Source organism: Dreissena polymorpha, chromosome 10 (genome assembly GCF_020536995.1).
Source record: "Dreissena polymorpha isolate Duluth1 chromosome 10, UMN_Dpol_1.0, whole genome shotgun sequence".
Lineage (NCBI taxonomy): Eukaryota > Metazoa > Mollusca > Bivalvia > Myida > Dreissenidae > Dreissena > Dreissena polymorpha.
Genome location: NC_068364.1, coordinates 45,066,016 through 45,138,104, shown reverse-complemented (window position 1 = coordinate 45,138,104; position 72,089 = coordinate 45,066,016). Strand labels below are relative to the sequence as shown.

Sequence of the window (72,089 nt, the reverse complement as noted above, 5' to 3'; positions counted from 1 at the left end):
GCAATGTCTGTCATCACTGACACTTAAACACTTGAGAGTAACAAAAGAGTCCATTCGGATACCCTCCTGTGTATACCGCTGGGTACGCGCCAGTGTTCGATAAAACCTGCCCACGAGGTCCAATAAAGCTAACATCGACTTAGTAAGAGTCCGTCCCAGTGACTAAGTCGCAATAAAAACACGCCAGTGAGCCTATAAAAGAGATGAGTAAATACCCCCACTACAAATTTGATGTATTGTCACTCTTACGGTTTATCAAACACATTTGACAAATTCACCTTTGTTTCAGGCAATTTAACACTCGTTTAAAATTTAATTTTCCATATTATATCTTCGCAAAAATCCCATGTAAACACAGTTTAGTGTTTTATCTATCCGCGATTTTATATTTATTGTTTTATTGTGTATTCGCACGATTTAAAAGCGAACGTCACAGTTTCCCGACAAATGTTTAAATGCGGATTCAATTTCTCAAGTATCCATCACTAGCAAAAGCGATCAAGTGGTTACCAATCTCAGGCTGTCCATTTATCTTTCAAACTTCAACACAAACTGTTACTGATGTTTTTATACATTACGCCTACACTCCATATTTCCCTGTGACCGTTTCACAACTGTGCAATATTACATGAGACCGCTTACCTAACTTGAAAAAAACAACGGGAAAGCGTTTCGTGAATGATATTCTAGCGCAGAATGAAAGACCTATGGAAAGATAGCATCGATAGTGATCTTTTATACCCGTTTTCTTTTCTAACCCTCAAGTTAATTTGATTAAACGGTTATTTTAATAAAGAGCACGCGTTAAAATGTTCGCTTTGTCGCAGCCTATCAAATAGATAAGTCCAAAATTCAAATTAGGCGAACAGCAAGCGGTATACCTTACCTCCGGGTCAATTTGATTGGTTTAGACAGGCTGATTAACACGGGATTTGTTTATGCCTTCCTAATCGCGTTAATCAACGCCTCACGGAGTATCAAAGTGGTTTTTAAAATCGACAAGATCGAGCGTGAAAAAGTAGATTATTTACATTTCTAGACAAAAAGGTTGAATAAAATGTAATTCCTTGTGATACTGTTTTAATAGTTGGGGTAACGGGGGGTATTTATATTATTTAAATTTAATGAGAGCATCATGCTGGTTTGTACTGCATCCTAATTTAATACGTAGTGCAGTTTACTTTACATATAGCAGCTAACATTCGTATTGTAGAGAGGAAAAAACAACAAATTAAATTTTATGAAAATCAATTTAATTGAAAAAGCAAATACTATAAATAAGATATCAGCTATAAATAAACATAAATTTCTTATTCACACAAGATCTATACATAATAAGTTGCTAGCTAAACATGTATAATAATACACGTAATTGAAAATCGTACAGCATCGAATTAAGTACATTTTATGTCAATTTATTTAGAAATTATAATATGTTTGAACATCACGCGATAAGATGACTGGATAAATTACCACTGTTGTTTTATATTGTTTATTATTGGTGTTGTATTTGTTAATGTTGCTGTACCTTTTTTCTTGTTAAAGGTGTATATAAATTATAGTTTATTACATACAAACTATACTCTTGTCTGTTGCACCCAATACCACCCATTGTTTTAACAACATTTGCATGTACATACCGGTAGGTTGTAATTAAGCATTTATTTGTGATATTAGTTGATGCCGATGATTTCGGAGGTGCTTGTAATTAGTTGAATAGTAGTTGTTTTTGTTTTAGTCAAATATTTGAACTTTGATGATGCGTATTGATTGACCAAAATACTTTAAGTATAATTCGAGAAACGTGTATTTTCGGGAATACTCGAAGTAAAATCGCCGTGTGAACATCATTGAATAAATATACAGTAGCTCTACGTTTTGTGTGATACACTTTGAATTTATGGCATATTTAAGATCCGGACTAATTGGAAACCGAAAATAGTGGCACATTAAATGTATTAAATTCAATTTAGACATCGCTCGTACACGCCCCATTGAAAGCATAGCAAATGGAGAAAATAAATCATTTTAGATTCAAAACGAAGATAGATTTTATCACTGAATCTGATATAGGATAATAAATAGCACAGATTTGTACATACGAAGTGAATGAAATGTTCGGCAATGTGAAATAAATTGACTGCAAAATTAATGTTGGCAGATATTTCGACATAATTTGATGTGCATGACTTCTTCTTTGTTGTGTTTGTTGAACTAATAAACGTATTGAAATACGTCTCGCATTATACCTCGTCTGTCTTAGATCTCGAAGCAATAGCAGTCTTGTTGCTGAAGCAATACAAACCATTTTGGTCGTTTACAATATTTTAAGAAAGTTTTATGTTTGCAAATAATAATGCATATTTAATGAACAAAACAAAAAATGTAAATACATTTGTAAATAGTTACTAGCAAAAAACCTATACGAGCAAAGTATCCAACATGTACTAAAATATTTTTTTATTATCCACTTCATTAAGTAGTACTCATCATGTAAAATAATTTAGTTATAAATGGTTTTTAACTTTAAACAAACAATTTTGGGTGTTTTGGTTGCCTTCATCAAAACTGATGGCACCGATACGCGACTACCATGAAGACAAAACGGACAAATATAGACATCTGAACGACTGCGAGGTTCACGCGTAAGACTTTTTACCTGGAGGTCAAAGATTTTAACCCTGGGAGAAGTAAACATTTGTCTTTTCTGTATTTATCCATTTCATATGTTTTTCTCGAGTTTCGTTGCGTAAACCGGGACTTGTAAAGACACACAACAAGAATTGTGAGGCGTTTCATGACAACACATTTAACACGTTTCAGGGTATATTAGATTACGTAAGCGAACCCATAATGAAATCGCATTTCTGTGAATCGAATCTGAACGAAATATGGAGCAAATCATAAAACATTATGCCCGTTTAATGGACACGTAGGTATGCAATAGAAACCTCATTGCACTTTTCGTGTAACCACTGGCTTTCTTCGTCATCGTCGCTTACTAGTAAGCAAACGTCGCTTAGAATGACTCTACAGCTGCCGTCAATTAATACGATCTCTGATGAGTTTTTGAAACCTCGATATTAATGTATGACCCCAAAGAAATGGGCTGGTGAAATGGTGCTTGTAATTAATCAAATATGCCATGCACGATAAACACGAGGGGTAATTTGTTGTATAGAAAATTTGTTTTTATTTCGATTACCTGTTTCTCGACTTCTTTTGCTGGGTAATTATGCCTTGTTGCCAGTATATGTATTAACTGCGAGTCATGATGAAACTAGCGCGTTTGAAAAGTCACTGCACATAGTTCAGTTACGCTTCGCATTAAATTAATATTTTTATGGAAATATTTTGTTATACTTCAAGTCACCTATCGGAACTGAGTTGATCTGGTTAAGTGCGGACCCGGAGTGTGCCTCACCACTCATACCTTATTAACTAACTAGACTCGCGAAAGTTCGAACACATTTTTTAATTTAAGCTGCAATTTCCAGCTACTTGGTTGTGACTGAAAGTTTTATCAATTTTTGGTGTGGTCTTGTGTTGTGAGGGAAGCCGGAGTTCTCAGATGGCACCCACCTGTCCGGTATGGTGACCACCAACCAAACCCACAAGCCGGGAACAGGAAGTGCACCCGGGTCGCCTAGATGAGAAGCAAGTGTACCAACCACAGCGCAAGCCGGACAGCCGAATGGTGTTGATATCGCGAACATCTGGCTTGTATTCGCATCGTATGTCCGTTGCCAAGGAGTCCGTTTTTGTACATTTTCAAACCTGGGCGTCCTGGTTCCATGACAACATTGGGACGTAATTAGGCAGGTGTATGCTCGGTTCATTGTGATAGACTGTACAGTTAAGATAAATGAAGTATGTCCAAGGCTAAAGCTAGTTGGCATTGCAAGCTATAAAATCCATTAATGCGATTAAAAGCTACCAAGGCTATTTTGGAAAATTTGACATTCAATAGAATTTTAAACATGTTGATTCAATCGTAAGGCCAATTCTTACATACGGGGCGGAAATTTGGGGCAATACCTTTTCTCACAATATAGAACAAATCCAGGCTCAAATTTGCAAATATTTTCTTTGTCTCAATAGGTCAGTCAATAATTGTATGTCTCTAGGGGAGGTTGGTAGATTAAAATTATGTGTAGACTTATCATTGCAAGTGTGGTAAATACTGGTGTAAACTTATTCACATGCCATTGCATAGATACTCAAAAAACTGTCACAATATAGTGAAACTCCAGGACGAAATCGGAAAGACCAAATTGCGCTACTTCTGTTGAAAATCTGTTATTCAATTATGGTTTTGGTTACACGTGGGTTTATCAGGATGTTGGTAATGCTAATGTATTTTTACAACTTTTTAAAGATCGCCTTATTTGTTGTAACACGCAAAAATGGTCAGGGAGTTTATTCGACTCATCTAGATGTGAAATATATAGAATGTATAAATCATTGCTTGAATCAGAAAAATATCTTTCGCTTAAAATACCATACTACTATAGAAAAGCACGTGCAAAGTTTAGATGTTCCAAGCACAAGTTTCTTATCGAAACTGGACGACATCTTGGTGTAGAACATGATCTTAGATATTGTACAGATTGCCTAAATGTCAAAAAACACGTGTGATTGAAAACGAATTTCATTTAGTTTTCCAGTAATCCAAATTTCACGAAGAACGTAACATGCACATTTTTTCTTGGTATAGTGGAAACAGAGAAGCAATCGATTCTAATAATCTGATAAATACGAAAAATAATCTAAAATTGGTGAAAATTGCATTATTCATATATTTCTTAATGCGTTAAGCATAAACATAATACTATTCTCAACTCATGCATGTATAATGTGACATGTTTTTATAGTGTTGTTTTTTTGGTCCGGTGGCCTTTAATTAGGAAATCAATTGTTTTGTCTTGCCTTGCTGTACAGTGATGTGATGATTAACGTAATTCTGACCTGGTTAGTCCCATAGTATAGCGTTAGCTCCTTGACGCATATGGCGGAGCGCTTGTAGAGTGTACGTCGATTGGTGATGTCATTGATACTGAAAAGGGTCAAAGTGGTGCGGATTATGCGGTGAACGTGATTGTTGTATAAATGAAATAATAAGTGTTATGTGTCGCCTATACATTGCGAAGTTTCTTTTTAAATAGTTGATATGCCATTGGTAGCGAGATTCGTGGTAACCGTAATTTGCTGATGGTAAATTTGTTTCCGTTTGTGTGATCGCGTTTTTTTTTCGTTTAGTTCTAGCAATTGAAGTAAAGTCCATTTAGATATCCTGTATTTATTCTATGACGGGTATGTTATATTGCGGCGTTGCATGTTGTTTCTATGCGTACAATTAACAACATTTTTCCTCTAACCACAACGACCTCAATTATTGGTACTTACCATAAATAATTCTTGATATTCCAATTTGAGTTTTTAATCATTTTTGCTTAAAGGGATCTTTTCACGCTTTGGTAAATTGACAAAATTGAAAAAAGTTGTTTCAGATTCGCAAATTTTCGTTTTAGTTATGATATTTGTGAGGAAACAGTAATACTGAACATTAACCATGGTCTAATATAGCCATTATATGCATCTTTTGACGATTTTAAAACCTAAAAATTATAAAGCGTTGCAACGCGAAACGATTGAATAATTTGGAGAGTTCTGTTTTTGTCGTTAAATTTTGTGAAACTACGAAGATTGCTTATATAAAGTATAAAATACGTTTAGTATGTGTACACGGCGGAATAGCTCAGTAGGTTAAAGCGTTTTTACTTCAGGACTCTGGCAGGACTCCAGGGGTCACTGGTTCGAAACCTGGTCCGGGCAATGTTCTTTTCCTTTTTTTAATTTTATTCTTGATTTTTTACTGGAGCTTTTACGATCCAATGTTTACATTTATCGATATAAAGCATTTAATGAATAAGTTAAAAAATGCCAAAATCTGTGAAAAGGCCCCTTTAATGCATTCATAATCAATTATAATCGCGAAATCATGTTAATCATATCAAGATATAGTGGTGCCAAGAGATGTTTATGAATTCTGTATTTGAACATATTTATGGAGGTGGAAAATACATTGGGCATAGTAAAACATCGAAAGACAGATCCGCCAACTTACCTACACTCATTTCGATTGAGATGCAAGTGGAAACAAACAACTTTTGCCTTATTACTAGCGTTGTGTGCGGACTGTGATAGAGAACTATGAATTAAATTGTATTTAACGGTTAACTTAGAACAATCAAAAGCATTAATTATATATTAAACGAATGACGAACTTTAGCAAACCAAATGCGCCTTTTTAAACTTTTGGTTTCTCAAACGCGAAGTGATTACTACATCGAAACATATTTATTACATTTGTTGCGAATATATTGATGACTGCTATTTTACTTTGCTGTGGTCATGGTTTGACAAAGTGTATTTTGTTTTAATGAACAAAAAAAGCCCAATAAACACATACGATCTGTAAATAAGAACTGATTAATTCTGCGGTAAAAACTTTTAAACGCTCCAAATTTGTGAGAAAACACAAGAGAATGAATCACGTTGTTTTGCTCGCTCACGGCTCGTCGAATCTCTTCAATAATCAATCGGACGGCTCAATCAGTAGTAGTAGTAGTAGTAGTAGTAGTAGTAGTAGTAGTAGTAGTAGTAGTAGGAGTAGTAGTAGTAGTAGTAGCAGTTTTGTTGTTGTTGTTGTTGTTGTTAATTTAGTATTTGTTGTTGTGGTATTGGTATTTGTTGTTGAAGGTTTTATAGCAGCAGTAGTAGTTGTAAAATTGTTCTTTCTGGCATTTACGCAAATTCGCAAGAAAAGTATATGCGTGAAAAGTGGCAATAAGCATTGATTTAAAATTCTTAATGCATTTCTATATTTCGGAGTAGTACCGTGCACAATTTATGTTTTTAATACACGGTAAATTTTGTTTTATTTTGTTTTAAAATTGTTTTATTAATGAAAAAGAATATATCAATTTATAATATAAGATAATTTCGTCGAGAAGAAAACAAGTTTTATTTCAGTGAACAATGTTTTGTTTGTAATTATGTTAATATTCATAAGAGATTATTATCTCCGACTTTTTATATCTCCAATCATGTGTTAAATTGTAATGCAAATTGTTTGATATTTTACAGTAGCATTATATAATAGCAAACCAAAACTAATGGGGCTACAGTGTGCAACGCTTCTGAATATGTTTCTATCGCAGAGTCAATAAAAAATCGATCTTGACAGGTTATACGACTCTTCCTTTAAGAAACATTATAAATATATTTAGTTATTATTTAATCAAGTTCCTTAAAACAGTTGAGAGGTTCGCACTTGTTAAGTAGAGTTTATACATACTTGACATGATTAACGGTACCATGTACTCTTTGAAACCGAAAGTTAAATAAATTAAACTAAAATTGAAATAACAGCTGTATCATATATTAAGTGACGTGTCTCCTTTTCAAGCTGGAATGTAACCGAAATTCAGTCTATATTCTCGCCCCTGTCTCGTGTTAATGCTAAGCAAACACTGCGACAATTAAAACTTATTCAAGAAATAGTGTTAACATAACAAAGACATAAAAGCGCGCTGTTTTCAATAGGGTTAGAAATTGCGCCCTTAAAAAAGTATTACGAATCTGTAATGCCCTAGTATGAATAAACATGGAGTAATTTAAGACTGAATCCATTTCATTAGCTGTGTATTTGCTCATTTCGGGTCATATTTAGATAAAGATCTTAATGTAAATATGGTAGTTTAAATATTTCAAATTGGGTGGTAAAATATTTATAAATTACTTCTGAAAGACCAATTTAGTATTTGTCTGTTACCGTTAACTGATATTGTCCGAGTACACATAATTTGACTCTCACCAATAAGAACGTTTCTCATCAGGGAAAACTCGTCATAGGAAATAACTAAAATAACAATATAAACCTCAATGAGACGTGGTTTTAATGGTTTGGTTCATAAATATGTACAAAACTTTAATAACAAAATTTTTAGTACGGACAGAACACCATGCACCAACCAGGTTACTGACATCATAATAAGAACACGATCTCCAAAAAATGTATCAACTTACATTATGCATTTGTTAGTTATAGCAGGTGTTCAAATTGTATTTTTCAATTATTTATAAGGTCGTTTTTTCTGCACTAGAGAAACGATTGTACATGTATATATATAATTAGGGAAGTTCCGTTATTATCGTAGAGAAACGATTGTACATGTATATATATAATTAGGGAAGTTCCGTTATTATCGTTATATTTGTGACATATGAGGATATCTTATATAAACTTAACAGTTTAAAATACCTTATTGCAGTGTGAGTCTGGATGGCCGAATGTTTTAAGCGATAAACTTTTACTCCAAGGGTCAGTGGTTCGAGCATAGGCGTGGATTACTTTTTTCTTTCTTTAATTTTACTTTTGTTTGATACTGGAACTCTTTATTTCCGATGTGCATGTGTATGCATTTCTCAATTAAAAACCTTTCAATGACAAACTTCAAAACATGCCAAAATCTGTGAAAATGTCCCTTTTAAGCTATCATTACGTCACAAGAAGAATATGTTTGGATAGTTTGAGGGTTGTAAACTTCCTTACAAACCCTTAGGTCGCAACTGCTAATTACATTTTGTCGACGACTTAAAATGAGTTTTTGTGAACGAACTACGACAACATTGCTCTTTAAATCGTTGCAGTTTTGTACAAAATCAAATCGCACGCACACTTCATTTCTTCCGTCGCACTGTATCATATTTCGTAAGAATCGCGCTAATCATACGGTTATGAAACAGGATCTGAAAGATTCCACCGAAACACCGGTCCCATAAGTACAATGATACACCCAAAGTCACCGCAAGCCCATCCATGGTATTTAGCGATGATTTATCTCATGTTCCGCGTATGGTAGCCACATTGAAAACTCAATTACAACCGCCTTTCATCAACTCGCTAACAAGATGGTCCACTTAGCACTTTGTATATGTTTCACTGACCCGTTCCGTGTTTGAAACGCAAATGAAAAGTCTTTAATTAAGTCGTCGGGAACAACAATCGTCGCATTCAACTGCCGCGGTGCGAGCCTTATTTGATGTGGTTTTTAACTAAACGCCGCTAAAACGCCGCTAATATATTTCGCATTTAGCTTTAACTGTTTGTTAAAAACTTAGTGGAGATTTAATTGATTTAAAACGATGCTTTTAAGGGAAACGCGGATTCATCTACTTTAAATACAGTATGTTTGTCTTATAAAAAGAAACAAATACTATTCAATTAAATGGATTCAGTATAACGTACCATGAGGATCTAAAAACATGAATTCTTCCTAAGGAAGATTTATATCTTCCTTAGGAAGAATTCATGTTTTTAGATCCTCATGGTACGTTATACTGAATCCATTTAATTGGATAGTATTTAAATATTCCTATGGAAGATTTAAATCTTCCTTAGGAAGAATGAATAAGTAATTCTTCTTAAGGAAGATATATATCTTCCTTAGGAGGATTTATCCTAAGGAAGAATTCGTGACTTGTGACCCTTTTAGCCGTGTCATCTAAATTATTCCTGTGAATTTCGAATTCTTCCTCGCGAAGATTTTATTGTTCCTTCACAGGTTATTACCAATCAGGCATTGTAAATTCTTGTTATTTTCTTTGTTTGTATCGGTGTTTCTATGTGAAAACCGATTGTGGGCTTTTATCCGAGTAAATTACAGACTGTCATTTATGATGACATAGCTCTTCATAAGAATTGTAACACGAAAAAAATCTTGAAACATGCTTTCCTGTTTATTATTTTGTTTAAATATAACCTGATTATGAAGACAAAAGCAGTAACATTTATTTTTAATTTGAGCAAAAAGCGACATGGCTTCTATTTTTTTCCAGTTTTTCAGTACATCGGAAATGTACCATATGATCCTTTTACACCATCGTAGTCCGGTTTTACTCTGTTGTACTTGTTCCCGACGCTTGAAACAGAATTAATCAAAGCGCTGAAGGCACTGAATTTGTTCGCTGTTGTATAATCTTAGAGGCAACTAAGTTTTCAAAATTATGTTATAGCTATTTATATCGCAAGTTTGAAATGAACACAACCCATTCAAATTTATAAAGAGTGTGTCTTAAAGCACAGGTCGAGATGTGGTTTTGTTTTCAAATCATTAATAAAAGAGATAAAGCTTCATTTTGGGAAAACAGGGCTTAATGCATATGCATTAATTGTCGTTCCAGTACCAGAGACTCTCTTTAAACGAAAAACACAATAAAATCAGAAATTGTCGTCCTTGATTAGCTTGTGCGCGTTGCACAGGCTAATCTTATTTGACATGCATTAAGCCCCGTGTTCCCTGAAAGCAGCCAATATGTACAGATTTCAATGATAAACACTAGACTGGCCAATTTCGTCTTTCAAGCTGGTGAATACACTCACTGAGTAGTAGAGCAGACGCTCCTAGGCATTCTTATCTGCAGTGCAGACAGGCAGCGGTAATCGTTCCTAGCATAGAAGGTTACGGTTCTTAGCGTAGCTAAGGCTTCTAAGCACATATTGATTTGCAAAACATGGTCTGTAAATTTAGTCGGCCGCTTACGCGACCAACTAAAAACCGTTATATATTTGTCTATGAACGAAGAACATACGATAACACTTCCGCATCTTACTTGACCTTTTGCAATTATTTGTGGTTTGATATGGAAACGGCGAGCACATTCGAGTCGTGCTCTGAGAACTGGGCATGATGCATGTGCGTAAAGTGTCGTCCCAGATTAGCCTGTGCAGTCCGCACAGGCTAATCAGGGACGACACTTTCCGCTTGTATGACATTTTTCGTTTAAATGTAGTCTCTTCTTAGCAAAAATCCAATTTAGGCGGAAAGTGTCCTCACTGATTAGCCTGTGCGGACTGCACAGGCTAATATGGGACGACACTTTACGCACATGCATTATGTCCAGTTTTCTCAGAACACGACTCATATATTTCCGAAAGTGGGTTTTATTGGGAGCGGCCATTTTTTGCTTAGTCACACAAAGTAGTATCATACGTTGGGCGGCGATCCTTTCTTTTGATAAGTTCATACATCGTTGAGCCTCTTATTTTTAGTATTGTGTAAATTTGGGGATTAAAATAACAAAACTCCTGTGAAGACGTAGCCACGTGTAATGCCGGTAAGATAAAAGAAATCATGTTTATTCTTCTGCGGTATGTCTGGTATCTTGATTGAGAATATTTATTGTCCGGGATGGGATTTAGGTGACCCTCTTCTCAACGAACTGTTCATCGAAACAAAAACGATTGAGTACAGATTATTTTGCATAAAAGTTTCGATAAGTCTTTGAAAAGTCATCTAAAACACAGAAAAAATATACTTATTAATGAGTAAAATAAAAGTTAAATAAATTGAGCGAGTGAGTGATTGAGTGAGTGATTGAGTGAGTGATTGAGTGAGTGATTGAGTGAGAGAGTGGTTGAGTGAGTGATTGAGTGAGAGAGTGGTTGAGTGAGTGGGATGGTTTGGTGGTAGGGTGAGTGAGTGAGTGAGTGAGTGAGTGAGTGAGTGAGTGAGTGAGTGAGTGAGTGAGTGAGTGAGTGAGTGAGTGAGTGAGTGAGTGAGTTAGTGAGTGAGTGAGTGAGTGAGTGAGTGAGTGAGTGAGTGAGTGAGTGAGTGAGTGAGTGAGTGAGTTGGGTGGTAGGGTGGGTGAGTGAGTGAGTGAATGACTGACTGAGTGAGTGAGTAAGTAGGTGGGTTGGGTAGTAGAGTGGATGAGTGAGTGAGCGAGTGAGTGAGTGAGTGAGTGAGTGAGTGAGTGAGTGAGTGAGTGAGTGAGTGAGTGAGTGAGTGAGTGAGTGAGTGAGTGAGTGAGTGAGTGAGTGAGTGAGTGAGTGAGTGAGTGAGTGAGTGAGTGACTGACTGAGTGAGAGAGTGAGTGAGTGAGTTAGGTGGTAGGATGGGTGAGTGAGTGAGTGAGTGAATGACTGACTGAGTGAGTAAGTTGGTGGGTTGGGTGGCAGGGTGGATGAGTGTGAGTGAGTGAGTGAGTGAGTGAGTGAGTGAGTGAGTGAGTGAGTGAGTGAGTGAGTGAGTGAGTGAGTGAGTGAGTGAGTGAGTGAGTGAGTGAGTGAGTGAGTGAGTGAGTGAGTGAGTGAGTGAGTGAGTGAGTGAGTGAGTGAGTGAGTGAGTGAGTGAGTGAGTGAGTGAGTGAGTGAGTGAGTGAGTGAGTGAGTGAGTGAGTGAATTACCCTATATACCATGCTTAGAAATCTTGCCCTTCGTTCGTTCGCTCGCGCGGTTCATAAATTAATATTAATACCTAATTAATTAATGAACCGCGCGTACTTTCAAAAAAGCGAACGAACTGCCAGAATTTTAATCATTCATAAACTTCTGGTACATTTAAAACGGTTGCTAAGTACCAAAAACTATATGTTGTTAATAGAAGCTTAACAAAATATATCTGAAACAATATCTCTGTGGAAATAAATATCGACGACATTCGATAATTATTATATCTGATTTACGCCACACCCACTGTTGCGATTTCAATATTATCGCTTTGCCACGCGAATTTGATGAAAATTTAAACACAGTTAATGATAAGTTATCGCATTGTAAATAGGTTTGCAATGTGGTTGTAAACAGTCAGATATTTATGAATAAATCCGGTAAATTCCCAAAATGCATGTAAACGATATATCTGTGGTATGTAGCATAGATGTTGCGAGTTGCGTTGGTGATTTTGTCTGTCTGTTGGTGCTGGATAGTGGTGGTGGTTGCGGTGGTAGTGGTTGCGGTGGTGGTGGTGGTGGTGGTGGTGGTTGGGATCATGTACTGGTAATGATTGATGCATTTATGGTTCCTTAGTAAATGACATTTATACTTCACCATCGCAAAACGTCGCTTGCCACCGAAACTATGATACAATATAAATCACAAAAGTGTGAACAACAGTTGACTGATTCACGTGTTGAGTTTATGGAAAGGCCCTTAATTATCAACTGTCGAAGTTGGTTTTCATGTGGCGCAGTTTACGAGCGCATACCCACCGTTAATAGGATGCGCTCAATTTACGCCTTTTAATTGAGAATTAGATAAAACGCAACTTATTTTCCGCCAATTTCCCCCCCCCCCCCCCCCCCCCCCCCCAATATCGTGTTAATCGAATACGTTCGTCTGGGAAACAACCGCAACCACTGCCTGGCGGAATGATATCGAGGCTGAACTGGTTCCCGATTGTGTTCTCTATAATTAAAATCAAAGCGCTGACAACTGTAAAAGACTGCTGGGAGTGAAGAAACTTCAAAGCAGTAATTAATGAATGTATGCATTATCATTCCAACGACAAATAATATTTCAATAATATTAAGTTCGGTTCTTTCTGTTGTTGTGTGTGTTTTTATGTGTCTGTTTTACATCACCAATCTATTCAGTGGTCAATTTCAACATTATTTAACAATTACGCGATCTATTATACCAAAATTGAGGGAGCTTATTGTGACGATTTGGGCCGGTATTTTATCCTTTAGGTTCATTATTCTTTGAGTAGAATCATATTGTTTACATCAAAACGAAAGTACGTTTCCCGTTGGCAAATCGTTAACTTTTCGGTAAGTTCCACGCACATAGTATGTGCATTTAAGATTGATCGTTGTATTTTCATGTACATAATTTAATTATTTAATAAAACAAGTCGGTTACAAACATGCACAATATGTTTTTGCAGGATATAGTAGTAGTATAATACAGTTACTGCTTGAAACTCGCATTCTACGAGCGATCGAAATCCCAACATAAATTACCTCCCTTAGGCTTATCCGAAATAGCAAAAATATGCGTATCAGCATATCGCGTACCTTACATAAGTGCGAATAAAGCGCGTTCCGGTGACAGAATAAAAATACAATTAGGTAACTATATAACATTTACCCTGTCTTCCCGACCCTGTCCGTGGACTATAGTCATGAAGGGGTCCCCTGGGCGGGCACGGATGACGGGTCACCTCGGTGAGCAGCATGGGGCCGCTCGCCCGGACCCGCTCAGAAGGAGCCTACGGCAGTATCACGGCCCGAACGTGGCACGGATATGACAGCCGACCTATAGTTACCCCGTCGCAGGGCATAGCCGACGGGTCTCACCGGTGATCACCGTGGGGCCCCCTGGTCGGTGCCCTGTGACGACGCCACGGACGGGCAAGGGCTGACAGGCTACACATTATAACCCAGTATAACAACAACAACACTCTCTTAATACAACGACGGAAGGGATTACGGTACCAAATATAACTTACACACAACCCAGGAAATATATCGGCCTCCTGCCTCGTTAACAACCGCGACTTAACAACATAGAAACAATTTAACCCTAAGGGCACGCTATCTGAATCAATGATACGGAAAGGTACGCTTTCTCAAAAAAAATAAAAACGAACATCTGTAACCACTATGTAACGATATGGACAAATCTAAATCCCCCTTTTTGAAAAGCAAAAAATCGGGCTAACAGTACCCGGGCTCCGCGAGACCCCCCCCCTTTTTGTGCTGGTCCTTTTAATTTTATTTTTTCCGCTGCATCCAGCACGCAGCAACCGACGACAAAGTATGTGGGGGAGAGCACACAGACACCTCACCTCCGTACGAGCACGGAGGCCGCAGTAAGTGCGCACGCAGGTAACTCTCTTGAGATACCTACAGTGCAACCCCTATAGATGTGAATATTGTAACTTTTATCCTTTAGGTTCATTATTCTTTGAGTACAATCATATTGTTTACATCAAAACGAAAGTACGTTTCCCGTTGGCAAATCGTTAACTTTTCGGTAAGTTCCACGCACATAGTATGTGCATTTAAGATTGATCGTTGTATTTTCATGTACATAATTTAATTATTTAATAATACAAGTCGGTTACAAACATGCACAATATGTTTTTGCAGGATATAGTAGTAGTATAATACAGTTACTGCTTGAAACTCGCATTCTACGAGCGATCGAAATCCCAACATAAATTACCTCCCTTAGGCTTATCCGAAATAGCAAAAATATGCGTATCAGCATATCGCGTACCTTACATAAGTGCGAATAAAGCGCGTTCCGGTGACAGAATAAAAATACAATTAGGTAACTATATAACATTTACCCTATCTTCCCGACGCAGGGCATAGCCGACGGGTCTCACCGGTGATCACCGTGGGGCCCCCTGGTCGGTGCCCTGTGACGACGCCACGGACGGGCAAGGGCTGACAGGCTACACATTATAACCCAGTATAACAACAACAACACTCTCTTAATACAACGACGGAAGGGATTACGGTACCAAATATAACTTACACACAACCCAGGAAATATATCGGCCTCCTGCATCGTTAACAACCGCGACTTAACAACATAGAAACAATTTAACCCTAAGGGCACGCTATCTGAATCAATGATACGGAAAGGTACGCTTTCTAAAAAAAACAAAAAACGAACATCTGTAACCACTATGTAACGATATGGACAAATCTAAATCCCCCTTTTTGAAAAGCAAAAACCCGGGCTCCGCGAGACCCCCCCCCCCCCTTTGTGCTGGTCCTTTTAATCTTATTTTTTTCCGCTGCATCCAGCACGCAGCAACCGACGACAAAGTATGTGGGGGAGAGCACACAGACACCTCACCTCCGTACGAGCACGGAGGCCGCAGTAAGTGCGCACGCAGGTAACTCTCTTGAGATACCTACAGTGCAACCCCTATAGATGTGAATATTGTAACTTTCATGTATTTTCCTATATGCATAATACTAAAATATGTTGGTTGGAGCGTGTCGGCTGGGTGGTAAAACGTGCCTAGCCCCCACGCAATATGTGTCTGCCGACGCGATCCACCCAAGATAACAAAAAAAAGAATAAAAAAGAGAAGTTAATTATTGTAATTGTGTTTCTCGTTGTATTGCAGCGAGAAGAATAATTGATTGCATGTCATATGTCTACTAACCATTATATCCACCATGTAGCCGGATTGAGCCCATAGAAAGCCGAGCACCAGCTCCGGCCACGATACCAAACGGCTATAATACAATAACACATAGGATTGCTGCCTTTGTAACCACATACATTATAACCAGAAGCAGTAACGTATGCGCCCTCCCTAAATACCACATACAGTAATACCTCAAACTCAGCCCCTCTCTTCTCTCATCAAGTAAATGATCTTTAAAAACTAGTCTGGCCCTTACAACACCACAGTGTCACAAACACCCAACCATGCAAGGAGAAAGAATGGATGTTGAAATTGTCTTTGTCCCCAATGAAATAGTCATCTCGGCCCAAATTACACAAACACAGTCCCTTTCTACTATCGTCAAGTAAACGACCTTTCATAAAAACTAGTCTGACCCTCACAACACAATACAACCAATACCCATAAAAGCAACAGGGAGAGCCCACATCACTATACAAAGGCAGCGCATTTATATTTGAACCAATACTAACACCATGTACTAACATGTCCTCCGCGAGGGACGTTAACCGGGGGTGCAGTGTATCGGTGCTATACACCGGGCACTTAAAAGAACCAGGGGCGCCTCTGGAATCGGGGCGTTTCCTGTATCCTGCTCGAACCCCCACTAACAACTCTCTCGGGCGGAGAGCACGACAACCACACATAAATATAGGAAAAATAATAACAAAGCCTCAAACAACCACACCAGGATCTTCACAACATAATAACAAGTATAAATAAAAACATAAATCATATGCTATATAAATGATATCATTTCACCATCTTCCACTATTTAATCTAGTTATGATCATAAAATAAGTATAAACTTAATACAGCCCAGCCTGATACAAGGACTGGATGTTTGGCGGCGGGTGGGAAAGAACGATGGTATCTCCGGGTGTGGCTTTGGGAAACTCCATAGTCGGTTCTTGACTGATCTATTGTCGCGCGCAGCAAGAGGGTGGATGAGGGTGCTTGTCTCCAGCGGTTAGGGGCTCGGGGCGGGGCCGTATGCGGGCGCGGGGGGGGGGGGGGGGGCTCGGGCCCGCTCGGCGTGGGTGCGCTTGTGCGGGGGCGGGGTGGTCTGCGCCCTGGAAACTGAAATGAGATACAGCCTGCCACGATTGACCGACTGACGTAAAACACCCGACAAACTCATCCTCTTCCGCTCCAGACAAAGGCTCAGCCACTACATAACACAAACTATACATATCCATCCACATGTCAACAACACAGGACCCAGAATACACCCATGCAACAATCACAAACACATCACTCACATATTAAACACGCTACATGATCCACACAACACCATCAGCACACGATACAGGGCACATTAAGGTCTCACTGGCCAACGTGCACTGACCTATTCAAACAAAAATAATTTAAAAAAAAAATAAAAAAATAAAAAAATATATAATAATTATTATTATTTGGCGAACACCCGGGCAATCGGGGTAAATTTGACCTACTTTGGCTCATAAATAATCTTTTCCCCCTGAAAGGTCACAGGGGCAGGTCCAGCTAAAATGACTCCGTGAAGGGGCGTGGGACCTGTAAATAAACTCAGAACAACAACAACGGGAGCGAGCAGTCTGCGTTCGATTGCCGATCAGAGCACATCGTTAAATACGTTGCATTAATTACCATTGGAATTATCTGGGGCTTTGGGACTTTGGATGCCTTTTGAGTAGAAGTGACCCAAGCAACTTTGCGCATTACACCATATCTTGCTGGGAAACTTCAATAGAGACTCATACCTTGGTCCGGGTCACAGGTTTTTATTGGTGATATAAGACGGTGCACGAGTCTGGTCTCGTAAGTCAGCCTGAGTCTGTCAAGCTACTGATTGTCGCTTGTACAACACTGACCGATTGTCTTCCTTGCGTAACGCAGAGGGGGACATTGATTGTCTTCCTTGCGTAACGCAGAGGGAAGACACTGCAGAATCTTTTGGTATAAGTCCAAGTCGACTCAAGTCAACCCAAGACGACCCAAGTCGACCCAAGTCGACTCAAGTCAACCCAAGACGACACAAGTCGACCCAAGTCGACTCAAGTCAACCCAAGTCGACTCAAGTCAACCAAAGACACCCCAAGTCAATCCAAGTCGACCCAAGTCGACCCAAGTCAACCCGAGTCGACCCAAGTCGACCCACGTCAACCCAAGTCGACTTAAGTCGACCCAAGTCAACCCAAGTCGACCGAAGTCAACCGAAGTCGACCCAAGTCGACCCAAGTCAACCCAAGTCGACCCAAGTCAACCCAAGTCGACCCAAGTCAACCCAAGTCAACCAAAGTCGACCCAAGTCGACCCAAGTCGACCCAAGTCGACCCAAGTCAACCCAAGTCGACCCAAGTCGACCCAAGTCGACCCAAGTCAACCCAAGTCGACCCAAGTCAACCCAAGTCGACCCAAGTCAACCCGAGTCGACCCAAGTCGACCCAAGTCAAAGCAATCCAAGTCGCACAGGGCATACGGAACCGGCTTGTATAGAGGCAAATTATATTATTTGTTTATCAAATCGCACGGCTAAGTAAAGCCCGAGGAAAAGCCATTATATATATATCCCGAAGGAACGGTAGACACGTTACATTATATTTACAATTTTCTTCTTTCATTGTTCTTACGGACTTTGATCCAATTAACAAATAAATGTATTAATTTTTCTTAAGTATAGCGCGATAACCTTGTTCTTATCGGCGAACAAACCAAAATTTAATAACCCAATAGTCTTAATAGAAAGAAAATTCAATTTTATAACCGCACTGTTGATATTGGTTTACATTTACATTGTTTTTGCTTTTCAAGAGTGCATGCTTTATAGCTGCAGCTTCTTTCAGCTGCACGGGTTGATAACATGGTTTATAATCACGAATTTCTCATTTGCCTTGCGTGAATATGCAAACTATTTTTCAATATAGCTGATAAGTGCATGTACTGTTTTAAGTACTTTATATAGGTTATGGATATTGTATTAATTGTTGAATAATCAGACAATGCTTTTTAATATTGAAGAAATAATTCCAATGCTCAATTGATTGAGTTTTCAAATAAGACATTTTAGTTTGATTCAGCATAACAACTGCAGAATATTAGGGCTCGTCCCTTGAACCCGGGACCTCTCGCACTCAAAGCGAGAATCATGCCCCTGGACCAACGAGCCACTCTTGATGCAGCGTATTTTCATCGCAATATGATATGAAAGTTCTAACAGTTAGATTGCCATTAAGTGTTGTTCAATGGGTATTAATAAATAATTTAATAGCATTGTAGTTGTTTTATCACCTGTGATTTAATAAAAACTTCACTATTAACGACACGCACGGATACGTATGGCTCGTTGGTCTTGGGGTATGATTCTCGCTTAGGATGCGATACTCCCGGTTTCAATCCCGGACGAGCACTACTATTTTGCAGTTGTTATGGGTTGTATTCTAAAGTATATGAAATTATGACTAGAAATCGCTCTTTGAAAAATACTGGAGGCAGTAAAAAGTATTCGTGACTTCCATAAGTCACTCGAAATCGAGCCGCAATAAAGACATGAGTCCACGAGTTCCCGATCAATCTGCATCCAAATATCCCAGATACCGTTCTCGTCTGAATATAATGCTAACTGCTTGATGACGTAGAAGATCGCAGTGTTAAGATTTCTTCAGCACATTGTCATTTCCACATATGATGAAGTTATGAAATATAAGCCAAAAATATATTTGGAAATATAATTGTATTTTTGAATACAATTATGGTCTGTACGCACGAATTGGTCAATTATACGCAAGCAATAGTCATTTCTTAGCGAATATTTACTTAAAGGGACCTTTTCGCAGATTTTTGCATGTTTTGATGTTTGTCATTAAATGCTCAATATTGATAAATGTAAACATTGGATTTAAAAAACTCCAGTACAAAAAAAGAATTAAATTAAAGAAAAAAGGTAACTCTCAACTGGGCTCGAACCACTGTCCCCAGAAGTAAATGTATATCCCATATATCACTAATAAGCTATTTATTTCATACTTTATATAAAAAATCCTCGTAGTATTACAACATTTAACGTCAACAAAAGAACTCTCCAAATTATTCAATCGTTTCGCGTTGCAGCGCTTTAAACTTAGCATTACAGAAACATTAATTTATGTTTAAACCAAATAATGTAGTTGGCAAATTGTTGCTTCAGTAATTAAGCTTGTTTTCAATTTATAATTTATTCGACAATTTATGATTCATCTGTTATTTTGGATTTTTCGTCGTATCAGACAATGTTCCATTCATATCTTTTTGGTTAGTTAACTAACTCCGATTGCTCCTGCGTCAGCCAGTGCGTTGTACATACGTTCTTAAACCAGTTTTGCTTATACCAGAAACCCCGACAACTTTTTTTTGAAAAGCTCCAGTAAAAAGAAAAGAATTAAATTAAAGAAAAAAGTAACCCTCAACTGGGCTCGAACCACTGTCCCCAGGAGTAAATGTATATCGCATATACCACTAAATTAGCTATTTATTTCATACTTTATATAAGATATGAATGGAACATTGTCTGATACGACGAAAAATCCAAAATAACAGATCAATCATAAATTGTCGAATATATTATAAATTGAAAACAAGCTTAATTATTGTAGCAACAATTTGCCAACTACATTATTTGGTTAAAACATAAATTAATGTTTCTGTAATGCTAAGTTTGTATGGCTTGATTCTGTAAACCACCGTGTGCTCAAGACAGAGAAGGTTTTTAAACAGCTGTTTTGTCATTTACCTCTATTTAGGAAATGTAAGTTTTGAAGTTTAAGTTTTTTGTTATTGCTGTAGATGGTCATGCTTTTATGGCTGCCTTAGGGCTGCCTTCAGGTTTTTAAATCGTCAAAAGACGCGTGTAATGGATTTTTTAGAGCATGGAAATGTTCAGTTTTAATGTTTCCTCACAAATATCATAACTACGAAGAAAATTTGCGTATCTGAAACATTTTTTTTTCAATTTTGTCAATTTACTAAAACGTGAAAAGGCCTCTTTGATGTTTATTACGCACACGGGCTCTAAGGGACCCAACTCCACAAGAAAAAGTTATTCGGCTACTCAGAGTTGTATGCCATTTGTGATATCGCTAATTGGAAAACAAAAAAAATATGACAGAAACGATATTCTTCTAGCAGAATAACGGCAGCAGCAGCAACAGCAGTTGTAATACTAGTAGAAGTTGTTACAGCAGTTACCGTAATTACTATGGTAATAGTTGTCGGGGTTTCCGGTATAATCAAAACTGGTTTAAGAACGTATGTACAACGCACTGGCTGACACAGGAGCAATTGGAGTTAGTTAACTAACCAAAAAGATATGGATGGAGCATTGTCTGATATGACAAAACAATCCAAAATAACAGATCAATCATAAATTGTCGAATATATTATAAATTGAACACAAGCTTAATTACTGTAGCAGCAATTTTCCAACTACATTATTTGGTTTAAACATAAATTAATGTTTCTGTAATGCTGTAATGCTAAGTTTGTACGGCTTGATTCTGTAAACCACCGTGTGCTCAAGACAGAGAAGGTTTTTAAACAGCTGTATAGTCATTTACCTTTATTGAGGAAATGTAAGTTTTGAAGTTTAAGTTTTTTGTTATTACTGTAGATGGTCATGCTTATATGGCTGTCTTACGGCTGTCACAATCCTATTTGTAACATGAAAAATTTCACTGTTTGAAAAATAAATGAGCCGTGCTCAGTGAAAATGGGTTAAATGCATGTGATTAAAATGTCCTCCCAGGTTAGCCTGTGTAGTCCGCACAGGCTAATCAGTGACGACACTTTCCGCCAAAACTCGATTTTTGCAAAGAAGAGACTTTCTTTAAACAGAAAATATCATTAAAGCGGAAAGTGTCCTCCCTGATGGCCTGTGCGGACTGCAAAGGCTAATCTGGGACGACACTTTATTCAGATGCATTAAACCCCTTTTTCACAGAGCACGGCTCAAATAGATGCTGTTTCTTTTCAAAAGGCAAATTAAAACGATTATCATGAATTGTAACTTGAATTTATTCTATTTTTTGTAGAAGACATTTTTTGACATTATTATTTACTGGTATATTTACCAGATACTGTATGACGAAAGGCGGAAATAGCACATTAATTATGTTTTGGCAAATGGTTGTTCATTTTAGACCAAAGAGTTTGGATTGAAAATTTCGACAAGCTTCATATAATCTCTCGATGTATAACCATATAAAGAAGGCATCTTATTTGTTTTGTTTTTATTAAAGGGACTACAGGAAGATATGTATGAACGATAAAGCAGTAGGCTCAAAGTTAAGGGCTTAATAAATGATATCCAATTTTAACTATAGCAACAATAATGTAAACAGCATACAGGTGATTTATATATATGGTTTAAAAAATAAGGACCGTCAAGAGCTATTTTTCATAGGATAATTAACACTTTGTAATTTTTAAAGTCTTATATGCGCAATATTTCGTAGAGAAATCAGCATATTTTTTTATTTTTTAAAGTATTAATATATATTTTGTATCACTGAAATCCTTATGACAGACTGAATTAGATTGCTAAAATCAATATCACTGGGTCGTATAAATATACCAGTACTATTTAAACATAGGTAAGTTAACAGCCTTCATGGTATGTTTGTACGTTTGTGCGTGGATGGAGTTTAATGGAGACGCCATGTTGGTATTTCGGTTTGTCCCCATAATTTGGTACGTTTATGAAGCAAACTCAGAGTATTCAATCACCATAAAGTGTAGACTTTGAGGACTTCGTTTCTTTTCCAGTGTTCCGCATCTCCTGGAGTAATTTGTCCTAAACATAGATGACAAAGGAGATCCGCACGAATAGTTATAGGTTGGTGGAGCACACTTTTATCGTTATTGTTAAGCGATTAAAATAAAACTAATAATATGTAAGCTCCATAAAATATGGATCTGCAAGAGACTTTTTTTAAAATGTGTGTCCTTGAAAGTAGGTTGACAATTGTTTGAAGGTATTATTCACGATGTGACAAAGCTGTAGCTGTAACAGTGCTTACCCTTAAGACTTCTTAACCGAATAAGTGTTTTTATTTTTAATTCTTATTTCCTTTTGGGTGCATAGTTTAATATTTTTCAACAAGTAGTACGTTATATAAGTATGTGAGTATGAGTGCTTGTGCATTTGCGCGTGTGATGATGTGGTTTTAGCTATTTATTAATCAATTTATTTTAATTGCATTGTATTTTCTTAACGTGTATTACATCACTGAATGCGTATGAAGCAAGATATGTGTTTGTCGGAAACACTATGTCTCCTTCTTCGCCGCTTTGAAGCTATATATTTGACCTTTATCCTTGAAGGATGACCTTGACCTTGACCTTTCACCACTCAAAATTGCAGCTCCATGAGATACATATGCATGCCAACTATCAAGTTGCTCTCTTCAATATTGCAAAAGTTATTTCAAATGTTAAAATTTGACGCAAACACACAAACAAACCAACAGACAATGCAAAAACAATATGTCACCCACTATAGTGGTGGGGGACATAAAAATAGCACATTGTCAAAATATATTAATGTTGTAACTCTGTTTTATCTTAATGTATCATCTTTACAAAACCATTGTATTCTTTATTCTTTCATGTGTGTCCATTAATGTTGATGAAATAGTAATTATTAATTAGTTACCGGTGCATTACAATGTGCTAGTGAGTGTGCGAGGATGTGCCCACGTGTGCATGCATTTGTGCCTGTGTCTGTGAGTACGTGAGTGTTCTTGAATGAAGTTGATATAATTTGTGCGTTGTACATGAATGCATTTGTTAAACAGAAGACCAAATAATAGATAATGCTTTTTTAACGTACTGTTAAGTAGTGGTAAAAACAAATGCCATGTTTGCGTGTATTTTCTAATTTATTTACAGGCCCTGCGGCGTCTTCACGACTGCTCATACGACAAAGTCTTCCCACGTGAACTTTTAAAGAACAGGGAGCAGGGGACAAAAAGTCTAACCTTAATAACAGTTCTTTAAGTCATATTTTGAATAAATAACGTTAATGTATACTGTTAATTTGAAGGTTATCAAGTAACCAGACTTTCCATGTAAACATGCTGACTACTGGGATTATTTGAAACAATTGGCGAATTAAACTTATAACAAGAAATCTAATGAATACACAATAAATTCATGTAATATTCATATTTGTGTATGATGTCAAAGGACTATGTTAACACATATTTATACGTAACAATAAAGTTGTAATTGTCAAAGCGCTGCAAAAACACTCATGTGAAAAAATCTTTTTTGAACGGACCTTATGGGCTTTAACACTTTTACAACATTTCAAAAAAAAAAATAGTTTAAAAAACACTTATTTTTTATCAAACATATGTTAGCTGTATTGTTTGGCCCGAATGTGGGGTTTAAAATAAAGCTCGAACAATATATTGAATAAAAAAAACAGAATAAAAATATGAATGTGTAACCTCAAGCAATATGGCTTTATGACAAGCAATTTATAAATTGTTACAAGTTATCAAGTTAATACCCAGTGTCCTGATATTTGTGTGACCATTTGCAACTTACGTCGTATACAACTTTGTCGTACACTGTATAAAGTACCCGTAACTATGTAGGGCCCTGTTTGACTATATTTAAGATTTCAGTTGAAACGAATCCTGATAAAAACATTAGCGTATTCAAAGCTTACACAATGTTTTGTTTCATGTTCTCTTCGGTTCAATTCGGTTCCGTAATAACATATAGTCAGCCAACTGAAGGAATCGATCAATGGACATATCAGCTATGTAAAAGTATTTACAACGTTCTCAAAACCTTTTTAAGTGATTGCACGTATATTAATTTTGTATCTTTAAACGGATGTAGTTATATTTTTAGTCGCCACACTTATTACCAATCTCCAAGCACAGTTGTCGTTCCTTGTACTCACAATCTCTGCCATCACAAGAAATTCATACACGATTTGGTAGCATTTTATTTTATTGGTTTAAGTATAATAGTATGAAAAGTAGTGATCATTTTCCTTTATATTTTTAAAATAGTGTACAAGTTAGGGGTCATAATAAAAATATATTACCGGGTACCTAAATTTTTAAAAAAGTAAAAATAACAACGGTAAAATTATTGTAACCCGTGGCTGGGCTATCATTACGTGGTTGCTGATGAAGGCATGTATTTAATCGAGCTATGCTGGTTCCAGTCGAATCTCTACGCCGAGGTAAGTGCATGATCCTAAAACACCTACTATCTACTTAAATATTACATGCAATGCAGCTAATGAACACGCCAATTGATTGCGTTGCAAATACAAAGAGCCATTTTATTTGTATTTTAAATAGTTTATATATAAAATATAGAAACTAGCTCGCTTTAAGTCCGACAAACTTTGGACGACATGCGGACACCGACATGTTTATTACAATTGTTGCGGAACCGAAAACTGTGTTCTATGAACATAATTATCTGTTGCTGCTTTTTTAAAAGTACTATTTCAAAGCATGCGTTTTTTTAATGTATTAACTTGGCAGTCAGAAAAATAAAAATAAATATGTTTTAAAAGAGTGTATTTTCGTTTTTTAGCTAAGTTGTATCACGTGTAGGCTGCAGTGAATTAGCTTGTCGCTAATGATGACCTGCCACATCCGACAAATGACTTAGTTTAGCGTTTTATATCCTTACATATACTTTTAGATGTCGTGTCCGAATGTAAGTCAGTTTTTGAATACAAGGGACATGGTACCCATTACTTAGTTTTAACGAATGGGATCTAGAATGTTAAAATAAACGCTCGCTTACTCCTCGAAAACGCAAACAAGGACATTATATTACTTGTTATAAAACAAAAATATATATTTGCATGTTAATTTTTACACATGTATATGTTTAAGATAGCTCGATATTTAGTCGTACATTTTCGCGCGACGCTTCGTGTATCGCGCAAAATATCGTGCGTCGCCGCGACTGTCGCGCAAAATATCGTGCGTCGCCGCGACTGTCGCCTTTTTACGCTCTACAATCGGGTCATCATGGCTTTCAAAACTGAATTGGTGCCTTTAAAGGGACCTTTTCTCAGACTACGGCATGCTGGTAGCAGTTTGACATAAATTGCTTTACATTGATAAATGTTAGTATCGCAACAAAAGAGCTCCAGTATAAAAAACAAATAAAATTAAAGAAAGATAGAAAAATTAATCCAAACCTTTGCTTGAACCACTGACCCTTAGAGTAATGGCTATCGCTCAAGCTACTCAACAAATAAAAACTATTAAAGGAATCACCATACTGTGCGAATTCACTTTCTTGTATTGATAATACTAACCAAATAATGATTACCATTTGAACTGCTAATTTACAGTTAGTAGCGGATGTAAGGCAGTGGCTGACTTGGGCACTGAATCGGGACCTGAACTGTCTGAATCATAAGCATGCAGCTAAATACCATCATCCGCAGAGAGGTAGTCATACTTTTATTTGAATTTATCAACGTTTTCATAATCACAGACTTGCTTCAATTTTGTGTAAAAAGATCACATCGTTGTCGGTTCGTTTCGTTAAATTAAATATCGAATAAAACAACTTTTCTAAAGATACAGTACATGTTGCTGATCAAAAGGGGTGGGTGTAAATTTGTATCATTTCAGTAACATTTTGTAATAATGTTATAAATCTAGGCAAATTCTTAAGTTAGTTTTCAAAGCATAAATCCAATTACTTGCCAGTAAATATTTACCAAAATTTATTAGACAGAGTTTCTAAATGTTTTGCTAAAACAATTTAGGTCCTGTGCAAATATTGAGCTATTTTTTATTGGTAACATAGCATATATCGAAAGTATCACTGCATTATAAACACCTTATTCATTAGACTACCAGGAATGCCAGGAAAGGGGAAGTCTAAAAGGAATAGGCCACAGCAATTTCTGATTACTCCATCAATTTTCTTGATATCTAAAATTGTGTACCTTGTCATTCTAAATTAATGAAGTCGATGTGTATGTATATATTTCGCATAAATAAGACATCGAACCATTCAGAAACAACCGAAATCAATTGAAAACTGCACCAAACATTTATATAGTGGTTTTCCACCGGAGATCAAAATAACCAAGTTCTTCGCGATACGCTTTTCTGATTTTCGATTGTCAATATGGGATGAATTCCGCAAAAAATGACCATTACTGCAATGTTGAAGACTATTCGTCTCATCTTTTGAAATTATTAATTAGTAAAACCACCGACAAATCATTTTCCACAAGGTGAACGTGTTATAAGTATTGTAACGACATGTCCGTGTATAGAATACATATCAACCAATAATATAAAAAAAACTCAATGTAAAGTCTAGTCATATACATGTTTAATGAAATATTTGCGTGAACTTAACCTCGAAAGGAGTGTGTATGAAAGTGATGTTTTCAAGAAATGACAGTAAGTTGCAGCGTTTGGAAATAGTTTTTTTGCACACAAAAAACAAGTGAAAATTTACTTTGTGTACTTTTCTTTCTCGCCAACATCCTGCTGCGCGTCAGCGCTTTGATAAAATCTCGTAACCTTGAGTCATTCCCTGCGCGCTTTACGCGCAACAGCGTGACCAAGGCAACCAACTAAGTACATGCGCAGTCGCTTTATATCAATTTACTGGCGAGAGCTAATGGTTGCTTGATTCGTACGGATCTATCACATCGCAAACAAGTAAGTTGTAGGTTTTTATTCTATAATATTGAAGATATAATGGTTATCAGTTTTTCTTCGTTAACTTTCTGCGTGTTTTGTTGATTCAGACATTAAATGCCTGCAAACAAACGTTGAATGTAAAACTGGGCGTTATGTATAAAACACCGCACACGCATATGTTTCTTGTTATAAGCTAAGTCGTCGCATCAGCGTCTTACCTTTGGGTTTTGTACAGCAATCTCAATGTTAATTTCATTGTTGCTTTTCGTGCTTGCATTTCCCTGCGTTTATATGATGCCTAGGCTTTTTATTGCAATACATGTACTGACTAATGGATAGCTGGCGGGCGCGCTAGTTCTTCTTGAATGCTCTGAGCTTTTTTGAGTACATACGTACAGCTCGGAGGGTCAATATAGCCAGAGACGTAGATAACACTTACGTCTCTGATACAGCCGTAGATAACACTTACGTCTCTGATATAGCTGGGAGTTGTATTGTTGCAACTAGCGGGCGCGCGTGTGTATGTGTCACATATAATTTGTTTGCGTTTATGCAAATGGCAGACGTCACAACGACAGATTGCAATTTACAGATATTTAATGCTGATTAACCCATTTATGCCAAGTGGACTCTCCCATCCTTCTAAATTGAATCAATTTATTTTCAAAATTAGAGATGTCTAGTATATTTATTTCTATATTTAGACTATTTCTTACCTTAAAGCAGACAGCGCCGACCCTGATGAGACGCCGCATCTACGCTGTTTGTCAATGCCTTTTTTCTAGACGCTAGGCATACACGGGTTAAGAATTTTAAGAACAGAAAATTTCATGGTTGTTCGGGCAAAATAAATTAAAGGTTCAGTGTGTTTATATACCAATAATTCAAAATCCACCAATTAATAAAATTGTATTTTGCAACATAGAAAGAAGCACCGCACTTTAGTGTCAACCCAAGTTTCTGCACAACTTCATTGAGAAAATTTCTTAAAATATGAGATTCATCATTTAATCATTAATTCCAACACCAAAAACCGATACACCCACACCGCTCCCACCAACTCCACACCACAACAACAACCATTATCATCATCATCATAAGGACCACCAACATCAACAACGACAGCTTTAACAACCGTATCACCTCATTCACCGTCATCGGGTCATCATTGTCACTATAATTATCACCACGTTCTTTATTCCCATTCCCATCACCATCGTGAGCATCGACATCAGCATAACAAAATGTACCATGTGCCATTGAAATAAAATGGCACATGGTACATTTTCATTTATAAATTGAGCAAAAGACGGAACTCGTCATTTCCACGGGTTTCTAACGTATGTCCCTTGGTATAAGGTCAACATAAGTATTTCACCATAAAAGACATGCTAAATACCAGAGTATCAATACCAAGGCAAGTGTGGTAATCCTGTGTATCGTCATCCTAGAACCTGATATAAGGTCGTCGTCACCTGCGTCATACCTCATATCTCATGCTGCGTATTACTCAACAAAACAATGTACATTCTAATACAACTTCATAAATACCGTTCGTGAAGACCTCGCTAATGCATCGTTTTACTCAACAAGTAAATGTTAGAACAACTTCATCACATACCATGTGTTAAAACCTCGCTTCCCCCAGGACATATGTCACCTCTTTGATTTGCCACCATCATCAACCATCATCATATATCATTAAACCATTTATGCCTAGCGTCTAGAAAAAAGGCCTTGGCAAACAGCGTAGACCCAGATGATGCGGCGTCTCATCAGGGTCTACGTTGTTTGCTTAAAGGAATTTCTGTAAGAAGTATTATTAATACAGAAATTAATGTACTAAACATCCCTAATTTTGGAAATAAATTGACCCAATTTAGAAGGATGGGAGAGTCCACTAGGCATAAATGGGTTAATATTGCGCGTATTAATTATGTCAGCGTTATTTTTATCATTTTTTTTCAAGAAATTTCATAACATTTACTGCGAACAATTTTGCAAACCTTATTCAACGAATTATGATTCATGTGTACTGTATTAAAGGGGCCTTTTCACAGATTTTGGCATTTTTTAACTTATTCATTAAATGCTTTATATCGATAAATGTAAACATTGGATCGTAAAAGCTCCAGTAAAAAATCAAGAATAAAATTAAAAAAAGGAAAAGAACATTGCCCGGACCAGGTTTCGAACCAGTGACCCCTGGAGTCCTGCCAGAGTCCTGAAGTAAAAACGCTTTAGCCTACTGAGCTATTCCGCCGATTACACAAACTTGATATATTTTATACCTTATATAAGCAATCTTCGTAGTTTCACAAAATTTAACGACAAAAACAGAACTCTCCAAATTATGCAATCGTTTCGCGTTGCAACGCTTTATAATTTTTAGGTTTTAAAATCGTCAAAAGATGCATATAATGGCTATATTAGACCATGGTAAATGTTCAGTATTACTGTTTCCTCACAAATATCATAACTAAAACGAAAATTTGCGAATCTGAAACAACTTTTTTCAATTTTGTCAATTTACCAAAGCGTGAAAAGATCCCTTTAAACTAAATTGTTTATATAAATCGCGCTTCGGAGGTTGTTGTCGGGTCAAAGTAACTGGTAACAAAATATTGAAAACAGTTTATTTTCAATAACTCGAGAGTAAGTTTCTCCTTTGTAGTGAAACATGACTTATTGATACCCTAAATTGTAAACTGTGTATAGGGATCTCAATGAAATGTGGGGTCAAGATCAAATATATCGCTACTAAAATGAGGGAAAATATAAACTAGCAATGATAAGACAATCGCAATTCAGTTGTTGTGGGTTAAAACAAAAGTCTTCAAGTTTTGTTCGAAATCGCCATTTTTAGAGACGTCAGGTTTATTTTTTTTTTATAAATATTTTAGAAGTAAAAACATGTTTGGTATTTAAAAATGATCGGTCAGATTTAAAATAAAATTGTTTTCAGATTCAAATATCTGGGTACAAAATAGTGTTAACGGAGAACCCACTCCTGTTTGCATCGTTCAGACTCTCAATACATGCATATATAGCAAGAATTTGTTTGTCAATAATTTGATCGCACATTTTGTAAATTCAATAAACTATTTCTTGAAAACAGACTACACATATAAACAGTTAGGTGATTTATATTAAAGGAAGGTGGTTTTGTTGTTTTCATTATTGTGTTGTTGTTATTGGCGATGATGATGATAATGATGATGATGATGATGGTGATGATGATGATGATGATGATGATGATGATGATGATGATGATGATGATGATGATGATGATGATGATGATGATGATGACGACGACGACGACGACGTTGTTGTTGTTGTGGTTGTTGTTGTTGTTGTTGTTGTTGTTGATGATGATGATGAGCAATTTTAAAAGGGATATTTCCCTTTCGGGCATAATGTTTCAAAAGGTTGCCATTGAACCTTACATTAGAAAAAAAACAAAAGTGTAGAAAACAAGCATGATATGGATTGTGTCACACGGGGTCACCACAGCTAGACGACCGCTACAAGTCGGCTATGTCAGTCTGAGTATTGTATTTTATATACGTGTATACCCATGCAATACTGTGCGTGACCAATTTAAACAGTTGAATATTCGTGGTATGATTATATAGTGAAGAAGTCGATTAAATCGTCACAACATGCTATGATGAATCCTAGCAATTTCCGAATGGTGTCGGTAATTGATGACATGGCATTCTGAATCCATAAAAATGTGAGGAAAAACCAAGTAATGATTCAGTTGGATCGGTCCATTCAAATGATTTCTCACAAGTGTCGAATCATAGACAAGTCGAAATGATAAAAGAGACAGAGATATCAAAACAAATAGTCAAAACATTATATGGTTGAAGCAATATAACGTGCTTATGTGTTTTTTTCAATTCCATGTGTGACTTTGTTTGTATGAGTTTATCAACAGTAATCAGTAGGTTTCTCTATTCGTGATATGATTAAAGCAATAACATACATAAAACTGCAAAAGCATTTAAATGATTTATCCACTGAAATACATAATCAGTGTTATTCCAGATTATGTATATCTTTTCCAAGTATTGTCAATTCAAGGATTGGTCAAAGGAGTGCATGATATTATCAATCAAGGTGTGATCAAAGTCAGAAATGGTGTTGTAATTTCAAATACTCTCGTATTTGTAAGTAATCGCTTAAAGAAAAATAATTTATCCTGACAATATTTACCGGAACATTGTTTAACGTGATTAAGTTATCTCTCAACACAATAAAATGGTGCAATATGTGACACTAAGCAATGTCGTGCGAAGTGTGTGTACGGTAGACATCGTTGCATGCGAAAGTTGTTATTTTGTTGTTCAACATTAACATTATACGTGTGGATTGTCTTAAATGATATGTGTATCCACTGTTTTATGCACTGTTAAGACGCAACTGCCGGATTTGAAAGGGGCCTTTCACAGATTTTTGCATGTTTTGAAGTTTGTCATTCAATCCTTTTTATTGATAATTATAAACATTTGCTGTAAAAAGCTCCATTGACAAATCAAGAATAAAATTTAAAAAAAAAAAAGAAAAAAATGTAACCCTCAACAGGGCTCGAACCCCTGACCACTAGAGTCATGGCATGAAAAGTCTCCCACTTAGACATCTCTACCATCCTTCCGCATACCATGTACGATGTATTTTATACTATATATAAGTAATCCTCGTAGTTTCACAAAATATAACGACAACAACAGAATTCTCCAAATTATTCAATCAATTCGCGTTGCAACGCTTAATAATTTTCAGGGTTTTTAATCGTCAAAAGATGCATATAATGGGTATATTAGAACATTGTAAATGTTCAGTATTACTGTTTCCTCACAAATATCATAACTAAGTCGAAAATTTGCGAATCTGAAACAACTTCTTTATTTTTTGTCAATTTACCAAAACGTGAAAAGGCCCCTTTAACTTCATAACTATTTAGTGATCGATATTGAACCATAACATGTACATATACACACGAACAACAAGTCGTTTACAAATCGCAGCAACATCGACAACGATTTTACTCCAGGCGTTTGGCATATCTAGTTGACTCTAGTGAGTTGTGTTTTTCTGCTCGAATAGGTTTAATAGTGTTTAAACGCTACGCTACCTGCATAACTTACTGTCCTAAATATTGTGAGCTCGTCTGAACCACCAATACAGGGGAACATGTACGATGAAATTCATTGTTACTTGTGCACTTGTTGTTTATAGCCGTAGGATTATTACATTTTTAACGGAGAGGTTATGCTTTGCCTGGGAAACGCAATTCCCCCAAACCTTATGCGATTATTTGATAATAAATTTTATTAGTTTCTTGTCTATAAATACATTATTTTGTTAACGAACCAGGCGTGTATTATTTTAATTAAAAAAAATATGCAGTCCTACGTGTTACTGCAAATTACATGCGGTTTGTGTTTTTTCATGCGTGATATGTTAATATTGTGGTTAAGACGTCATGAGTATCATGGCTTCATGACAGGTAACATGAGTGTAAGTCATGGCTTCATGGCAGGTAACATGCATGTAAATCCAATACTTATATCACTCCATGTTTGAATGTTTTTTTTTTATTTTGGTTTAAACTTGTATGCCTTTGCCAATGTCAAAGTCTTAAGACAATAATAAGGTATTAGATGAGGTTTCTGTTTCGATTTTTAAATCTACACGCCAATCTACAATGGTGATTAATGACATAATAACAATATTTTAATGTCTTTTTAGCTCACTTGCGCACAAGGTGCTCATTGTGAGCTTTTGGGATCGCCTTTTGTCCGTCGTGCGTCCGTCGTCAACATTTTGCCTTGTGAACACTCTAGACGCCACATTTCTTGTTCGATCTTCATGAAACTTGGTCAGAGCATTTGTCCCAATGATACCTCGACTGAGTTCGAAACTGGATCATTCTGGGTCAAAAACTAGGTCACTAGGTAAAACAAAATAAAAACCTTGTGAACACTGTAGAAGTCACATTTGATGTCCAATCTTCATGTAACTTTGTCAAAATGTTTGTCTCAATGATATGTTGGTTGAGTTCAAAAATTGTTCCGGTTTGTTGAAAACATGGCCGTCAGGGGGCGGGGCAGTATTCCTTATATGGCTATAGAGAAACCTTGTGAACACTCTAGAAGTCACAATTTTTGCCCAATCATCATGAAACTTGGTCAAAACATTGCTTTCATTGATATCTCATATGAGTTCGAAAGTGGTCCAGAGCGGTGAAAAATGAGGCCGCCAGGGGGCGGGGCAGTTTTCTCAATATGTTTATAGTGAAAACACGTGAACACTCTGGAAGTCACATTTTTGGTCCAATCTTCCTGAAATTTGGTCAGAACAGTTGTATCCTGGATACGATGGTTGTGTTCGAAAATGGTTCGGATCGGTAAAAAACATGGTCACCAGGGGGTGTCTTCTTCCATATATATATATATATATATATATATATATATATATATATATATATATATATATATATATATATATATATATATATATATATATATATATATATATATATATAGTAAAAAAGCTTGTGAACACTCTAGAAGTCACATTTTTTGCCTAATCATAATGATATTTGGTCAAAACATTGGTTATGTGGATATCTCGGACAAGTTTGAAAATAGTGAACATTTGAAAAAACATGGCCGCCAGAGGGTGGGGCAGTTTTCTCTGTTTGTTTATAGTGAAAACATGTGAACAGTCTATAAGACACATTTTTTTGCTCAATCTTTATAAAATTTGGTCAGAACATTTGTTTCCTTGATATGACGGTTGAGTTCAAGAAAGGTTCGGATCGGTAAAAAAAACATGGCCGCCAGGGCGGGGGGGGTCTATTGCCTTATATTAGTATATTAAATAAGCTTGTGAACACTCTATAAGTCACATTTTTTGTCCAATCATCATGAAACTTGGTCAAAACATTGGTTTTATGGATATCTTGTTATGATATCTAGGCCGAGTTCCTTTATGGTTGCGGTCTGTTGAAAAACATGGCTTTAAATGACTTATACTCTACTATGAAATTACCAATGTACACGTTGAATGAAATTTGTGCATATTATGATATGCATGATCTCCATGCTGTCATCTGAATATTAGTTCTGCCGAAAAGATATACAGTTAAATTTCCAAAAATTATTTATTTATTTTTGTTCCTTTCTGAAGAGGATTATTATGTTTATGATTGGTTGGGGATGAAGTGCAGTAAACATATTTTTGCCATCTGAAAACCCTTTATTAAATATTCTCAAAATTTTAAGTAGTAATATTGATTTCACGGAATATTACTTTGGGTCTCAGGTGAGCGCCTTACGGCCCATGGCCCTTTTGTTTGTAATCTCGATCGCCTCTATCTTTTAAGTCCGTAGGTAATGATGTAACGGGTGGTCTTTTCTAGAGCCCTCACCTCTTTATTTAAGTGTCACATGAGGTGTCAGGTACGGCGCACAGTCAGGGGCTCAGTATAAAAACAGTTTTACCTGCAACATTTTATGTATTATGTAATTTAAATTCATGTTATTGCTGCAATAATGGACAGTTCAAAGGTACCCGTAGGAACTAACTAAGATACTGTGTTATAATGTCATGTTGGTTCTAAGTATCTATGGATCTTATACAATTGCTACCGTATAATTAATATTTTGGTCCCCGAAATCTTTAATAACAAAATCTTTCGCGAAGGTTGCATGTTTGGAAGTGTCTCATATTCGTGTATTGCAACCTATTTCAGACACTGAATCATGTCGGCGGAGTGGCAACACGGGTTACTCGGGTGCTTTGACAACATCTCACTGTGCCTGATCAGCTGGCTGGTACCATGTTATCAGTTCGGGAAGAACGCCGAGGCGGTGGGCGAGAGTTGTCTAATGTGCGGTCTCGGTTTTTTGGTACCGGTGTTAGACATAATTTTAGCCATTCACATTCGAGGCAAGATCAGGGAGTCGAAGGGCATCCAGGGCTCTGTCTTGGGTGATATCCTCTACTGGTTCTGCTGCCCATTATGTTCACTCGTGCAGGAAGCTCAGGAAGTTAAAGTCGGGCCACAGGCGCAATCGATGGCTCGGGAATGAAATGTCCCAATTTTTAGATGTTGTTCGGATAACCGGTTGTCCGAATTTCGAGCATGGAGTTCGGACAGAGGTTTCGAGCGTTCTTTATTTTGGTGCCGTATATACACTTTTATAATGATATACGCATTTTATATATTAACGGTCTTAGGTTTTTTGTATACAAATGTTTAACCTTATTTTATGTTGTATTTTATTTCATAATATTATTGTTAACTTTGTTTTTTATCTGCTGTTCATACATAATACGCTTTCATGAATGTAATTGCATGCTATTTAGGCTCAAACAATATGTGTCTTATATTTATTCATAACGCGTTACTTCTTATGGTAACATATGCCAGGCAATTAAATCAGATTTCCTTGACCAAATACGAAGTCCTATGACAAACAGCCGTTCGCTCAGTGAATCGAATTCGGATCTGTAACACGTGTTCTCTTTTCATAAAGTACAAATCAATACGGAAAGGAATCTTCGCTATGTCAGATGATTCGGGTTGTGATTGAATCCTGCGTTCTCAACGTACCAGAAAATACAGAACCATAAATATGTGCCATAAACTCTGAAGATAGTTTGACGCAACCAAATTTGAGATCAATAGATCTTTGCCACATGTTTTCTTCACAAAATATCGATGGTGATAACAATTATAATTTGTGATACAAGTAGAATTTCAGAATTAATACAGACAGCAGTGTTATGAGGTAAAGCATTACCTATGTTAAGATGATGTCATCTATTATACACTCATCCTAGATTAACAAGTGTTTTTGCATAGTTGCATTAAGCTCTGTATTTATAAATATACTGCTTGAATCTATATTGTCAATTTCTTCTTCCAATTGTTATATGTACCAACTGTTATACCATAATGCCCAACTCATAGTGCTTATTCGTAAGCGTTTGTCTGTGTTTTGTTTCAAATTATCAAATCATTCAGTCTTAGTGTCGCCTATTTCTCTTGAAACTCGACAAAAGTGGTAATTTTGAACAGAAAGAATGAGAAAAAGATTGATTTCATACACAGCTTCATTGTTTATCATGATTGAATTGCATATCCAATTTAGTTTTTAGAACGAGAGTTAACATCATTCTTTGACTATTTTATAAAAACCTATGACTGTCACGAAAAATGTGATGGAACTCATTTACCGTACCTCGCTGATTAACTGCTGTTATAATACGTTTAACCCATTTATGCATAGCGTCTAGAAAAATGGCCTTGGCAAACAGCGTAGACGCAGATGAGACGCCGTATGATGCGATGTCTCATCAGGATCTGCGCTGTTTGCTTAAAGGAATTTCTGTAAGAAATATTATAAAAATAGAAATAAAAACACTAGACATTCCTTATTTTGGAAATAAATGGATCCAATTTAGAAGGATGGGAGAGTCCACTAGGCATAAATGGGTTAATGTCTATGGTATACTGTGCGTGGCCTCTTTATGTACTTGTATTTTATAATATAATATTGTTCTAGTATTTTGCAAATATATATCTTTAAAAAATTATTGCTTTGTTCGGTATTAAAATTCGTGATAAGTGAACTATAATTACGCAAGAATTTTAATATATGTCTTCAGTATCATCGACGTCCTGATCTTGCGCATCGTTGTTGTCTTCATAACCGTCGTCGTCACCATCATCATCATCACCAGCAGCAGCAACAGCATCATTATCAACTTTTTATTCCTAATCAATACCACCGCCAACAATATCATCATTATCACCATAATAATGTACATAGAATGTGTGCTCAGGATTCAGCATAATCGTTTGTAACGAAAAAACTCTTTTGTATATTATACGTTTGGACCTTGATTTCCATTCAGTTAATTGCTAGATAAAGATTTAGAAATGTTGCCATGGCGATTCTATTTGAATATGAAATGCGAATATCGTCTGGGGAAATACAGATCTGCCATGAATATTTCTACAATAAATCCAGCATAATGCCATCAATGAAACGAGACACATAATGCAGCATTATTATCTCCACTATGAAGGTTATGTCTGTATACCCAATTTAAAGGTTATGTATGTGTGCTTCCTAAAAAGGTCATGTCTGAGTGATGTGCTTGTTAGGGTTCGTCAATCATGATACATCGACTATCTCCGGAGGATTCCGTAAGATAGCAGATGTAAGCAAAAAATCGTCTGCTGATCCCAAGTGCGTGTCTTTGTATTTTGTTTGCTCGTTCGTTCGTTTTTTTTTGTTTTTTTTTATTCGTTTGGAGTGTTAACACGCTGAAAAGGCTCTTACCACATTTGTATTTTATGTTTTGATGATCAAAAGAAAAAAACGTGCAAACAATGAAACAAAATATCTAACGAAGATATGTGAGAAACAATGTGTTAAGCAATTCAAAAAACGCACAAGAGGTTGGCGAAGATATGAAATTAAAAAACACTAATATCTGACGGCGATTATGTAACAGAGCACAGGATCAAACTCCAGACACTCTTATCAGGAAAGAAAACCTTGTTCTTATCAACTGCTTTAGAACAAAGAATCAACTATAAGCATAAAAATAATTTAAACTGTGATCGTATGTGTTCATAAAATGATTAAAACTGTGATCATATATGTTAATAAAATAATTAAAACTTATAAAATAATTAAAAATGTGATCATATAAGTTTATAAATTAATTAATACATTTATGCCTAGCGTCTAGAAAAAAGGCCTTAGCAGAGACGTAGATATCGTAGTTATCTACGTCTCTGGCCTTAGCAAACAGCGTAGACCCAGATGATACGCCGCATGATGCGGCGTCTCATCAGGGTCTGCGCTGCTTGCATGAATAATTTTCTGTAAGAAATATTCTAAATATAGAAATGAATATACTAGACATCCTTAATTTTGGAAATAAATTGATCCAATTTAGAAGGATGGGAGAGTCCACTAGGAACTTAATGGATTAAAACTGTGAGGATGTGTGTAAGTCCAGTCTGCTCGGCAGCAGAGTCTCATAAACATTCTGTTGTTATTAGGGCGGCAGTAGAGTCTCATATACATTCTGTTGTTATTAGGGCGGATCCGACCTGGATCGATAGAGAAACCGCGCGAATGTGTCTCGTTTTAAGCGTATATCCCCGTCGGCGTTCTGTCTACAACATGCGGCGTGCTGACATTTTATCTCGTTACCATGGCGACTGCTCGATGCGATCACGTTCTTTAGAGTACGCTCTGGTGTGATGTGAGTGGTTTTGTGCTGGGCGCCACAGGGGTATGGCTATCAATGTCACGATGAAGTTGAAACAAACGAAACAAGAACAAACAATGATGCGAAGCATTATAGGGGACTTCAAATGAGAAAGCGTAAATGAAGACAGTGAACATTACATTGAATTGTAATACATATGTACAATTGAGCCATGAAGACAATACAAAGTTGATATCGTTTGATTACGACACATTACGACTCTGAAGAAAGATCATATAATACTCCTAAGATAAAAAGGCTATGCCGACGCTTAAAGGTCAACGACACAGTGGACAAGTTTAAGTTGCGTGTGTGCCTTAGTTTGAATATCGTCAGGGACCTATAGGTCCCTGATATCGTGAACGTACTTGTTAGTGTCTGATCCAACCCTTTTTATGTATAATGAGATAGCACTATTAATGAAATTACATTATCATTATTTCAAGAGGACGTGTCACGTGCATCAGCTTGTAATCGTTTACCGATCAAGTGGACTCTAGAAGTTGGTCCATAAACATCATATTGAATATTCGTGTCCTGCCAATAGTTTTAGATAGATAGATTTATTTCGGTATCATGGTGCAAACACAATTAACAAACATGTTGCATTCATAAAACAATACATAAAAATACAAACATGAGTATTAACCATGTCACGCAACACAGTACCAAGGTGCATTATGAACGTGATTTTGAAATAAGTTGAGACTAATGATCATCATAGCAAGACGACGGTTTGAGCGCAAAAACGGGATTCCTATGCAAAAGGTCAAACTTGAAGTTAAAATGACAAGTTTTGTTAGAAAATTTTCTTCTTCATACATGGAGAAGATTGGCATTTATTTTGGCACTTTTTAATGTCACGGCAACACTTGAAGTTAAAATGTTATCATTTAGTGAGTTTTAGTGCTTAGTGTGTGTCCCAGTCATAACTTGAACAAATCGGAACAATTTAGCACAATACGTAATCAACATCAGATCATGTGACACGCAAGAACAAGTCCGTTGGAGGTCAAGATCGCACATATATGTCAAAGGTCAAGTCGATTACAACAGAAAATATTGAGGCATATATTTAAGCCTGCAGAGAATACAGTTAAACAGGTTCAAAGTTAACCTTCTAAAAACGATTTCACACGAATAAGTTCCTGGTTAAGTGAAGCTGTTGAATGTGCGAATAGTTCGTGTTTTGGAAACACAACGTAGTTCAAAGAGGGGAGGGAAAGAGGAAGGGACGAAACGTGTCTAGTGACATGGTCATTCATCAGGGAATAAACATTTTGTTAAATACTAATCCAGTCTGACCCCCCTAACGAACGTCTTGAAAATTAAACAACCAGCAAAACAGTACGGTTTCGAAATAAATGATAGTCACTTTGTAAGACAATGTCAAGCCTTTAAAGGGGCCTTTTCACAGATTTTGGCATTTTTTAACTTATTCATTAAATGCTTTATATTGATAAATGTAAACATTAGATCGTAAAAGCTCCAGTAAAAAATCAAGAAAAAAATTTACAAAAGGAAAAGAACATTGCCCGGAGCAGGTTTCGAACCAGTGACCCCTGGAGTCCTGCCAGATTCCTGAAGTAAAAACGCTTTAGCCTACTGAGCTATTCCGCCGAGTACACATACATGACGTATTTTACACCTTATATAAGCAATCTTCGAAGTTATACAAAATTTAACGACAAAAACAGAACTCTCCAAATTATTCAATCGTTTCGCGTTGCAACGCTTTATAATTTTTAGGTTTTATAATCGTCAAAAGATGCATATAATGGCTATATTAGAGCATGGTAAATGTTCAGTATTACTGTTTCCTCACAAATATCATAACTAAAACGAAAATTTGCGAATCTGAAACAACTTTTTTCAATTTTGTCAATTTACCAAAGCGTGAAAAGATCCCTTTAATCGACACATAGCATTGATAATCAAAGCGCTGAAGGCACTGAATTTGTTCGCTGTTGTATAATCTTAGACGCAACTCAGTTTTCAAAATTATGTTATAGCTTTTTATATCGCAAGTTTGAAATGACCACAACCCATTCAAATTTATAAAGAGTGTGTCTTAAAACACAGGTCGAGATGTGTTGTTTTTTCAAATCATTGATACAGCTAATCAGTGTGCACAAGCTAATCTTATTTGACATGCATTAATCCCCGTTTTCCCTGAAAGCAGACAATATGTACAGATTTCAATGATAAACACTAGATTGGCAAACGTTGTCTTAAAAGCTGTTAAATACACACTATGTACTGTACCAGTGAGAACAGGCAGATGCGGTGATTAACCCATTTATGCCTAGCGTCCTGAAAAAAGGACATTGCAAACAGCGTAGACCCAGATGAGACGCCGCATAATGCGGCGTCTCATCTGGGTCTGCGCTGTTTGCTTAAATGAATTTCTTTATGAAATATTCTAAATAAAGAAATAAATATACTTGACACCCCTACTTTTGGAAAAAAATTGATCCAATTTAGAAGGATGGGAGAGTCCACTGGGCATAAATGGGTTAAAGCAGACCCTTTTTAAACTGAGAGCAGACGCAACGGAACATCGATAAATATTTAAATAAACGGAATAAAATGTACGACATCGCATTGAATCAAGAGACGCGCAATATAGTCCAGCTTACCCCAGTTGGAAGGTATTTCGTTTCCCAGGGGGTCTATCCAGCTTTCATGAACGACGTGATTATGCCCATGATTGTGAAACTTGCAGTCGAACTTCGCGAAGTAGGAGTATCATACAGTGAGGTGTACCCTATAGTACGACGGCGAGTGCAGAACTACGTACTCGAAGAGGCTACAAAAGGACGATTTCTATGCGCCAGGCCGCGTCGCAGAAAAATTCGTACGTTTTAGCGTAGATCTTTGATTAGATGTTAAATAAATCCGGGTTTACACTTCAAATACTATACAAATGTATCGTCTTAATAGATGTTCATTTAATATAATTATATTTTGTATTATAAAAGATACATATCTAGTATTTTTAAAATAAATATCCTTATTTCATGTCTCGATGAGGAGCCGAAAATCATCTTCAGTTTTTAATTCTCAGTTGTATTCCTCTGATGCAACTTTGTTCGTGTCCTCCTTATCAGATACTGTTCAGAATGTTTTCAATTTGTTATTTCGTTAGTTTATTAGAAAAATTAATGTTTAAATCGAACTCCGATACTCCTTATTATCGCTATTTCAAACCCGGTCCTACCTCGAGTTATAATGGCTCGATTGCTCATTGCCGGCATAGGTACTACTTAAAAACTACACCGGATACTCATAAATATTCTACAAAAAAAAACATGGTACGGAAAATATACTGAAACAGTACCCCGGAGTATGACTGGGTGCATTTAAAGTTTAAAGTTTTTAAACGTATTTTCCATACTTGTTTTTTATGGAAGTAGATTTAAGAGAACCAGATGTACTTTTAAGTAATGCCCGAGTTGAACACAACAAATGGGGAGTTAAAATGCTTATTTTTCAAATGTAAATCAACAATTAATCGTCAAGTCCAAAGTCTATTTTCACACCTATTGATACAAACAAACGCTTCCTCTTTATTTCACAGAACAGAACAGAAAAAGACAGAACAGACAGGGCTGCACAGATGACAAGGGCTGCATTGATGAAAAGGGCTGCACTTATGATGACAAGAGTTGCACAGACGAAAATGGCTGTTTTGATGGCAAGGCCTACAATGATGACAATGGCTGTAATAATAGTGATAAGCGCTTTACAGATGACAAGGGTTGCATTAATAACAAGGGCTGCATCGATGACAAGGGTTGCCTTGATGAAAAGGCCCGCACTTATCACAAAGAATGCACTGATGACACGGGCTGGAATGACGATGACAATGGCTGCACTGCTGATGACAAGGGCAGCACAGATGACAAGGGCTGCATTGATGGCAAGGGCTCCGCAGATGACAAGGGCTGCACAGATGATGCCAAAATCCGCCTAGATGACAAGCGCTGCGCAGATGACAAGGGCTGCAATGATGAAAAGGGCTGCACTGATAATAATAAGGGCTGTACTGATGATAAATTGGGCTGCAATTATCATGACAAGTGCTGCACAGATGAACAGGGCTGCACTGATGAAACGGGCTGCATAGATGACACGGGCTGCGCAGATGACAAAGGCTGCACAGATGATAAAGGCAGCGCAGATGACAAAGGCTGCGCAGATGACAAAGGATGCACAGATGACACGGGCTGCGCAGATGAAAAAGGCAGCGCAGATGTCAAATGCTGCGCAGATTACAACGGATGCACAGATTACACGGGCAACACAGATGTCAAAGGCTTCGCAGATAACAAAGGATGCACAGATGACAAGGGCTGTGCAGATGGAAAAGGAAGCGCAGATGTCAAATGCTGCGCAGATGACAAGGGATGCACAGATTACAGGGGCAGCACAGATGACAAAGGCTGCGCAGATGACATGGGTTGCAGAGAAAAAAAGGCTGCGCAGATGACAAGGGTCTCACAAATGACAAGGGATGCACGGATGATAAACACTTCGCAGATGACAAAGACTGTGCAGATGAAAAAGGCTGCGCAGATGACAAAGGCTGCGCAGATGACAAGAGCATAACTTATGAAATTGGCTGCGCATATGACACGGACTGCACTGACGAAGAGGGGTGCAAAGATTACACAGGCTGCATTAACGACAAGGGCTGCGCAGATGACAAATGCTGTGCAGATGACAAAGATTGCGCAGATGCCAAGGAGTGCACAGTTGACAAGGGCTGCGCAGATGACAAAGGTACCGCAGATGATAAAGGCTGCTCATATGACAAGGGATGCACAGATGACAAGGGCAGCGCAGATGACAAATGTTGCGCACATGACAAAGACTGCGCAGATGACACAGGCGCCGCAGATGACAAAGGCTGTGCAGATGACAAAGGTTGCGCAGATGACAAGGTATGCACAGATGACACGGGCTGCGCACATGACAAAGGCTGCGCAGATGAAACAGGCGGTGCAAATGACAAAGAATGCGCATATGACAAAGGCTGCGCAGATGACAAATGCTGTGCAGATGACAAAGGCTGTGCAGATGACAAGGTATGCAAAGATGACAAAGGCTGCGTGGATGGCAAAGGCTGCAAAGACGACACGTGCTGCTCAGATGGCAAAGGCTTCGTGGATGACAAAGTATGCAAAAACGACACGGGCTGCACAGATGACAAAGGCTACGCAGATGACAACGGCTGCACAGATGACACGGGCTGCGCAGATAGCAAAGGCTGTGTAGATGACAAAGGCTACGCAGATGCCACGGGCTGCGCAGATAAAATGGGCTGTGTAGATGACACGGGCTGCGCAGATTACAAAGGCTGCATAGATGAGCAAGGCTGTGCAGATGACAAAGGCTGTGCAGATGACAAGGGCTCTACAGATGACAAGGGCCTAACTTATGACAAGGGGCGCACATATGACATTGGCTGCACTGACGACAAGGGGTGCACATATGACATAGGCTTCGCTGACGACAAGGAGTGCACAGATAACACGGGCTGCACTGGCTACAAGGGTTGCACATATGACAAGGGCTGCACTGTCGACAAGGGATGCACAGATGACAAGGGCTGCACTGTCGACAATGGGTGCATAGATGACACGGGCTGCACTTGCTACAAGGGGTGCACCGATGACAAGGGCTGCACTGTCGACAAGGGATGCACAGATGACAAGGGCTGGGCAGATGACAAAATCTGCAATCATGACAATGGCTGCAATCATGACAAGATCACATATGAAAATGGCTGCACTTATGACGAAGGCTGCGCAGATGATAAGGGTCTGACTTATTACAAGGTATGTGCAGATGACAAGGGGTGCAATGATGATGACACTAGCATCACAGATGACACGGGCTGCAATGATGATGACAACAGGCTTGAGGATTGCATGATACTGGGTGATGACAAGAACCGCTCGGATGACAAGAACCTGCAGCCATTTAAGGAAGACGCCAATAGTGGCTTAACTAAGAAGAAGGCGTCGGGCTTAAGATGGATACTCCTAAAAAGAATCCGTGCAGTATACAGACGATTATGTTGCATTCAGAAGATCAAAGACTAATTCGAAAATAATGTGTATGAACTTTTGTTATTCAATTTAAATAAAGTTTGATAAACATAATTATCTTCATAATATGTGTGATAGTATTTAATGAAACATATATACTTTATATACAAACACGATAGTAAATTCGCATGAACCGCAGAAACACAGGTCTGTGCCACAGGTGGTTAGCGTGTGGCTATGATATTAATTAGTGAAAACATCATTTTGAATGATAAATAATCATATTCTACCGAACAATCAACATTTCTAAAAAAACGAACTATCAAATATATATATCCAACTCAAAATCACACGAAAACAGGGTGCATCGCTTTGAACAGCCATAACTTTATCAATTGTGTAGCGATTTTCACGATCTTGGTCTTATTCAACGCAGAAATTAATTTCCTTTCTGGAAATGTATATCTTGGTATATCTCTACAAATCCTTTCTGGAAGTGAACATGTCTTGCAATATTTTTTACAAATACTGGGTTAAATTTTAAGAAATAACACGATACACCGAGATCGTGAAAATCGCTGCACAATTGATGAAGCCATGGCTGTTCAAAGCGATGCACCACGTTTTGGGGTGATTTTGAGTTGGGTACCTTGTTATATATATATATATTTGATAGTGAAATAAAAAAAATCAGAAAAGTTGATTGTTCGTTATAATATGAATTTTTATCATTCAAAATGATAATTTAACTAATTAATATCATAGCCACACGCTAACCACCTGTGGTTTGTGCCTTCGAAATGTAATTCATGTTATAAGTATGCGATGTTAAAACATATGAAAAATCGCAACAACGTATTGCCGTCGTATAGATAAATTGACGTTTATTAAAATTAGTTCAGTACTTAGATTAAGATCAGATTTATTCATAGACGGAAAAGGGGTGTAAACTGTATATTTGTATTTGTGATGCCGGATTGTAAATACAATTTTAGTGTGCGCGCGCGTGCGTGCGTGCGTGCGTGTGTGTGTGATTAAGACGCATCTGTTCTTCGAAAAGACGTGTTATAGCCCATACAGTTGCTGGCATGCATTGATATTTGACACGTATTCTGTGAAACGATTATTATTCGTTAGTCTTTAATTTCCGTCTATTTTGTCAGCGGACCGATTGACGAATTTAAGATCCTAACTAATAATTATATCAAATTTTAACGAATGAATTACCGTTTGCATGAAACATTAAAATTCAACTTAATCAACGCATACAAACTTCGTCTGTTTCATAATCAAGATAAATCCGATTTTGTCACTAAGTGGTGTACACAATACATTGAACTTACACGTAACATTGATGTAAAACGCTAATGCAGTATGTCTGCATCGAATGCGTTGATTTCGTTTAGGTAGAATAGTAATGATTAGTGCTTACTGTAAACCCATTGTGTTTATTGTATTTTTGAGGGATGTTGCAGATTATACAGCCATCACACAGCGGATCCGGATCAAAGACAACAAACGAAATTAAAAGATGAAAATGTGTGATCAACAACTGATTGAAATATATTATGCGCATGTATTACAAACTTATAAAGAACATATTGATTTGTGTTTGATTGTTTTTGTTTATCAATGAACTTGTCAATGGTATATATTCTTTTACTAAATATTGTGCGATCATTATTGCTTATAAATTTACGAAAGATGGTTTATAAAACACACCTGCAAGTTGAGACTCCGCCCACTGTTTTGCAAAAAGTGGTGTAATTCATATAAGCGCGTATAGGGACAGTTGACATAATACTAGGTTTTTTTTCGGCGTAGCCTATTAATCCAGCTTTTTAACTTAAATGACCTTAACGCCGTTAGACAGCAACACATTCGGATATTTCATTGGCTGAAAACCGCTTCAGGAGTGTCTGAATCTGTGATAGTAATTATATTGTAAGTGCATGTGCTCATTCCAAGCAATGGTTCAATGTTTCTTTAAATGCTTCTTCAACAATTTCACAATTTTATTTTGGTTGTATTACTATTACCACTTACACGTTCATTATAATTATTAACAAAGTCGGGAAAGTCAGAACAAAGTTGTAAACTTGTTGATATATAAATTGGATTGAATGTCAACACTTTACAAAGAAAGGTATTTTAAAGTGTAGTTTAAAAGGATGATTATACATATTCGCAATTAAATGCTAACTTTTTCATAACAAAGCTTTTGAGCGCGATGCCTTCAATATAACAATTATGGGGTGACGCGTCCCAAACTCACGTCACAAACGTCAATATGGCATTAACTCTTTCAGTGCTGGAACCGAATTTTAAAGGCCTTTGCAAACAGTTTTGATCTAAACGAGACGCCACAGAACGTGGCGTCTCATCAGGATCCAAACTGTTTGCTATTCTTATAGTATTCTTTGAAAAAATTCGAAAAAAATGTTAATTTTAGAAATTCAGCAGACGACATTTTAGCTGACGACAAATTTCCCAGCATGCAAAGGGTTAACGCTCTGTTATGATTCAACGCATTACAGTGCCTCCGAACGCCACCATTGGAATTCTACAAAGATAAAAACAACATGTTTCTATTTAAAATAAAACAGCGATTAGTAGGCATGATATTAAAAAAAAAACTTATGACAACAATAACTGGGTATGTTATTACTCTAAGTTAAAACTTAAAACGTTTACGAACGTTTTGGCGGTGGCGGGTGTCTGATTGATCCTGGAAAGAAACAGAATGCGGATTCGTAGAAATTTGATATTTGTAAGTACTGAGAACATCAATTAATATGTACTTAATTAACTCAATATATAAACTGCTTTCATGTCACTAACAGGAAACTTAAAAGCACCTTTCGACTCTTGGTTCCCGGCCGGGGAGAAATCACATGACCGGAAGTCGTACGATCTGGGCATGCGCCGTGGGTGCAAGCGCCGCAAGGACTTCCGCTTGTTGCACCTTGAATAAAGAATAATATAAGGTACAATATTACATGTGTAATATCAAAACAAGTTAACATCCTTTAAATGATTAAGTGAAAATGGATGCGTTCAAGCCCGTTAAGTTGAATTAAATGTAGCGCCTGTTGGAATAATTGGATTCAATTGGGCTAATACTTAAAACAATGGTCAATTCTTCGGAAAACGATATGAACATGAAAGCAAAGTTTTAAGTTTTTATTAGTTTAAGTTATTAGTTTAGTTAAGTTATTAATAAAACAAATACCACACGAGAGATAAGAATACATAGCGTTTTCCTGTCCCGTGTGACATAGTTCTTACGTTAACAAGCTCAAATAATTCAAAATACCGCATACAGATTTCTAGAGAACTGTGAGCACCCCTGGTCACCCTCGCACGTGTAGATGACGTAACCCAACGCGACTATGATAGCGGCAATGATCACCGCGGACGCTGAGACCCAGGCGACGTTACGTCCGTCCTCGATGAACTTCCGGTAGCGCAGCGTTGTTGTGGTGGTGCTGGTCGTAGTGGTGTCTGAAATGCATGTACTGTGTTGTCCAGTGTTGGCGGGTGTTTTACGAGTTATGTTGAACTTTTTGTTTGTGCATTTTTTCATGTTTATTGATTGTGTTTCTAGTGCTCAATATCTCAAGATTAACACTTGAACATCAATTTGAAACAAAACAAACGATTTTCTCAACCGTGTTCATAACCCGAGACCTCTTTAAAACGACAAGAACCTTAACTGCCGAGCAGTTTAAGTAATTTAATCGTTGAACGTTACAGACACTTTTCAAAATTTCAACTTTTAAACAAAACGATATACCATATATAATTATATATATCCGTTGCGCTTATCTCACAGTTCGTGCATCTCATTAGAACGTGTGTAAATGTGTCAATCTGTGAGCAGATACATGTTTTCAGTGGTCAACCGTATTTACAAAGGAGAGTATACGACGAACGTTACTGCTAAAATATGCAATTACTAGTATATTTTTGTAGATACCGGAAAAAAACAAGTTTCACGCATTTCGGTCATTTTTTGGTTTAATAATAGAATACAAATATTTGAAAAAATATATCAACATTTCATTCACGGATTCGTATATCGCAACATGCTATTTTATGACGACGTAATTGCACGATTGGCTACGTTATATGTATTTGATTCCAAACGCGAACGAAGTACCTGAAACAATTATCAGAACCGTAGACGTATCTTCGTTTCCATCGACGTCGGACGCTCGCGCCGTGACGCTGATTGCCGAAGCGTATGCAAGCTGTCCGCTAGACGGTGAAATTCTGACGCTTATCCGTCCGTTGACGTCAATTGAAAAGTATTCCTTATCGAGGAACGACTGCTCTAAGCTGTACGTGACGACACCGTACTTGCCGATATCTTCATCGGTTGCGGTTACGGCACCCACGACGGCTCCCGGGCTTGCATAGTAGTCGACGTGAAACGTGTACGCCGTTGGAGAAAACTGAGGAACGTTGTCGTTGACGTCGCCTGCAGAATAGTGTTCACAAGTAACGAGACCTAATACGACGATTATTTGTTATCAACTGTTGAAATATATTTTATATAAATTCTTTTGTCACTTTTACAGCTTTTGATGTTGCAGTTGCTTCTGCCGACATTTCATGGTTCCAGTGAAATGAAGTTGTTCCTGATATATAGGGTGGTGCCGCTATTTTTGAATGAATTGTTGTTGTTGATATTGGCATGATGATAATGGTAATGATGGTAATGATGATGATGATGATGATGATGATGATGATGATGGTGGTGGTGGTGGTGGTGGTGGTGGTGGTGATGATGATGATGATGATGATGATGATGATGATGATGATGATGATGATGATGATGACGACGACGACGACGACGATGACGAAGATGATGATGATGATGACGATGATGATGATGATGATGATGATGATGATGATGATGATGATGACGACGACGACGACGACGATGACGATGCTGCTGCTGATGATGATGATGATGAGGAGGAGGAGGAGGAAGAGGATGATGATGATGAGGAGGAGGAGGAGGCGGAGGAGGCGGAGGAGGAGGAAGAGGAGGAGGAGGAGGAGGAGGAGGAGGAGGAGGACGACGACGACGAGGAGGACGACGACGAGGAGGACGAGGAGGAATTTGAATAAGAAGGAACTCACGACAACTAGAACGAGAAGGATAACGATGACTTTTACTAATATTATTCTCATAAAGACGATGAAATGCAAAGAAACTTACTGATTGTAATAAATAAAGATGCAAAACTGCGTAGCCCCCCAGTATCAGTCGCCGACACGTTACACGTGACTGCGGACGGAAGGGACCCTGAGTCAAGATCGTAGCTTGACTGGTAGCTGATCTGTCCGCTCGTCGAGTGCATGTAGAAGTAAGCAGTCTGCGATCCACAATCCAAAGTCAGGGTGACTGAATCGCCGGCGTCGGGATCTGCCAATCCGAACGGCGGCGTTCCAATGACCGTTCCGACCTGCGCGAAAACAGAAAATGACGCCTTGTGAACTTGTGTTGCAGCAAACAGAGCTCTTTACATGCAATTTGCACATAAGATAGGGTTCCGAATGATTCGATATACAAAAATATTGTTAAGTTGAATTAAAGTGATAAATAAATTGTCTGTCATGAATAAATACCACTATGTTTCAAATATTTATTTCCTTTTCTAAGTCCAATAAATCGCCCGATAAAGCTTGTAGCATAAGACCTCGACATACAATTCCTTCAAAATTATTGACTAAAATAATTGCCGAAAATCGAATGATCCGTTTAAGCCGTGAAATGTAATCAGTATAGATACAAACTGCAAACATGGTTTAAATCACTATCTGAGTTACAAGGGACACACACAATATATAGGTAGAAAGAAGACTGAACGCGTGAGTCATATTATGAGTCGTGTTCTGAGAAAACTGGGCATAATGCATGTGCGTAAAGTGTCGTCCCAGATTAGCCTGTGCTAATTAGGGACGGCACTTTCCGCTTGTATGACCTTTTTCGTTTCAATAAAGTCTCATCTTAGCAAAAATCCAATTTAGGCGAAAAGTGTCGTCCCTGATTAGCCTGTGCGGACTGCACAAGCTTATCTGGGATGACACTTTATGCACATGCAGTTTTCTCAGAACACGGCTCATATTATAATTCATTCAAGATTTCTTACAAGCCCTTCGCTAGCGGACAGGGAATAGCTGGACTGAGCAAACGACGGTGCCTCGTTGATGTTGGAAACAGTCACCGTCAGATTAGCCGCGTCTGACGTCACTGGATCCGTCACCGTAACGCCGAGGATGAATGACGTCGCTGTAAGTGCCTCGTAATTTATGACGCCGGAAGTTGTTACTTGCCCCGCTGTGACAGTAAAATACCATCATGTGCGATCATTATATTCTGTAGTTTGATTTACGTACATAAAAGTTTTACGTCGATGCTAAATACTAGTAGACAATGAACAACATTTTGTGGATTGATTTATATACATGAAGTTTTTAAGCCAATGCTTAATAGACGATAAACAATATTATACAACGATAACTAAACTTAATTCTGAAAGAAAGCAGGTACGATGCTATCCGATTTAAGTTTATTGTCTTGATATTGTCAATATAAACATTATATCTTAGTTTCATCAAGATTTGAAGAAAAATATTGCATCGAGTTAAAACATGACGGCGCACAACGGACGACACACATCGCCGGACTAATGTGTGGGCAAACAAGCTCACAATTAGCACTTCTTGCTAGGTGACCTACACAAAACTTCAAATTGATAAAATCAAAGCGCTGAAGGCACTGAAGATGTTCGCTATTGCATAATTTAACACGCAGTTCATTTTTCATATGTGTGTCATAGCGCACGGGTCGAGTTTTGAGTGCACTTTTTATCCTCCTTATTATTTCATAGAAATAACTTAAACAAAATAAAAACAACATGGCTTTTTGGACGTTTTGAAAGCATAGAAAGTATGATGAAAATGGTAATGGGAACTTAATATAAAAAAAATTGCAGTCACCATCATATTAAAGGAATATATTTGGAATATCAAATAACTATCTCACCAAGAATATAAATTCATAATGAAAAATCCTTGTACAAAACTTTTGATTTTTGCCACCATATACAAATTCAAAATATACAATAATCTTCGTATCTTGTATGTGGAGGAATAAAAGTATATACACATTGCTGTTTATGCTTTACTTGTTACCCGAGCAGTTCACACGATGTCAACAACGCTGACATAAACATAGGTATAGAGCACTAATGCGCTTTTTAGGCATAGCTGTTTTACTCAGTTTTCATCTTAGTGACTTTTACATAACGCCAACAGACACGCATGAATATTTTCGAATATGTAATATGCTGATTCGAGATACAGCCTCTGAATTTTTGCTACATCACTGCGTATGTGCTCAATTCAAAAGATGTAGCACTGTTCAGTGTAAGGAATTCCGGACTACTCTCTGTATGCTCAAACGACACAAATTGTGGCCCTGTTACAATAACGCGTTAAAATCCATCTCGCAGAATTTCACTTTCGCCTCCAAGATGAGAAAACAATCATTAGCGAAATAATATAGTGTCACGATAAGAGAAAATCGTTTAATTATCATACCACAACGTTTGCCGTACTTCGTCAGCACGTCTGGAAATCATGGAATGTGTGGATAGGCCGCCATTATTAACAAGTTTGCTATTTTGAATTCTATTTTGTATCAAAAAGCATTGTTCTTAAATGTGGTATTTTCAATTCGCAATGAGATTTTTAATGACCCTCGTCATGCGAAAATGGGCTTTATTCCATATGCGCCCATCACTTAAATAGCCCACTCAGCTATCTCTCTGTCTGGTAAGGAGAAACATAACATATTTAGTGATTTTATAGCCAACAGCATCGCCTATGGCCTGACTGCGCAAATGCACATGTTGGGTTTAACAAACGCTTGCCAAAACGCATAAGACCCATGTTCGCATGACGGCGCTATGGACGTGTGATTTAAATGTGTCGAAAGAAAACTGCGTTTAAATCAAATATCAACATACGATATATTTCGATAGTGAAGAAAGATACTCATAACAAGACATATGAGGACACATATAAAGTGCTCTCCCGTAGTATATTTTTATCTACTCACACTAATGTGTGGTTTGACAATGCTAACACACATTTCATGCGTAGAATATGCAACTTACACGTGAAAAACACAACACAATAGTTTAACTTGTGCTTAATTGTATTTATTTATTTAGAAAAGTAAATTTCAAACTTTATTTCAAAGTCAGCGTATACGCCGACTACATTTTTAAAAGATATTTATTGCTATAAATATATTTAATATAATATATTTAGTTGTTTTCGGTTTCAGCGATTATAAAGCATTTTCGAGGTTGCTTATAGTATGCCTGTATTAATTGATGAACTCATAATCAACTGTCTATGTATTGATAACTGTGAATATAAACAAGCTAAACCTTCTACTAACCTTCTACTAATGCGTTGCTTGCACCCGTAATTACAAAAGATCGCCGCTATCTGTTGAGAACCAAACAACGTTTTCCAGATATACCCGCTGTAGTAGCATGAACGAGGTTAGGAAACAGGTCATTTGTATTATTATTATAAATTGTTTGTTGTATTCGGGTTTAGCGATTATGAAACATCTTTTGTTTTTGTCTATTGATACAATAGAAGTTATGAAGTTATTGTTATACTTATGTTCAACGTTTTATAAATTGAGAATATAAATAAGCGTAAACTTTTTCCCGAATCTATTAATAGCCTGAATTTACAAATGACCTGTACTACATCACTGAGGTGTATGTGAGAGCGTAACCTATTTTGTTGTTATCATCCGTGAACTTTCCTTTGTTTATCGACAGGCGCATCTAATTAATAGCCTCATATTATGAATGGACTGAGCAAAAATACTACGTCATGAAGACGCTGCAGAAAGTGGACTATTTTATTCATTCATAAACAATCTCCTCCTACGTATAATACGATCATTGTTTATTGATTCTTTTCTATAACAGCACCGTTCGAAACTATTGCATTTAACACGATATTAATATAATGTTTTACTTGTGACTGAATATAATTGGAGTATTATACAACTCTTTCTCGCGCGTATACGCGTAGTAAGCGGGTATTGGGCTCCTAGTGGCTAAGGCGTATCGACCAGTATTTTAGACTAACCACCTTAGACGGTCGCTAAGCAAACATCTAAAAATTAGCACACATATTTACTTGACGGGTCAATTGAGAAATATGACAGCCCCTGTACGGGAGATGACGTCATAGCGAACGTGTGCTTCTGTGACGTGTCGATGTCGGAGAACGAGACTGTGTACACGAGCGCGCCGACGGCGGAGTTCTCCTTAATGACGACACTTGATGGTATGTTCGTTAGCTGAACTGGGTCGTTCAAATCTGTAAAAAGATTATGAGCCTCACTCTGGGAAACTGGGCTTAATGCATGTGCGTGAAGTGTCGTTCCCGGCTAGCATCTGCGGTCCGCTCATGCTCATCAGTTACGACACTTTCGGCTTTCGTTTCATGTTTCGTTCAAAGGAAGTCTCATCTTAGCAAAAATCCAGTTAAATAGGAGAGTGTCGTCCCGGATTCGCCTGTGGGGCTGCACGTGCGAATTTGGGAGGGCGCTGTGTATGTGCATTAAGCCCCGTAATCGCAGAACGAAACGCATATTTGCAGCCAATCAGTTAGCGGACATGTCTTACAAATCCGTGAATTTCTGGCCGCATATAGAACATATACAATTATAGAAATAACAATGTGAATTATAAAATGAGTCGCGCTTTGAGAAAACTGGGCATAACGCATATGCGTAAAGTGTAATCCCAGATTAGCCTGTGCAGTCCGCACAGGCTAATCAGGGACGACACTTTCCGCCTTAATTGGATTTTTATGTAGAAGAGACTTCCTTTGAACGAAAAATACCATAAAAGCGGAAAGTGTTGTCCCTGATAAGCCTGTGCGGACTGCACAGGCTAATCTGGGACTACACTTTACGCACAAGCATAATGCCCATTTTTCTCAGAACTCAACACAAATATGCCGCATACCTATCAAATGCATGTGTACTCATCAGTCAAATTCGCTTCTGTTTGTAACAGAGAAAAACGTATTACAAATTATTTAAAACTAAAAGCAATACTTCTCAAGAGATGCTTAATCACGTTCGTGTAAGGTCGAGTTCGATCTAAGTAAGAGAGATTTATTAATTGGAATTGAAAGGAGAAAATAATAAAATTAATACCAAAACACATCCAATCCAGGTAAGTCTGTGCAGTCCGATAAGGTTTATCAGGGACGACACTTTCCGCTTATGTGGAATATTCATTTAAATGAAGTCTCTTCTAAACAAAACTACAGTATAAGCGGTAACGTAAGTGTTGTCCCTGTACAGTATAAGCGGTAACGTAAGTGTTGTCCCTGATTAGCCAGTGTGGACTACTACAGTATAAGCGGTAACGTAAGTGTTGTCCCTGATTAGCCAGTGTGGACTACAGTATAAGCGGTAACGTAAGTGTTGTCCCTGATTAGCCAGTGTGGACTACTACAGTATAAGCGGTTACGTAAGTGTTGTCCCTGATTAGCAAGTGTGGACTACAGTATAAGCGGTAACGTAAGTGTTGTCCCTGATTAGCCAGTGTGGACTACTACAGTATAAGCGGTAACGTAAGTGTTGTCCCTGATTAGCCAGTGTGGACTACTACAGTATAAGCGGTAACGTAAGTGTTGTCCCTGATTAGCCAGTGTGGACTACTACAGTATAAGCGGTAACGTAAGTGTTGTCCCTGATTAGCCAGTGTGGACTACTACAGTATAAGCGGTAACGTAAGTGTTGTCCCTGATTAGCCAGTGTGGACTACTACAGTATAAGCGGTAACGTAAGTGTTGTCCCTGATTAGCCAGTGTGGACTACTACAGTATAAGCGGTAACGTAAGTGTTGTCCCTGATTAGCCAGTGTGGACTACAGTATAAGCGGTAACGTAAGTGTTGTCCCTGATTAGCCAGTGTGGACTACAGTATAAGCGGTAACGTAAGTGTTGTCCCTGATTAGCCAGTGTGGACTATAAGCGGTAACGTAAGTGTTGTCCCTACAGTATAAGCGGTAACGTAAGTGTTGTCCCTGATTAGCCAGTGTGGACTACTACAGTATAAGCGGTAACGTAAGTGTTGTCCCTGATTAGCCAGTGTGTACAGTATAAGCGGTAACGTAAGTGTTGTCCCTGATTAGCCAGTGTGTACAGTATAAGCGGTAACGTAAGTGTTGTCCCTGATTAGCCAGTGTGGACTACTACAGTATAAGCGGTAACGTAAGTGTTGTCCCTGATTAGCCAGTGTGGACTACTACAGTATAAGCGGTAACGTAAGTGTTGTCCCTGATTAGCAAGTGTGTACAGTATAAGCGGTAACGTAAGTGTTGTCCCTGATTAGCCAGTGTGTACAGTATAAGCGGTAACGTAAGTGTTGTCCCTGATTAGCCAGTGTGGACTACTACAGTATAAGCGGTAACGTAAGTGTTGTCCCTGATTAGCCAGTGTGGACTATAAGCGGTAACGTAAGTGTTGTCCCTGATTAGCCAGTGTGGACTACACAGGCTCATCTGGGACGGCACTTTAAGCACATGCATTATGTACTGTTGTCCAATAAATCATCTCAATTGCAAAGAGTTCACCTGCAATAGTGATGGTAAGTAGTCTCGGGCCGACGGTGTTGCGACTGTCGGCGACTGTAATTTGAAGGTCATACCCGACGACGGTGTGTCCGGACAGGTCCTCCGTGATTTGGATCTCGCCGGCTGAAAGAAATGATCCGGGGCGAATATTTACGAGTTCACGGTCACTATTAATTCTGAGCAAACGTGTATGTGCCATTCGAATATTTGTGTTATAAATTAATATGATGCACGATAACAATCGCTCCATATAATGCACTTTAATAAATGTCATTATATTGAACGCTACTGAATGCAAGATAAACTTACGTATGATGCCCACAACTTAATCCTCTTTTCGTAACTTTCGATATTAAAAAAAACTTTTCAAATAAACATAAATGAAGCATTTTCGAATTCATTGCTGTTTCCATCCTATCGTACTTACAATTGAATATTTTGAAGGGGCAGACGACAGGGGAACACGTCATCGAGAATGTGATGTCATCGTTCGTGGAGTCGGTAGCGATGACGTAGAACGCTGTGGTTCCTATTGGGTCTGTGGTGGACACGGACGTGGAATCTGTAATCAAAGCACTGATAGCATCAGAAATACAGTTCCCGACAAAGGAAATTTCATGTTAGTGAATTAAAAGTGGTTTTGTGTTCATGAAGATGAGTTAAAATGGAAGCATATATTCTGCAAAGGAAATACCATAATCATTATGATTCAGTTTTACTGTCCAAATGATCAAGACCACTAATTATCATATCTGAAAACGTAAACTGGTTACATGGAACAAAAACTGTTTATAGTTTATGCTGCAGCATTCCCATGTTTGTTTCGGCTAGTAAAAATATAATTCAAATAAAAAAAAAAAAATTTGGATAATATTATGGATGAAACAACTTTTGGAATACAGACTAGCAAACATATATGGTTGATGCAGTGACCCTAGTTGTCCCCTACCCTAAAATAAGTTTACAAAAAAAAAAAATAATAATTAATTACAAAAATAAATGAATAATTAATTAATTACACAAATAAATAAATAAATAAATAAATAAATAAAATTATAAATAAATACATAAATAAATATTAGATTCAGTTACGTAAATATATAAAACATGGATCAAGCGACAAAACAATTTTGCCCGAATGCAAGATCTCGTTGTTTCAACTACTTTGCAAGTTCAGGATGACGGGCGGTGTGTTTTGTATCAGCTTCACGGACAATGTCTCGGTATCCGACAAGAACCCGTCAGTACACTCCACCGGTATGTCGTACGATTTCTTCACCACGTAGTTGAACCCGGGGCTCGACTCGCTATATATACCGTAGTCTGAGAAAAGAGAACACATAGAGAGGATAGTTGGTCGCTTTTTAACCATTATGTCGTATTTTGTTTCTTGAGGGCAGGTACTAGTATAAAATAAGTTTTCTTTGATCGCAAAATAAATTGTTTTCACATCAGGCAAGTAAAAGAAAAGTATTTCACTCGTGAATGAAAATGATATTTTTATAAAACCGCTATAATCGTTGTTTTTTTGTCCATTATTTGCAACATAACTGTTCTCTGTTGTTGTTTTTTTTATTTTTTGGGTTTTAATTTTCAACGGTACGAAATTTAAAAAAGACGATTAATTTTATTCCAAAAAAAGATGTTATATTCAATGCAAGCTTACTCTGACACTCGAGTAATTTCATTCCATATTTTGATGGATAATGAAGATAGTAAATATATGATTTTGAGGTCATTGTTGCTGCTGCTTATGGTCTCCTTTGTTTTCTGGGTTTAATGTGTTATTGATTACAATAATCGACACCATAGTCATAATAATTTATACGACGACGCTGACGACGATGATGACTAAGGAAATAAGCACAAAGGCTGATGTCGCAGACGGCGACGACGATGCTCACCGGAAGTCCCAGGAACTTTCTGCATGAAGAACGGCCACTCTGCCGGCACGGACGCCGCCAGAGAGCAGGTGGGGGCGCCATACGTGTCGGTGACGTTGAGTGTGTGGAGCAACGTTTCGAGCGTCTCGTCCTCGCTGACTGAAATGACGTTAGGGAGACTGTGAATCACCGGCGGCTGGAAGAACACAAGCACGAATTAGGTTTATTGTTGATTGATTTGGGTTATTGTTGTTTCTTGTTTCTGTGCGACTCTCTTTAAGAAAATTCGCACTTTGTCGTTAGCTTTGTAGAATGCATGTTCTTTTTTCCGGTCACCGGTAAAGAGGACGTTTTCAAAAATAGGCTGTTTCACATGGCATACCTTTTCCGTGTAATAAAGTCATAAGTTGCTTTATCTTACACATATTTAACACAAGAAAATACACGACAATTTATTTCGTTATTAAAGGCCGACCCAAAATAGAATTTACAGACATGTCACATTATATATGCATAAGTTGTGAAAAGTTTATTTTGACACGTTTCGCATTAAGAAATATATAAATAAGGCAATTTTCTTTAATTTCAGATTATTTTTCGTTTGTTTTCAGAATAATAAAACCGATTTCTTCTCTGTTTCCACTTTACCAAGAAAAAGGTGCATGTAACGTTTTCTTAAAATTTAGAACAATAAAAAATACATGAAATTTGTTTTCAATTACACAAGTGTTTTCTACATTTAGACAATGTCTACATTTGTTCAATATCTTAGATCATGTTCTGTACCAAATTTTCGTACAGTTTCAATAAGAAACTTGTAGTTGGAACATCTAATTTTTTGCAAAAGCTTTTATATCGTAGAATGGTATTTTAAGCAACAGATATGTTTCGGGTTCAAACAATGATTTATACATTCTATATGTTTCTCATCTAGACGAGTCGAATAAACTCCCTGACCATGTTTGTGTGTTATAATAGTTGTAAAAATACATCAGCAATACCAACATCCGGATTAACCCAGATATAACCAAAACCATAATTAAATAACAGCTTTTTGACGGAAGTAGTCCGTTTTGTCTTTCCAATTTTATCATGGAGTTTAAAAATATTATAACAGTTTTGGGGGGTATCTATGCAATGGCATGTGAATAAGTTTACACCAGTATTTAGCACACATGAAATGATAGTCTACACATAATTCTAACCTACCAACCTCCCCTAGAGCCATACAATTGTTCGCTGACCTATTTAAATCTTTGCAATATTGAGCCTGAATTTGTTGTATATATTTCAGAAAAGGTATGGCCCCAAATTTCCGCTCACGTATGTAAGGATCGACTTTACCATTAAATAAAAATGTTTAAAATACTTTTTAATGTCAAATTTTAAAAATAAGCCTTGGTAACTGTGTTTCGCATAAATATATTTTTAGCTTGCAAAACCAACTTAGATTTAGCCTTGGACAAACTAAATGTAGGAGTAAACAGTAACCTCATGTACTTGTACACTGATATTAAATTTACACGATTTCCATTATAGAACCAATTTTCATATGATCGCTATGGGCCACCATTTCTGAATAAAAACATTTCGGTTGTATTTTCATTTACAGTCATGGCACTTATTTGTCAAAAATAAAAAATACCATTCAATTGACGCTACATAGTTCAATAGCGGTTTCAGAGTAACTCGGAAGATCATCGGCAAATAATAAAATATATAGATATATACAACGAATAGTCAATATATATATATATATATATATATATATATATATATATATATATATATATATATATATATATATATTTATATTTATTTATTTATTTATTTATATATATATTGTATATTTCGAATATCTTCATCAATGAAAATCCCCCGGTCGCGTAAGGAAAGGGATAACTCATTTATGAATAGATTAAAATCGATCGCGCTAGTCACGTCCCCTTGCCACGGAATCCGGATAGTCTCATCTATAATCTCGCCCTTCTTTCATCAAGGGCGACACACGGCACACGAAGCGACGCACGATATTTTGCGCGACAGTCGCAAGCGAACGCGAGATTGGCTTCAGGCAGCGTCGGAAGAAAGACGTATCCATGAGAACTATCGAAGTTACCAGACCACATCTAGCGTTAACATTTTGGCCATTGCTATAAGGAACAATCATTTTTTATGTGTTAACTTTAATTTTTGAAGAAAAAAAATAGCCCATTACAAATCATTGGTTCTTATATAGCAATAGTCAAAATTTCAACGATAGATGTGGTCTGGTAACAAAGATTGAACGAGGCAAAAAATTGTCGTTTTTGTTTTTTGAGTCACAATATATGTTTTTGCTTTTTGCGTCAAAATATACTCCATGTGAATTTCTCGCGATCATTTACGAGCAAACGTGAGATTGGCATCGGGCAGTATCGGAGAACTACGTCGTGCGTCCGATTGTTTATGGGTGAACTTTATTTTACGAAATGTTCGTTGATTTTGAGTATTTGTGTGGCTTTTAAAAATGCACGTTTAACTGTTTGCCAAAATAAAATTGGATTTTTCATATTAAGTTGAAAATTATCCTTCTTGTTTAACACATTTAGTGAATTGGTTATAGCACAAACAATACCAAAGATGTTCAACTTTCTGAAGAAAGCACCAACATTGGTATGAAGCTTATTTAATATACCCTTAATAAAATAAGACGTGAGGACACGCTCTATCTGTCCGGGAACCCACTTTAAAACCAATTTCAAAAAGGGAGGTAAAATTTGTTCGTTAAGGTAAATTTGCAAATCCTATCTTGAGTTTGTGAAACGGATTGTTTTCAAAGAGTTATACGTACGATATTTCAAAATGCCACATTCATTACCCAACCATGGTTTATCTTGCCGTTCATAAACGTTACGTCGTTTGGTTCTTTTATGTATGATATGGTTCAGTATTTTCATCTGCTTCATGGTTTTAGACTAGAAGATAGTTTGGTGAAATGATGTGAGTCGTGTTCTGAGAAAACTGGGCATAATGCATGTGCGTAAAGTGTCGTCCCAGATTAGCCTATGCAGTCCGCACAGGCTCATCAGGGACGACGCTTTCCGCTTATATGGTATTTTGCGTTTAAAGGAAGTCCCTTCTTATCGAAAATCGTGTTTAAGCGGAAAGTGTCTTCCCTGATTAGCCTGTGCGGACTGCACAGGCTAATCTGGGATGACACTTTATTCACATGCATTAAGCCCAGTTTTTTTTCAGAAGGCGTCTCATGTATTCGAAGTGCTCTGAATTCGTTCGTGTTGGACCATGGGTTTGTTTATTGGTTTGTTTATTTAACCTATTTATGCATAGTGGACTCTCCCATCCTCCTAAATTGAATCAATTTATTTCCAAAATTTGGGATGTCTCATCTGAATGCGGCGTCTCACCTGAATCAACGCTGTTTGTCAAGGCCTTTTTTCAAGACGCTAAGCATTAATGGGTTAAGCCTCATCTAGATGACAGTAGTTCAACATCAACGTATTTAAACTTTGAAATAGGGCGTGTGTATTCTTAAAAATAATTGTTTCTCAATATTTTGTGTCCATGTGTTGGATATGTTTTTTTTTCACGTATAAGTTTGTTGGATTTTGCATGATCGCAGTCATAAAATATCATGGGCATACATTCGAGTTAAAATGTGTAAGGCGAACACCTATTTAATAAAATATACGCTCAAATAATGCACACGTCTAAATATTTTGACTCTGTTTTATGTCAATGTATTCGCTTTAATACGTAAATGAATAACATATAGCAAGTCTGTGATAGTTTTACAGCGCTGCAAACATCAGTCAGTTTGACGATTGATCGGCTTGCCGAAACCCAGCATTCTCAATATCCTAGCTCATTAACCTATTACCAATGGAATGTGCAATGTTGGTTGTGTGTTTACAATAATATAATGGGTATAAGGTAAACAACCCCGCAACAAAACTCAAAGCGTAAACACAATAGCGTAGCCGTGAACGAAGAATTCTGCTACTGCGCTGGGGTTTTTTACGGAATCCGGAGAGTGCAATCTATTATCCGCCCTTCTTTCATCAAGGGCGACACTTGACACACGAAGCAATACACGATATTTTGCGCGACAGTTGCGGCGACAAACGATATTTTGCGCGACAGTCGCGGCGACGCAAGATATATTTACCACGATATAGCGCCCTTGTGTAGGTAGCCCAAAAGGCGATATATCGTGGTAAATATATCGTGCGTCGCCAAGACTGTCGCGTAAAATATTGTGCGTCGCCGCGACTGTCGCACAATATATCGTGCGTCGCCGCAACTGTCGCGCAAAATATCGTGTATCGCTTCGTGTGTCAAGTGTCGCCGTCGATGAAAGAAGGGCGGATAATAGATTGCATTATCCGGATTCCGTAGTTTTTAGACATCTACGTCTCTTTGGCATTCAGCTACTGCGGGTTTTTTCTCAGAAGATTGCATCTCTAAATGTATCTGCTAGAAGCATGCGAAGAATCAGGCTCTGCGTACCAAACGCGAAAAGATCGGCCTTCCGAGTGCGTTTCGTCTAAATTAAGAGGTGATTTGAAAATAGTAAAATATTTCATTCAATACAACTAAATTAATTCATTAAGTTATGAGTCTTTAATGGATCAGCTCAATAGATTTATCAGTAAAACACGTAAAACATATTAATAGATAGGTCTAGTTAATGGAGATTTAATCTTTAAAAAAAAAAGATACGAAGTAATAAAGTTATATTAAGTTTTATAGAAGTGCTATCAAATTAGCCAATCTAAGGAAAGGAATTATTATTCATTCGCGTCAACTGTATGGACCTTTTTCAAACATTCTATTGGCCGATGATAAATGCCAAATCCTATGGCAGACAGCTTCGCCGAAAAATATTTTTTAAAACGTTAAATCTTTCGTTTCGTTTCGTTTTGTTTTGTTTTTATAAGTCTAGATAAGTGCACCGTGATGTTTGTTTTTACGCCACACTTCATCTTTTTCGATCGGAAACAATGTCGCAAACAAATAATGCGAATTGGTAGCGCTTCACTTGGCGTTCACTTATTTTTCGAGCCGCTCCTAAAGTTAACGACCCAATAAATTATTTCTATCGCAAATACAAACTGTTTACGCACAAATTTAAATAGACTATAGAATTCAATATAAATATTGAATAGCCAGTGTAAATAACAAATATTACATAACCCTTACGCCACGCCAAACGACATGAATAGGAACACCCGAGTGTACTTATCACAATACATATACAACTTCTTCAAATGTAATTTCCTACGTCGACATTTGTTGTGCTTTTTACAAAGACGTTATAAATGGACTTCATTAACAGTCACATTTAATTACGCATATATTTGTATAGAAATAATTATTGTTAATAAATCAATTTGTTGTGTGTCAACAACGATTATTTGAGGCTGTATTTACAATAGCATTCTCTGATGATTTCTAAATAAGGACTGAAATGCGCGACGAATTATATCAACAATTAAACATTCAGTATACGCTTCTTTATTATAAGGTCACAGATAAGATTGTTCAGAATGTTTCTCTCAGATTTGACATGGTGATTTAGTTTGTAAACCCTTCTGACCCTAACAAATTTGGCCTAGATATTGTAGAGGTACACATCCTGACCAAGTTGTATAAAGGTCTTAAATGTGATTTCTGTAGAATGGCCATAATGTTTTTCAAGGATCTGGCATGCTGATCTTGTTTTTAAACTACATGGCGTAGATTCAAACGTTGTATTGATATTGTACAGATTTTGCTAAGGTTGAGCCATAACCGTTGACTAGCTTTAAGTTGCCAATGCCTTCCGTCCGATGCACGACACACGTCACACACGACACACACGACACACGCGACACACGACGTCGGACATAGACTGACCAAAATAGCCCATCATGGGCACTTGGTGCTCAGGTGAGCTAAAATATGCAACGTCCTGACGTCAGAATGTAAACATAATCATATCAGACAAACGAGATCATAAATCTTCAATACTATCATACAATTGGTACACTTTTTACTCTTATTTTATTATATCTTTTTATTTAGTATTATTTTTGATGTGTTATTGCCACTGCCTCACGGTAATGTCTCAAAGTCCTACGGATGTGTCGCAATGTCTCACTGCAATGTCTAACTGTCTCATGGAAATGTCACAATGTCTTGTGACAATATCGAGGTGTCTCATGGCAATGTTAGAATTAATCACGACATCGTTGCAATGTCTCATGTAAATCTCACATTGTCCCACTGCTATTTCGCAATATCTCATGTCATGGTCCCATTTTATCAGGGCAACGTCTTGTGGCAATATCGAGATGTCTCATGGAAATGTTGCTTTGTCTCATGTCAATGTCGCTAGGTCTCACTGTATCTTACAATGCCTCAATGAAATGTTACGCTACTAGTATATCATGGCAATGTTGCAATTACTATGTCGCACTTCCTCATGACACTATCGCAATGTCCAAAGGCAATGTCGCACTGTCTCGCGGCAATAATGTTATGTCTTGCTGAAATGTTGTATGTCTTGTGACAATGTCGCAATGCCTCATGGAAAGGTTGAAATGAATTATGCCAATGTATCTATGTCTCATGTCAATGTCGTAATGTCTCACGGAAATGATGCAATGTCTCACGGCAATGTTGCAATGCCCCAAGCCAGTGTCTCAATGTCTTGCTTCTGTTTCGCAATGCATCATGTCCATATCGCAATGTCTCATTTCAATGCTGCACTGTTTCATGTCAATGTCACAATGTCTCCCTGCTATGTCACAATGTCTCATGTAAATGTCGCAGTGTCTCAAGGTAATGTCGTAATGTTTCATGTCAATGTCACAATTTCTCACGGCAATAGTGCAATGTCTTGGTGCAATGTCGCAATGTCTATTGTTAATATCGAAATGTCTCATGACAATGTCTCCATGTCTCGTGGTAATATCGCCAGTTCTTTTGCTTATGGTGCAATCGTTCGTGGTTATGTTACAAAGTATCATAGTAATGTCAAAATGTCTCGTTGTAATGTTGAAATGCCCATGACAATATCGCGATGCCTCATGACAATGCAGCATTATACCATGGCAATGTCGTAATGTCTCGTGATAATGTCGCAATGTCTTACGACCATGTCGGAATTTGCCTGACAATGTCGCAATGTCTTACGGCAATGTCGCAATGTCTCGTGGTTACAGTATGTCGAATGATAGCAATTTTGAATTGTCTCATGGGAATGTCTCAATATTTCATAGCAATTTCGCCTGCTACCGCAATGTCACCCGCTATGACGTCGTATCGATTGACGTATTGATCGTAAAGTTAAAATGCGTTTTTATATAAAACAATGAGTATGTAAATCCGTGTTTCAAAGGTCCTAGTAAATTATATATATATTAATTTTTATTTAAGCGCGTTGGGTTCGGTATCATTAAATTTATATTGTTATTTAGTTCATTTTGTAATTATGACAATCACTAATCAATAAAAAATGACGTCACATGACTGACGTCAATCTTACGTCATTTGTTATGGTCACGGTGAACGTGGCAGATCCGGTGTTGCCGCACTGGTCGGCGACGCGAAACGAAAGCTCGGTTGAAGTGCCGCCGTCAGCGCCCAAACTTCCGGCAGTAGTGAGGATATCTTAAAGACATGGTCAACAAAAGAAAATACCTTTGCATTGGCTTTGAAATTATGTTCGCGTATGAGGTGTTTATATATAAAACCGCGATTGAATGATATGCTTTACATGAACTCAAGAATTAAGAGTGCAATATATTTGCTTAGTTGTTTAGTAATGGTTTATAGAACTACAGTATATGAATTTATTGTAACGCTGTCCTGGTAAAAGATTGATATTTCCGCGGATTTCCCGTAGCTTTATTCTCATTATCAGATGACCAAATGCTCAGATAAGGGTAATTAAATAACAACAGTGACTTATGCCATTGTTTTCCGAACTCAAATAGCGAACTATAGTTGCCGATCAATATTATTTGCATTTGAAAATAAGAATTTTAATTAGTATGCATCCATCAAAACAAATATCAGACACACGTTTTCAAAAGCAATAAGGCATACATTTAACAGGCATCAATTGATGACGTTTTAAACTGAACACCTATAAACTGGTTTCACCTGCAGTCGTATCGACTGTAAGAATATGAAAGTAAATTTGTACACTCACAAGTTGATGTATCGAAAGAGTACTTGGTATTGGCTACCATGGTAACCACCAACGTGCTGACGTCGTTACTGTCGTCATCATTTACTGTGAGCTTCACCAGTGACGTTCCTATGGCGACGGCATTTCCAACCGAGATGCTCCACTGAGTGTTTGTGAATACGGGATCTGTGTCTGTCACATACGAGAAGGAATAGAAGACAGACCTATATTGACAATATACATATATATTAAGACAGTCGAACACACAGACGGACGGTAACGCTGGCAGACGTACTAAAAATTTATTAAAGGTGGTTTTCGGAATGAAAATTAAACAAGTGACATAGGATCTTTAACCGTATGCATATATATTTTAATTCTGAGAAGATGTTTTGTTCTTTTTTCAAATGACAAAATACACCCACCCAGTTTAAAGGTTGGCCAAGACGGGCGGGCATTCTTGTGGAAGGAAAAAACGACAGTCAAGCTCTAAGACAACTTAAGTAACAGAGTAACAAAATTAGACCGATTGAAAAATTAATTGTCAGAAGAAAAGACGACATACTCGGATCGACCACCACTCGTATCGCATATGAGCGGTCATTGGCTATTGTCCCGCCCCACGATACGGTGTTCCCAACGGTAGGCGCAGACGCCATCGCCTGCATGTGGTTAGCGTCAAACTCCCTTCCACCCGCCTTGTAAGTAACGATGTCATCCCCATTCACATACCTGCGTGGAAAAGAAGAGACGCGCATTATGCACAACCCGTGCATAAAAAAATATCAGTGCAAAACATATCGACCGTATGGGATTTTCGTTTTAACAAAAAAGTAAGCCAATTATATTATTGTTATATCATTATTGTATCAAGTCACGTTTATCGGAATATATAGTTAAATCCCATCGAACATAACCGTGACAAACACGGAAGAGTATCATCACAGTGTAAATATAATTGAAAATGTAATGCAAAGCGGGTATGAATCAATCATTAATAAAAAGCTATAGGAATTAGAAAGATACTACACAAAATGGTCAAAATCGGTGCCCAAACTGCAAAGTTGTTCAGACTGAATGATAGATTGTTCTAAAAAAAATTGTAATACCGGTAAGTTATTGTTCAACTACTATGAAAAAGAGTAGAGAAGGTGTACTTATATTTACCATCCAAAGCGGTCTTTGTTTTTGACGGTGATTCGGTTCGCGGTGGCAATATTAAATGTTTTGCTACCGTCACTAGCTGAAATATTCCAAATGTGACAATGACGCTTTCGCAATTTTCTTGCAGGTTGATTGTTTTAAGAACATGTAATAACTTGTTTTCGATAATATACAAAATATATAAGTAAATAAAGAATGCGCATGGGCAGTAGCCCCCTTTTGATTTCGATGATTGGAAGCAATACGCGTTATATTGGCACATTCGCATTGTGGATGTACGATGACTTATAAAGCGAACCATATGTACACTTAAGCCGATGCATTAAATTCTTTCTTTTTAATAAAATAAGGTACCAACCAAATTACTTACTTACGGTTTCTACGTTTTGACCTACAAGTTCGTACGAGTTGCCACCGGCAGCGGTGGGGCGCCACACTTGGAAGTAGATCGGCGTCGTCCCGGCGGGAACGCCCTCGACCGTCACATCCCAGCGATGTATAACTCCGCAACAGTCGATGATGAGGTCTTCATCATTCATCATATAGGCATAGTCTATAATGAAAATAATTATTCTAAAGGTGTTATAAAATTATTGCGTTGTACAAAAAGCAAATTACAAGACAACTTACACATAGTTATATATTGATGATAAATTAAAAAAAAACACAGAAACAAACTGCATCTTATCATAATTAATAATAATATGGTGGTGGTAGTGGTGGTGGTGGTTGTGGTGGTGGTGGTGGCGGTGGTGGTGAAGATGATGATGATGATGATGATTATGATGATGATGATGATGATGATGATTGTATGAAGTATTCTAGTTGTGTTGTTGTTTTTTTATTTTTAATGTATTTTGTTACATTTGTTACAATATGCACACGAGGCTGTCTTTTTTTATCAAACCCGATACACTATATAGGCAAAGGGTTTAACATTATATGATACTATTTCGCAAATGAAAGGACACTCACTTGAGTTTGAAGTAATGTCATCGAAATCATGAATACCGTTGTCTCCAAATAACTTCGTCGACCCGCATTGTCCTGTGCCTGAAATAAAGATTAAAAACGTGTTACAGTTTTGGGGGTCGTCAAATAAACGTATATTTGAATCACACAATGTTTAAGAAAGGCACATCTTTCAAAATAGATAGATACTATTTTTAAAATAGCAAACTTCTCCGACAGACCAACTAGTCGTCTGGAATTTCTCACATACTCTATAGACTATCATACAAATCGCTTATTCACGTTATGAAAACATGAAGAACTTTTTTTCATGAAAAAAACACACTGTGAACAACTCTACATACGTAAATAACCAACGCCAATGTTTATACGCGATTTAACGTGTTGATGTTTAAAAGGGACCGTTTCACCGATTTCGGCATGTAATTGCACTATTTTTAAAATAGCAAACTTCTCCGACAGACCAACTAGTCGCCTGGAATTTCTCACATACTCTATAGACTTTGATACAAATCGCTTATTCACGTTATGAAAGCATGAAGAACATTTGTTTAATGAACAAAAAACAACACATTGTGAACATCGCTACATACGTAAATAAACAAAGCCAATGTTTATACGCGATTTTACAGTGCTGATGTTTTAAAGAGACATTTTCACAGATTTTGACATGTAATTAAATTCCTTAAATTTGATAAAAGTTAACATGGGATCTAAATAGCTTCAGTAAAAAAACAAGAATAAAATAACAGAAAGAAAAAAGTAACCCGCAACTTGACTCGAACAACTGACCCTTGGAGTAAAAGTTTGGCACTGAAACTTCTCGGCCATCCCTGCTCATACTCTGATTGGAGTAGTTTATACATCATATAAGCAATACTCGAAATGCCACAAAATATAACGATAACAAATGAACTCTCCAATTTATTCAATCGTTTCGCGTTTGTAATGCTTTGAAGTTTTCAGGTTTTTAGTTCGTCAAAAGATGCTTATAATTGATATATTAGAGCTTGGGAATTTTTCAGAATGACTGTTTTCTCGCAAATATCATAACTACAACGAAAATGTGCAAATCTGAAACAATTTTTATCGATTAACCAAAACATGAAAACTGCGTTTTAAAAAGCTTTCAAACAAATGTCGGTAAACAAGTCCCTTCCAAATAAATTTCAAATATTTATTCATTTTTTGTACAACTTAAACACGCATCATTACTGAAATAAAAGGACAGAAAGCGACCAAAATGGCATAGTACAAACAAAGTGCAACGGTAGAACAAGTCGATTGTCAGAGATATATACAGACAAAATGCAATAATATGTAGTCTAAAGCAATACCTGGGCAAAGGAAACAGAGTTCAAAATCAGTACAAAAATGCGAATATATAGTGATGATCGAATAAACCGGTATACATGTTTTCGAGAGACGTACAAATTGCTGCAACTAATCCGACCGTTCCTATTTTTTGTTCCGAGCGTTTGTGTGTGTGTGTTGTGTTTTTGTATTTTCGGTTGAGTTTTCGATCAGTTTTGCTTAATTCACTATATAACTGTTTAGTGTGTGATATGTGTTACTAGATATGATACTATTCGCTAAATTAACTGTAAATTGACTCAATTTAGTTAGGAAAGAACATGAAGAATGTTGAACGCGATTTCGGAGATGTCTGCATGTCATAGCATCTACCTGCCTTGAAAACATAAGTGAATGCAACTAACCTTTTGCGTTACGCAAAGCATTTCAAAAATCAAATATAACTGTCATAAACCCTTTTGTTTTTTTTTATATAAAAATATCCGTGTATGAACAACAACAAAAATATTTCTAATTTAGCGTTCTTTAGACAACAGTGCATTTAAATTAAAACAATTAATTGAAATCAAAGCATGCGATTATTAGAAGAATCTTGATACCAAACTACTTCCCAAAACGGTGATAAATAAAGGTTTTAGTGAAAAGTCTTTGAGATAACAAAATACATAAAAAAAATAAACATACTGCATTTTAGGTTTTTAAAGTACAATTCGCGACTTTCAAAAGTAATTGAAATTGATACAAAAATAATTAGTAATATCACAATGAGTGATAATAACCATAATGGCTTGATGGCCGCTAGCACGATGGTATAAATTTTTGTCTTATAATGTTTTATTATCGCTCTTTGTATAACGATCAGTAACGACAACGCAAAGAAATAGACCCACGTTTTTATTTTATCCCACTTTTACAGCGAATTCGGTTGATTAAAGCCCCGTTGATTAAATATCATCTGTAATCAACGACAGGAAATGACGTCAATATTCCGACGAAATGACGTCTTAAATCCAGCGATATTATCCAGTCAAACTAATTTTGTTTAAACAATAAGGTTTACAAAATAAAAAGTGGGATAAATAGAATAATAGATAAGTATTGATTATAGATCAGATTTATCATGCTCGGCACGAAAACGAAAAAGCACTCGCCAAGGCTCGTGCTTTTTGTTTTCTAAGCCTCGCATGATAAACCTGATCTATAATCAACACTAACCTATTATTCTCTATGTAACTAGTGTAGACGTCACTAAATAGTTAATATTATCATCATTTAAGTTAGGAAAACGTTAATACACATTATATAAAAAATAACCAAAAAGGGATTCACTATAAACGCAAGTCTATCTCAGGGCAAGATCGTTTAGTGATTTCATTTCTGCCCATACAAAAAAGATGTGTTCATTCGTACTTTTGAATCTGTATGTTTAAAATTAACACATGAAATCATCATAAACGTTCCGCAATCTTATACTGAAACCAACAGTAATCCGCCATTAATATCAAAAGATGACATTCAAGAAAAAATATATATAAATGAGCCGCGTTATTGGAAAACAGAGCTTAATGCATGTCAGTAAAGTAACGTCCCACATAAGCCTGTGCAGTCTGCAATGGCATCAGGAAAGACACTATCCGCTTTTATGGACTTTCGTTGAAAGGAATCTTTTCTAATAGAAAATCAATGTATGTGTAAAGTGTCTTCCCAGATTAGCCTGTGCAAACACTTAAGGCACAAGCATTAAGCTCCGTTTTCTCAGAGATTTTTTAGAGCGCAGCTCAAATTAATTGTTCCACTTACCATGTGATGCGGTGACACGGCGAAAGTATATG

At 37.1% G+C, this 72,089-nt stretch overlaps 3 protein-coding genes and 1 long non-coding RNA gene across 5 annotated transcripts in view; 2 read left to right on the top strand and 2 right to left on the bottom strand.

Annotated features, from left to right (window-relative positions):
- Positions 1 to 767, bottom strand: part of LOC127848248 (protein Wnt-10b-like) — a 23,277-nt gene extending 22,510 nt beyond the window's left edge. Inside the window, exon 1 of the mRNA XM_052380595.1 lies at positions 1 to 767. This exon is cut by the window's left edge and continues 728 nt beyond it. The gene's annotated coding sequence lies outside the window, so the exon portion shown is untranslated.
- Positions 768 to 13,588: 12,821 nt separating this feature from the next.
- Positions 13,589 to 24,251, top strand: LOC127848255 (uncharacterized). 2 transcript variants are annotated; one of them, XR_008034436.1, is made up of 3 exons: positions 13,589 to 13,618; positions 22,780 to 22,849; positions 23,905 to 24,251. It is a non-coding gene; the product is annotated as an uncharacterized LOC127848255 (long non-coding RNA). The 2 variants fall into 2 exon arrangements; XR_008034435.1 differs by lacking the exon at positions 13,589 to 13,618 and adding an exon at positions 14,796 to 14,825.
- Positions 24,252 to 42,215: 17,964 nt separating this feature from the next.
- On the top strand, positions 42,216 to 46,568 carry LOC127849084 (prestalk protein-like). Its single transcript, XM_052381807.1, has 5 exons — positions 42,216 to 42,243; positions 42,565 to 43,446; positions 43,707 to 43,930; positions 44,075 to 44,990; positions 46,516 to 46,568. The coding sequence occupies exons 1-5, from the start codon at positions 42,216 to 42,218 to the stop codon at positions 46,566 to 46,568; spliced, it is 2,103 nt and encodes a 700-aa protein (XP_052237767.1).
- Positions 46,569 to 47,057: 489 nt separating this feature from the next.
- Positions 47,058 to 69,078, bottom strand: LOC127849083 (cadherin EGF LAG seven-pass G-type receptor 1-like). The gene is made up of 18 exons (XM_052381806.1): positions 68,947 to 69,078; positions 68,342 to 68,524; positions 67,975 to 68,050; positions 67,373 to 67,539; positions 66,829 to 66,999; positions 66,160 to 66,284; positions 58,650 to 58,824; positions 57,910 to 58,068; positions 57,173 to 57,307; positions 56,746 to 56,868; positions 54,290 to 54,472; positions 51,205 to 51,392; positions 50,271 to 50,517; positions 49,203 to 49,523; positions 48,364 to 48,544; positions 47,899 to 48,005; positions 47,739 to 47,768; positions 47,058 to 47,603 (listed from the first exon to the last, which is right to left on the bottom strand). Exons 2-18 carry the CDS (start codon positions 68,511 to 68,513, stop codon positions 47,572 to 47,574), a joined length of 2,592 nt encoding a protein of 863 aa, XP_052237766.1. The 5' UTR covers positions 68,514 to 68,524; positions 68,947 to 69,078; the 3' UTR covers positions 47,058 to 47,571.
- Between the last annotated feature and the right edge of the window lie 3,011 nt (positions 69,079 to 72,089).

Bases quoted from the DNA above. Each gene is read 5' to 3' on its own strand.
- LOC127849083 (XM_052381806.1), bottom strand. From the start codon at position 68,513: ATGATGAATGATGAAGACCTCATCATCGACTGTTGCGGAGTTATACAT. The intron at 50,518-51,204 runs GTAAGAAATCTT...GTTTTCGCGCAG, and splicing joins TGTCCGCTAGCGAAGGGCTT to GTCGGAACGGTCATTGGAAC. The intron at 49,524-50,270 runs GTAAGTTTCTTT...ACTATTCTGCAG, and splicing joins ATCTTTATTTATTACAATCA to GCGACGTCAACGACAACGTT.
- LOC127849084 (XM_052381807.1), top strand. From the start codon at position 42,216: ATGGCTCGATTGCTCATTGCCGGCATAG. The intron at 43,931-44,074 runs GTATGCACAGAT...GCAGATGACAAG, and splicing joins AAGGTTGCGCAGATGACAAG to GTATGCAAAGATGACAAAGG. The intron at 44,991-46,515 runs GTGGCTTAACTA...GGGATGTTGCAG, and splicing joins ATTTAAGGAAGACGCCAATA to ATTATACAGCCATCACACAG.